At 45.7% G+C, this 52480-nt stretch overlaps 1 protein-coding gene across 1 annotated transcript; it reads left to right on the top strand.

Moving 5' to 3' along the window:
* The first annotated feature begins 3977 nt into the window (after window positions 1-3977).
* Window positions 3978-50712, top strand: MOGAT2 (monoacylglycerol O-acyltransferase 2). The gene is made up of 6 exons (XM_054974941.1): window positions 3978-4143; window positions 22179-22357; window positions 38267-38471; window positions 41585-41759; window positions 43713-43912; window positions 47910-50712. Exons 1-6 carry the CDS (start codon window positions 4050-4052, stop codon window positions 48062-48064), a joined length of 1008 nt encoding a protein of 335 aa, XP_054830916.1. The 5' UTR covers window positions 3978-4049; the 3' UTR covers window positions 48065-50712.
* The last annotated feature ends 1768 nt before the right edge of the window (window positions 50713-52480 follow it).

Here is a 52480-nt window from a genome sequence, read left to right as displayed (position 1 = left end):
CTTCAGACTTTGAAATGTAGCACAATCGAGGGCTTATCAGGAAAACCGCCGTTCCTTCACTTCAGCTTTGCAGACGTCAGCCTTTCCTCATCAAATGGGGCCAAGCCTTCATTTGTCGAAGTGTACATTTTGGGTGAACTCACCTGGGCAGGTAGAAAGGTGATCTTGTGATGTATTGAGACTGGGAAAACGAAGGCTTGCCAGAGATAGAAGGAGAAGTTTAGGGTGTCAAAAGGGTCCAGGAGCTAGCAGGGTGGCAGAATATGCTTGATTATTGCCTATGATTCTATGATTCAGCCCTCCGGGTCAGGAGCCCCCAAGGAAGTTTTCCAATCAATTGAAGGGTCAATTTACCCCGATAAACAGTATACACATCAGGGAGGAAAAAGAAGTTGTGAGGGTGGAGTAAGCGCCCAACTGCACTCTGGAAGCAGCTGTTTCCCATCTTCCCTCTTTAAAAATGTGTCCCCCCACAATAAGCCCTGCTTGAGTGATTTGTCTCCCTTGAGAGGTTGGAGGAGAGAATTATGCCAACAAGAAACTGGGAATCATCGTGGAATGGTTGGTACACTCTCGCCTTCCTTCCTTCCTTCCGTCCACGGCTGGATCTAGGGTTGCTGATGCCCAGGGCAACCCAAGTCTGGCCCCACGCGTGCACTGTGTGCACACACACTCCTGGTGCTGCATGATGATGTCATTTCTGTGGCATCATCATGCAGGGCCAGAGCACGCTGCCCGCATGGCAAGCCGGCTGCCCCGGCACGCCGCAGAGCTTGTGGTGGCAACACGGGTGGCTGGGAGGTCACCTGTGCCATTTGCCTGCCCCATAGGATGGGGTGTGCGGCAAGCTGGCTGCCCCCTCAGCGGGGCAGGTGAATAGCATGGGTGGCCTCCTAGCCGCCCAAGCTGCCGCCACCAGCTCCGTGGCATGCCAGGTGGCACGCTGACGGGGCAGCAGGCTTGCTGCACACCCCCTGCCCTCGGGGCAGGCAAATGGCGCGGTCGGGCTCCGAGGCCTCTGCTGAGCCATCCGCGTGTTCCCGGTGGCTGGCCGCTGTGCCTGGCACCCCCTCTTTGACAGCGCTGGGGGCAGACTACCCCCCGTGCCCCCCTCACCGTCGATCCAGCCCTGCTTCCTTCCATGCCTGCCTCCCTCCCTTCCTTTGTTCCTCCCTCCCTCCCTCCCTCTTTGCCAAGCAGATAAGGAGAAGAGTTGGGAAAGATGACCCGCCCATTCCAAAACTGGTTCATCAGAGACTGACTGTACATCTTTGATAAGGCACAGAAGGAAACCTGGCTGGGTTTGCCCGCTAAACCTCCCTTGGCTATTGCTTAAGGCATCAAAGGGTGGAGTCACCAGGGGCAGCCCCGCGGTGGCCTGGCTCCACCACAGCAGGTGGTTCAGGGCAGGCCTGCCCATTTTTAGGCCGGCTAATCAGCTGGCACTTTGGCATGTGCCTGAGGTGATGCTCAGGATGTGTCCACCTAGGCTGGCTGACTGGCAGGCAGCTTGTAATGTGTTTATCATGGCTAGTGGATGGCTTGCCGTGTGCCTACTTCATGCCCAGGCTGGTTGGCCAGCCAATAGTGCAGGGCAAACCCGAGCAAGCCAATTGGGGGTGGGGGAGGTGGAATGAGTCCAGGCCACTGGTGGGAGGGGGCATCCAGGCCCTTGGGCCGGCCCTACTTGTGCTCTTAACAGTAGTTTGAGCTGCACAAATCAGTGGGAGCAAAATAATATGTGCACTTTGCACTGCTGATATCAGGGCTCATTGCGGGAAGAGACGCGTTCTGGAATGGGTCCACCGTTTTGCTCCTGCAAAGGTCCCGTCTTGCAGTGTTTCTCACTGGAGATGGAAATGTTACCGTTCGACATTTGGATCCAGATTTAATGCTTCTGGAATTTCAGAGGCCGGCAATGCAAAACAGAAACACAAACCGAGTAATGTTTGCGATGCAAAACAGAGAAACAACAACGGAGTCAGTTTTTAGCATTCCATACTGGGAGCAAAACTCCTAAGTAATGTCTTCACTAAGCAATATTTATTATTTATTAATTTATTTTATTCGATTTACACCCCACTCTCCCCACAAATGGGCTCAGGGCGGCTAACAACATCAAAATATACATTAAAATCACAAAAAACATAAAATCAACAATAATTTTTTAAAAAATCATTAAAATAGTCCAAGAGCAGGCTGTTTAGACAAATATTGGGAGTCTGTATACGGGCATAGCAGATGGCCGAGGGCAGCCCCAGAAGAAGTAGTGGTCTTAGATGGAAGAAGGAGGACACCCGCTGGTACTCAGCCAAAGGCCCGGCGGAACATCTCCATTTTACAGGCCCTGTGAAATAGAGTTGCCGTCTTTTCAAACAGCCTCTGTAGGCATGTCTTTTAACAGTGGATTGGTGTACAGGTGGGAAAAGAATCCCACAGAGCACAGCTGCATGGGCCAGTTGAAAATTTGGCAACCTTGCTAGGCAGGGCTTTTTTTCAGATGGAATAGAACAGAGTTCCGGCACCTCTTGAAAATGGTCACATGGCCGGTGACCCCTCCCCCTGATCTCCAGACAGGGGAGTTTAGATTGCCCGGCACAGTCCTTTTCCCAGAAAAAAAAGCCCTGTTGCTAGGTAAATTAGCAGTGCTGGGAAGATTCTCTCTCCATCTTCCAGTCCTGTATGGCTTCCCCCTTCGATTAGCCTCTGCTCCGTTATAGAGCTGGAATCTCCGCTTGACAAAGCCTCGATTGCTGTCGAACACATTGACAGCAAGCCTGTCTGCCTACACAAGAGGCTCTTATGTACCTCGACTAACAAAAGCCCTGCTGGTCCCTGCTCCTTCTGTGTTAAGGAAAAATAGGAATCGCACGGGGGCTTGGACGATTGTTAGCAGCACAAACATCTCCTTGAGCAGAGCGACAAGCCTGTGAAGTCGCATTCTGCATTCTGCAGCCTGCAGCTAATGTTAATCAAAAGTAAGTCTCATTAATTGGTCTGTGATTAGACATTCAGCTGCAAATCCAGTGATACCACTAAATAACAACAACAACAACAACAGTGCTTATATACCACTCTTCTAAACAGATTAGTGCCTCACCCAGGCACTAATCTGTTTAAAAGAGTGGTATATAAGCACAGTTGTTGTTGTTGGCAAAAAGGGGCTGAAAATGGCCGAAAAGGGGCCCCAAATGGTCAGGATCGGGCCGCTGCTGAGTGGGAGAGTGATCTACCACCTGTCAGAGGCCCAATCTGAGCCGTTTCAGCCCCAATCCAGGCTGAAACGGGCCCAAAATAGCCAAGAGTCAGGTGGGCGGGGCCACCTGACATGGGACCTCTTTGGGGAACTGCTGGAACTGTGTTCCTGCATGTTCCCCCTCAAAATGAGCCCTGAGAAGGAGAGACAGCTTAATTGAATCGCAATGCCATTCTAGGACTTCCATTTTTCCTAGACTCTATGGTATACCATAGAGTTCACCCTCCAGAGGAACTGAGGATACCAGGGTTTCGGGAGGGACCTCAGTGAGGTATAATGCTATAGAATCCACACTCTGAAGCCACCATTTTCTCCAGGGGAACTGATCTGGAGATGTGCTGTAATTCTGGGTAATTTCCAGACCCCACATGGAGGTTAGCAACCGTAGAGTGGAGAAGGCCATACTCACAGTGTGTCACGAGTCGAGCCTGAAGCAAAATATTAGCTCAAATCAAAGTCCTTGACTGTACACTCAGGGCCAAGCTACACATGACGAATGACACTTGAACGGCAAGTGGATTGAGTGGAGGGCAAGTGAACAGGGAGAAATACACTTGCTGTTCAAGTGTCATTCGTCATGTGTAGCTTGGCCCTCAGTATGGAACACTCTCACACCTGAGCAGTTAATTGCAAAGTGGGAGGAGCTTTTTCCCTGACCTAAGACAACTTCCTACTCATTGCTTCCTACTCCTTGAACACTGTGCAAACAGAAACCAGAGACTTTGCTCTCAGCAGCTTTCTCTGCCTGAAGAGATTCCTCAGCCTTTTAAGGCATACACCTCGACCCCTCAGGATGAAGATTGAATTTGCTCCACTCGCAACCCCTCTCCGGAGAAGGCTTCAGACGGCTTCGGTCGTTCAGTGGGTCTTCAGTTTCTTGGGGCTAGGTAAAAGAGTTTGTGAATCTTCCCGTTTTGCTTGCAACGGACTCTGTCTTTTCGCAGCAGTGAGGGCAGAGGGAGGCGGGAGGGAAGATATGGTAGCTGTAAGATCATTTCTACAAGCCCTTGGACCGTTAAGATTACATAGAGGAACTCCAGTTCTATGCAAAAGGAAAGATTGGTGAAGGATAAAGGTTCTATGGTTGTTGTGGGTTTTCTGGGCTGTATTGCCGTGGTCTTGGCATTGTAGTTCCACGGCAATACAAGACCACGGCAATACAGCCCGGAAAACCCACAACAACCATCGTTCTCCGGCCGTGAAAGCCTTCGACAATACATCGATAAAGGTTCTCTCAGACCTGCTCATTTAACAGTATCCAGACATGCATAGATTTAATATGTGAGTTTTTTTTCTGGCATTGGAGGTTACATCAGTGTTACCTGTTTCATTCAAGAGCAGACTGTAGATTGTAAGTGCTGTGGGTGCAGAGACCTGTCTGTGTTTTATGCTGCAATGCTGTGTACACTGATATCGGAGCAGTAAGGAGAGATGGTTTGATTTTCCAAATAAGATGCTGGAAAATCAGAGTTGCCACACTTGCAATGATGGTTATTATTCAATCAAAGTGCAAAAGTGCAAGATTGTGCAAAATGCTCTGCAAGATACAGTACAATTATGCTGAGTGATTTATAAATTACTCAAAAACAAGAACATCTGTCGCGAGAACAGTCATTGATTCATATAAATATACATTCAAAAAAGGGGAGTGTACAATGGGGGAAAGGCAGTCCCCCATTGTACACTCCCCTTTTTTGAATGTATATTTATATGAATCAATGACTGTTCTCGCGACAGATGTTCTTGTTTTTGAGTAATTTATAAATCACTCAGCATAATTGTACTGTATCTTGCAGAGCATTTTGCACAATCTTGCACTTTTGCACTTTGATTGAATAATAACCTTATATATATATATCAGACTTTCCTTGCTCTCCGGTTTGTGTTTTTCTGGAATTGTTCCGGGAGCTTCCCTTTCGTTGTTGTTACACTTGCAATGATGTTTTCTGTCAGTTCAAGTATTGTGCGTGTTCCACATTCTCATGTTCCGCCTCTTTGCCATTTCAAGTTTCCAGTATTTTGAGCGGATTCTTGCTTGTGCAATGGGTCACATTCAGGATGCATCTGGCTACGAGCCGAACTAAACGTGACGAGTTACTAGAGTTCAACACGTGTCTGCTTACCTCAAGGTTTCGTGGGAAGTGTAGGAAGTGTAGGCATCCTTGCAGCTTTAAATTTAACGTTTGCAGAGCGACAGGGAGGGAAGTGTAGGCGTGGGGCTCTTGCTGGGTGCCCCCTTCCCCTCCGCTGGGTGTGTGTGTGGGGGGGGGGGGTTTCAGGGCCCCTCTTCTGCTCCCCCTTCCCCGCACAGCAGACAGGGCACTTGGCTTCTGCTAGCTGCTAGCACAGCTTCAGGCAGAGGCTGGGCAAAGAAGTCAGCAGACAGGGTGCCCGGAGCATTACTGCATCTCCCCCCCCCCGTTTGACTGGCCTCCACCCGAAGCCTGGAGCTGCATAGTCTGGTGTCGCTCTGCCTTTCCCCCCATTCTCCCAGAGCATTGCTGCATCTCCCCCCCCCCCACTCGCCCAGCCCCCGCAGAGCTACACCAGGCTATGCAGCTCCGGGCTGCATGGCATGGCTTTGGGCAGGACCCGACACTCCAGGCACCCTGTCTGCTGACCTCTTTGCCCGGCCCCCACCCAAAGCCATGCTAGCAGCTTGCAGCAGCCAGGCGTTCTGTCTGCTGTGCAGGGAAGGGGGGCAGGAGAGGGGCCCTGAAACCCCCCCACACACCCAGCAGAGGGGAAGGGGAAGCCTGGCAAGAGCCCCATGCCTATGCTTCCCTCCCTGCCACTCTGTAAACATTAAACTTAAAGCTGCAAGGATGCCTATATTTTCTACACTTCCCATCAAACCTTGAGGTAAGCAGACACGTGTTGAACTCTAGTAACTCGTCACGTTTAGTTCGGCTCTACGTTGCGGTTGTTGGTGTATGTATGCTCACCATGGACTGGCTTTGCTAAATTTATGCGTTGCTGGGGTCACTGTAGGCCGGCTGCGCCTCTCTGAAAATCAGCGACCTGCCAAACATATTCATCATTTGGCAGCATCTGTCATGAGAGCGCATGCTCAGAGCTCACTGGATCGAACTACAAGGCCCAGGTGGCAGTGCAGGAATGTGCAAAATGCTTGCAATTTATTGTGAATATAGTCAGTTTGGGGATCCAGCCAGTAAAATATGTGAGGGTAGAATACTAGAGAGATAAGAAACTAAACTCCCTCTTCCTGCAAGCTGGAGGTAGACAACCAAAGAAAACACCTCTTTTGTAAACTAATTCTGACAATGACAGCCCTGAGAAAACAGTGTATGAATGCACGAATGCCAAACATTGGCACTAGAATAATGAAATATGCTCGATACCAAGCAAGCATTCTTTGAATGCTCAAGGGTGAGGCTAGCCGCTTGTGATTGGACTGTGATGGGAGCAAAAGAGCGCTTGTGCATTGCTTATAATAATCATGGAATTGCGACAGCGATAAGAGGGTGCCAAAACACTTTCCTTGTGAAAGAACTATCAAAGCAGTAAGCCTTAAACAAAGTGTATCAACCGAGTAGGAAGCCCTTGTGGGAGTTTGTAATCTTAGCATGCTGTTGCAACTTTAATAAATGTTCATTAGTATTTCGGGGTGGCAGCAGCTAAGCAGCTTGGTCATTTATTTATTTCAGCCTTCCTGCTATCTGATCTCAAATGCTTGGGGTGGACTACAGTTTATAAAAGACACTGAATGAAGTGTTGATTTAAAAAACTTTATTAATTATCTACTAAAATATCAAGAGTTAGCTTTGGCCCACAGTCAAGGTCAAAGGTCTTACAATGCTCTTGAAAGACATTTAGGTACCGCCTTTGGGAAATCTCCAGGGAAATATAGTCCCGGGGGGCAGGACACAAGGTGGCAGGACCTGAGTTCTCAAAACTCTTTCAGGAGTTCTGTAGCCCATTCACAAAAGAATGGTAGTCTAAAAATACCATGTCCCATTGTATAAGGTTTCTTGAATTCATCAGTTTCAAACTGATTTTTATAATAATTATCGGGTTCAGTAGAAACTTAAAGACCAACCAATTACCTTGGAAATCTAGTTGGTCTTTAAGGTGCTACTGAACTCAATAATTAATCGGGGTAATAAATGCTACTGGACCCAAATCTTGCTCTTCTATTACAGACCAACACGGCTACCCACCTGAAACTATGATGATGTTTGTTGGTTGGTTGGTTGGTTTTTTTGTTGTATACTATTTGAGGACATCGATCCAAAGGGAAGTAGCATTGTCTTGTGTTTGCCCAGCATGCAGTGTGCAATGCTTACTTGGTATCTATTAGTTGATTCTCTAACCTATGTGAAAAGGCGGTGGGGGGGGGATAAATGGGAAGAAAAAGACACAGCGAATGGAATTGATATTACCTGCAGTTGGGGATGTCATTTTTTTTGCACTTCCAAAAAGCAGGAGACTGATATTTTAGGAAAGGAGTGAATAAATTGCAACCTCTTCCATAGCAATCACTGAAAAGTAGATAGCTGGAAATTATGCTTTTGAAAGCTGCTAACAATGGTCAAGAATCTATCTATCTATCTATCTATCTATCTATCTATCTATCTATCTATCTATCTATCTATCTATCTATCTATCTATCTATCTATCTATCTATCTATCTATCTATCTATCTATCTATCTATCTATCTATCTATCTATCTATCTATCTATCTATCTATCTATCTATCTATCTATCTATCTATCTATCTATGGCTTTTTTTCTGGGAAAAGAGGTGGTGGAACTCAGTGGGTTGCCAGCACAGGGGGCAACTCTTGGTGGGAGGTGGTCCCCTTGGTACCACATGTGCATGCGCAAAGTGTGCACATGCTCCCAGGGCCAATGACATCACTTTGGGTCAGCTGGAACAATGGGGGAGTTTTTAAAAGTTTAAATCGTCCTCGGCGAAAATGGTCACATGGCTGGTGGCCCCGCCCTCTGATCTCTGGACAGAGGGGAGTCTAGATTGCCCTTTGCGCTCCTGGAGTGGCGTGGAGGGCAATCTAAACTCCCCTCTGTCTGGAGATCAGGGGGCGGGGCCACCAGCCATGTGACCATTTTCAAGAGGTTCTGGAACTTCATTCCACCGTGTTCCAGCTGAAAAAAGCCCCTCTATCTATCTATCTATCTATCTATCTATCTATCTATCTATCTATCTATCTATCTATCTATCTATCTATCTATCTATCTATCTATCTATCTATCTATCTATCTATCTATCTATCTATCTATGGCTTTTTTTCTGGGAAAAGAGGTGGTGGAACTCAGTGGGTTGCCAGCACAGGGGGCAACTCTTGGTGGGAGGTGGTCCCCTTGGTACCACATGTGCATGCGCAAAGTGTGCACATGCTCCCAGGGCCAATGACATCACTTTGGGTCAGCTGGAACAATGGGGGAGTTTTTAAAAGTTTAAATCGTCCTCGGCGAAAATGGTCACATGGCTGGTGGCCCCGCCCTCTGATCTCTGGACAGAGGGGAGTCTAGATTGCCCTTTGCGCTCCTGGAGTGGCGTGGAGGGCAATCTAAACTCCCCTCTGTCTGGAGATCAGGGGGCGGGGCCACCAGCCATGTGACCATTTTCAAGAGGTTCTGGAACTTCATTCCACCGTGTTCCAGCTGAAAAAAGCCCCTCTATCTATCTATCTATCTATCTATCTATCTATCTATCTATCTATCTATCTATCTATCTATCTATCTATCTATCTATCTATCTATCTATCTATCTATCTATCTATCTATCTATCTATCTATCTATCTATCTATCTATCTCATTTATAGTCCGCCTTTCTCACTGAGAGTGAAGGCATATTGCATAGTGTGAGATTAGTACGATCAATATCAAGGGCATTTCCACAGATGTCCTTGGTAGATAAATTCAAGTTGACGAAGACATAGCATTAGCAGGAATCCAATACAGAGTTGAAGAAATGTTGAAGCAGAGCATAAGCAATGTTTAGGACTGAAATCCAACAACATGTGATATAACTGCCCAGTAGGGTCATACTTGAGTCACAAGTCGCACAACAGATAGAATGTATGGCAACACAGTGGTGAAGTCTACAGTCCCTAACTCACTACTGAAGCATCTGAGACCCCTCCCTACAATACAGTTCTTCTGAATTAAAAGCCCTTTGAATGATTCAGTTTTGCACCCTTTCTGGAAAGCTAGGGGAATGGGGGTTCTCCTGACTCCTTCCCCTTTAAGTATCATGCCTATATATGTTAGGGTTAGTATATGCAGGTGTAATGGTTAGAGGGTCAGACTAGGATCTGGGAGTCCCAGGTTCAAATCCCCACTCTGCCATGAAAGCTTGCTGGGTTACCTTGGGCCACTCACATACCCTCAGTCTAACCTACCTCACAGGGCTGTTTAGAGGATAAAATAGAGAAGAGGGCAATATAAGCTGATTTGGGTCTCCAAAAGTCAGTTGTAAAGTTAATAAATGAAATGAAATATACATATCTGGCTTTCTCTCCTACTTTCTCTGTCCATTTTCCTCCTTTCCTTTCGCTTTCTCTCTGATTCTGACGCTACTGGCACTGAGGCGGGATAATGTGAGGTCAATTAAAAAATAAATTTAAAAAAGTCTCCGCTCTGTCTGATCTCTTGTGAAGGAGGAGGGTTTTGACGTTGCCTTTTTGACCAAAACCTGGTTGAGATGAGCTGGAGAATGCTACTCTATCACAATTATTGCCAGCTGGGCAGGAGGCCTGGGGGGACAGAAATAAGCAGGGACGGTGTCTCATCGTGACGCTACGATGCCATTTCTAGTTGAAAAACCAGAAGTGATGTCAGTGTTTCAGGTGACACTCTGGGAATCTGCCCCCCTGCCCTGATCTCTATGGCGAGCAAACTGACAACCTCAGAGATTAGGGGGTTGAGGGAGAATAAAATGATATTTCTTCCACATAAGCCTGGGGTGATGCTGGCTGATAAGATTACCTGCGCTGATTGGGGTAATTTTACCCACAATTGATGGGGTGCCACAGTCATCACTGTTAAGAGTTTTATTGGATCCAGTTTATTGGATCACAGTTAAGAGTTTTATTGGATCCAGGTTTCCAGATAGAAAAACCGGTTAATACAGTTGCAAAACTTGCTTTTTTCCAGCTGCATTTCATTCTGAGGCTGTCTCCATTTCTACAGAGATGACCTGGCTATGCTAGTCTGTGCTATGATGAATCTAGCTTACTTTAACTCATCCTACATGGGGCTTCCCTTGTAGACGATCCAAAAACTTCAGCTGATACAACGTGAGAAGGCCTGTTTGCTATCAGGCTGCAGCTGTTGGGACCACATTACACAAGGCCTGAAGGCCCTACATTTTTACCATAGAGTTTCCAGTGAATCCTAGAGCGTCATACCAACGCAATGACAACAAGACATTGCCACATGTCTAACTTCCCTACCAATTTTTCTCCCACTATAGCGGGAGACCTGGCTGCCCTAATTCCAAACTACCTTCAACAGCAGCTCTGTGTAAAGCATGTTACAACAGCCTAGTCTGGATGTGATTAGGATAATTGAATAATTGTGGTCAGACTTTCTCGAGGAAAGTGGATGAACCAATGAAAGCTGGCCAAAGGGGTGAAGTGCCGCAGAGGAGATTAAAAACTTGCTTTAAATGTGTTGCTCCAGAGGCAAAGAGATTCCCTATGCAACCGAGCATGGGTTCAGATTCTCATTTAAGCTGTGCTGCAACCTTACGTAAAGTGTAGGTAGCGTGCCAGCACAGTCCCTGGAAGGCCCAAGGGCATAGACTTTCCAATTTCCCTAGGGGAGCTGGGGCTGGGCCAGAGGCGTTGCTATGCTAAGTCCTTAAAAGAATCAGGGCCCAGTGACATCATAGGGAGGAGCCAGTGACATCACAGGGAGGGGCCTCCATTGTCACGATCTATGGAGGCGGGGCCATGTGCGATGCTCTGGTGTGATGTCATTGCTCCCAGATCATGCCAGAAGTAAAATCATTGGCCGGGGACAGCAGTCATGTATACGCCCCCAATAACTTCTCCCCACCCCATCTCCTGCTAGTTACTGGCAACCCTAAGGAACAGCTTCAAAATTTGGAAGTACTTTTAGATGCACCTTTATAACTGGAAGCTGAAGTACATGTGAGGGTAAAGCAAGATCGGCTACCCATCAGTTACTGTGCTCAGTTCAAGGTATTACTTATTACATACAAAGCTCTTCATGGCTTTGGTCCAGCATACCTACGGGACCACCTCTCCCCCTATGTTCCTCCACGGCAGCTTCGCTCATCTGAACACGGTCTCCTGCAGGTGCCAGGCTGCACACAGGTGAAGTCAGCAGCAGCCCATACACGGGCTTTCTCTGTGGTGGCCCCTATCCTGTGGAATGACCTGTCTGAGGAAGTAGGAAGAGTCCCCCTCTCCTGGCTTTTTGTAAACGATGTAAAACCGAACTATTCAAAAAGGCTTTTTACTCAAACGGGAGGGCTGTATTGTAGGGAAGATGCTTCATTAATGAATTAGGGACCATAGACTTCATCACTATATTGTCTTACATATTATCTGCTGCTTTAAATATGTACTCCTATGTACCACCAGTGCTCCATGTTGTCTAATGTTAGTCCTAGAATTTATTATGTTCTGCTTCAGTATTTTTTCTACTCTGTACTGGATTCTTGCTAATGCTGTATCTTTTAAAACTTGTATCTAATTACCTTACGGCATTGTTTATGAAATATCCTTGATACTGTATTGAAATGTACTTGATAGTGATTGTACTAATCTCATACTGTGTAATCCGCCTTGAGCCTCAGTGAGAAAGGTGGACTATAAATGACAAATAATAATAATAATAAATAATAATAACAAGAGCATCCCCATGTAACTTTGCATAGGCTCAACTTATGCCAAATCCCTGCACATGCTCAGTTTGCACCTCAGAAAATCATAGGTTTTCCCATAGGTGTAAACTTTGGGGGGGGGCTCTGAGGGGATCAACCCCCCCCCCCTGAGATTTGGCCGGAGGGGGTAAGACATGAGGGACTCAGTTACTATGGCAGCTGAAGTCCAGGACTGCCAACCCTTCCTTTTGCATCACATTACAATTTCCATGTGCTTGTACTCACTTACAGGCTATGAGTTTGAAGTGAGAAGGTTGTTGCTACTCTGAACTCTGTATATTGCTCAAAAATTGAATGCACAGTAACTATTTTGTATTCTGCCCTGGCTCACAGACATCAACCGTGCCTTTACTAAAAGACATATGTGATAACATATTTTAGTAAATTTCAGTACCAAGTCACCCTTATGAATAAGGCAGAAACAGTACTCCTGTAAATGAACGTCCAGGGAAACTTAAAAAAATGTTCCCCTGCAGGCTTTTCTGTTTTGCCTTTCTTAGTGTCGAATTTGTGACCGTTAGTTTGCTCTATGCACATGGTATGTATATTTGTAGATCTTAAAAGGGACTGTCCTAAAAGTGAATTTTAAAAACAGGACATGGCAGGAGATCGCTAAGATACCATTATAACCACTGGCCAACTCCCACCATTTCCTATGTTTGGCCCAGCTCAGAAGCATTGTTCGCGGGTGCCCAGGTCCCCCCAAATTTGTCAGCCCCAGAACGTCGGACCAGAACCAACTGGTTGAAATGAAAAGAGTTTTCAGCCAAATATTAGGAAGAACTTCCTGACAGAGCAGTCCCTCAGTGAAACAGGCTTCCACGGGAGGTGGTGGGCTCTCCTCCTTTGGAGGTTTTTAAGCAGAGGCTAGACGGCCATCTGACAGCAGTGCTGATTCTGTGAACCTGGGCAGCTCATGAGAGGGAGGGCAGGAAGGGTTGCATCGGTGCTTAGTTCTCGCGGCCCCTCCTTACATGCCCAGGGTAAGGCTGATCACTACTTTCGAGTCAGGAAGCAATTTTCCCCAGGCCAGTTTGGCTTGGGCTCCTGGAGGTGTTTTGCCATTTTCTGGGCACTGTGTGTGTGTGTGGGGGGGGGGGGGTGAGTTGTGAATTTTCTGCACTGTGCAGGGGGTTGGACTAGATGACCCTGGAGGTCCCTTCCAATCCTATGATTCTATGATTCCTGTCAAAAAACTTTGAAATGTGACCTTCGTGCACGTCTGAAACAGAATTGACACTTAGAAATAATAGGCGATGAGAAAGATCAGAGGTTCGAACAGATAAGCAAAGAACAGAGATAAAAATTAACTGATACTGGTATAAAGTAATAGTCGGGGAAGTTATATAAAGTTATTTAAAGTGGGTGCTGTGGAGTTGTTAAGAGTTGTAGTAAATAAAATAAGGAAACTTATGTCTCTGTTTGAAGCCAGGAAGAGATGGTGTTTCATTTCTTGACCAGCTCTAGTTCTAATTAGAATTTGTTTTCCTGGTAGAACAGTGGTTTTCAGGTCTAAAAAAGTATCTCCAGGGGGATTAAAATGTTCCTCCACTGGTTTCTGGATGTTGTGGTTTCTTATGTCCAATTTGCGCCGCTGCAGTGGTACAATCTTTTGATGTTTATGGGTTTTGCCATTGTTTCGGGTACTTTGCAGAACATCAAGTTCAAGTTGGGTCCCCATCTCTGAAGAGTCAGTTTAAAATATACCCAGAGAATGGAACTATAGAAAGGTGCAGGACGGGGAGATCTGACTAGGAGTTGTCTATCTGCCTGTGGCAATTTACAGACAGGAAAACCTTTGGAACAACCCAGATTTGGGGCAGGGGGAAGTGACAGAAGTTGACGGATGGAACTAAAGCATTGTTGCAAGGTTGGCACCAGAGGATGGCATTGTTGGGTAGTCACTGAGGCCTGATGGTCCTGGGATCCTGGAATTACAACTGATCTCCAGGCCACAGAGACCAGATCCCCTGGAGAAAATGGCTGCTTTGGAGGGTGGACTCGACGGCCTCATACCCGGCTGAGGTCCCTCCCCAAACCCTACTCTCTTCCGAAATCTCCAGGAATTTTCCAGTCCGGAGCTGAACGACACTGGGACCCCTTGGAAAGACTTGGCCTGCCCGTCACTCTTTCCTCCCTTGGCATGCATGCTGCCCCCAGAAGTAGATGTGGGGCTCCTCCTCTTCCTCCCTCCTTCTCTATCAGACAGTCAAGAGGGCAAGGCGCAATGGTGGCTGCATGGCACCAGCCGTGACTCTCTCCCCTCTGCCTATCCATGGAAACAGCAATGGTTACTATGGTCAACTGAAGCAGCCACCGACCAAAAGAGAGACGGCAGATGAGCGGCCTGGGGCTGTAACCCCTAGTGGTGTTGTAATGGATTCCTATCCGTGTCTAATTAAGGCTTCCACCGAACAGACTAAAGATTTTATCTCATGTCCTGAGAAGTTTCCAGACCTTAATTAAGATCTTGAAAAAACAGCATTATTTACTTTAAAGAAGCTGCTTGTCAGTAAAAAAATATTTATAGGTTTCTTCTTGCAATAATCTCCAACGAGACACAAAGTCTCCTTTTTAGAGTTTAAAGTTTTCTTTTATTGAAATAAACTCTAGCCTTTTTAATGAAGCAGGATGTCAAAATATAAATTCTTATTAATATAAAACCTACAAAGATGGAACAAATAAAGGCAACAAGAAATAAGTTTCCTAACATTTCTCAATTAACTCTAACAGTGCGGTCCTATGAAGAGTTACTCCTGTCTAAGCCCATTGAAATCAATGGGCTTAGACTGGAGTAACTCTTTTTAGGATTACCCTGTATGTTTAAATCAATCAGGTTTACTTTGAAATGCATTACGTTTCCAATAGCACACATTACAAAGATAAATTTCTCACCTAGATCTTCATGAAACTTCTTTCAGCCAGAACTCTGATTTGCTATCTGAGTTAATCCTTTTTATATGGTATTTTACGTAAAAATCTAAGATCTTTTTTCACGTGATAGCATATATACATATTTATTTTATTAAACTGATAGCCTGCTCTCCCTACAAGCAGGCTCAGAGCACATCACATAAGTTTAAAAGGCATCAAAAAACAACAACAGATAAAACCGATAGAATAAAAAACAGATACAATTTACAGATTCACCTTCAGATAAACTATGGCCGTTCGTGCCAGGAAGACGCTGTCGTTCCGGAAGCTCGGCGCAACATTCTGTGGCCGATAAGCAGTGTGAAAACAGCCTATGATTGGTTTAATGCTTAATTAAATATACATATTTTCAACCCTGTGATATTCTAATTAGCCAAAAAGCGACGCTTTGTCCAACCGCACGATGAAAATTATAAATCAGTAAAAATGATAGGAGAAGTTAAGTGAGAGGGGTCACCACTGGTCCATTCTACGATCAGAGAACATTTATCTTGATACCATCCGCTATTTTTAATTAGCTGTCAAAGATGAAAGAACACCTGCATACAACTACAGCAAAGTTCATACAGAGTTCTCTAGAATACCTGTGTATCACTAAGTATAACATGCTGTAATCCACATTACTGTGACAGCAGCTGCTCGCTCGCCTGGGTGGGTAAGAGAAAAGTAATAGGGGTGGCAGGCAGTCTTTGTTTACTCTCCGTCTCTGTGGCATGGCTGCACCTGGAAAGGGCCCACAATGCAGTACCTTGCAGATCAGAGTGCCAACCTCCAGGTGTGACTTATTTATTTATATTTATTTTATTTATTTGTTCGATATTTAGCCCGCCCTTCTCAAAAGCAAGCAGGTTACAACATAGCTAAATAACATCTAATAAGAATTTTTTATATATATGTGACAAATGTCCTGACTGACTCATCAACGCCCTAGACCTAGAAACATGAAATTTGGGGTGAACATTCCTTTTGTGATGTAGAGGCTCGCTAAGAAGTGATTTTAAGAAATTCACCCCCTAAGGGGGTAAAAAGGGTAAAATGTGTTTTCCCATAGGGATACAGCTTCTCTGTGTGGCTGGTAGGCTGCTCCCCCCCCCCCAGCCACACAGCTCCCCCCCCAGCCACACAGCTCCCCCCAACTTGGCCACTCTTCCCTGGGGTCATTTGCATATACAGCCTGATTGGTCATCACCCCAACATTCTAAACAGTATGCATTTGCTGTTGGGAGTCATTGAATGTGTCCTGAGGTAAAAATACACCTCCCAGTCTTCCCCTTAGGGTTGCCAATCTCTCTGTAGGGTTTGGCTTTCCTGTGTGGCTGGCAGGCTCCTGCCTGCTCTCATACACACCCCTCCATGATGGGTCTGCTGTGGAACTCTGTGTTCTGAGGTAAAAATCAGGTCAAGGAAACTGCAGACAGTTGAAGAAAGATGGTACAAAACTCTTGAATAGGGATTTTATATAAATGTCAGTATGGCAACTGAGTTTTTAAATGTCCATGGGGAGATGGTGCACAAAGCTCGAGTACTATGCTATTATACTACAAAACCAACTTTTTAAAAGCCCCACAAACCGAAAAAATGTTACATATCCATAAGTATTATAACCAGACTTAAAGTAGTTAAATACCATAATGAAGCACGGGTATCAAGCTAGTAATCTATAAATGTATAAAACACCAATTAAAACAGTACTAAGTACCAATTAAAAACAGTACTAAGACATTTGACTAAGTACTAAGTACCAATTAAAGACAGTACTAAGACATTTGATAGCATCTGCTAGACTTGGAGGTCTGCTTGAATTACAACTGATCTCCAGTCTACAGAGATTGACCCTCCCTGGAGGAAATGGCAGTTTTGGAGGCTGGACTGTATGACATTATACACTGTTGGGCTCCCTCCCCTTTCCAAACTCTGCCTTCCCCCAAATCTCCAGGAATTTCCCAAACCAGAGCTGGCAACTCTACGATATAAATTCTCTCTGTGTTAGTTGTTGTGGATTGAGATGCCAAGGCTCTGCCTCCATAAAAATCGAAAACTCTACAAAATGGTTCCAGCCCCACAAACGCCGATATGTCTTGGGAAACAGGTCATTGTTTTTGTCCTAAGTCCTGTAGGGGCCATGCCATCCTTTAATTAACTGACCCACCTCCATTCCAAACTCTTTTAATGTCATCATTTGTAGCTGATCTATCATAAACAGTTTTATTGAACGGTTGAAAAAGAGAGTAAAGATATAAGGCTGGACCTTCTGTTTTGGGTATGAATGAAGTCGTGGTTATTTATCAGTAATTTTAAGTGGCTATTCCCCTCCCCTGCTTTGCCAGTTTGTGTTAATTATTATTATTTTATTCCACTCTCCCTGCAGAGCAGGCTCAGAGCAGGTTACATCAAAATGTAAAGACAGGTAGCATAATAAAAACAATTTCAATTTATAAAATCCAGCGGCAACCGCCGCTTGAGATCTTCTGGAATTACAATCCCAGGCTCTACCCCAAAACTCCAGGACTTTTCCAACTCAGAGTTGGCAACCTTCTGTTACTGCTTTGAACTTTCATGAGCTACATTAAAGTGCCTGATAAAAATATCATAAATAAAGAAATGCTAGTAGTATATTGTCTGAAGCCAGCCTTCCTCCTTTTGTGTCCATGGCTGGCATTCTCTCTGCCAGTGCTTGCCTCTTTTAGGTCCACAAAGCATACATCAGCTTGTCTGGCAGCTGCTGTGGCCTTTCTGTGAGCTTCTCTTGGCCTGTGCCAGCCGTTGCGGCCCTTAGCAGAAGGGCTGGGTGGCAGCCGCTCAGCTATGCCTCTCTCCGTTGGCAGCGGTTGCCATGGTTATGTAAATGAAGCAAGGACTTAGCAGCACAAAGGAAGCGAGGGAAGCAAGGAGGTCTGTTTGTTTGCAACAGGCAAAATGAGAGACCTCTTGGCACGTCCTCAGCCAGCTCTCATTTGTGGTTTCAGAGACTGCAATTATGCTCAAGCCGTCGTGCCAAAGAAAGGGGCATCAGTTTGTGCAAATAATTGCACATCCCTTTGGCAAAAAGAGCCAAGCAAGCTGGAGATAGCTTGGCGTGCCTCTAAAATTAGGAGAGAGGCTGTGGCATAGACTTGCCAACTCTGGGTTGGGAAATTCCTGGAGATTTGGGGATGGAGTGTGGGCACGTAGAGTTTGTGGAGGGAAGGGACCTTAACGGGGTATAATGTCACAGAGTCCATCCTCCAAAGCAGCCATTTTTCACCAGGAGAACTGACCTCTGTTGTACTACCAGGATATCTCCAGGTACCACCTGGAGGTTGGCAAGCCTATTGGCTGTGCATCATGCCACCGATCTCAGGTTCGATTTCCAGGGTTTCCAGTTAAAAGTAACAGGTAGGAGGTGTGGAGAAAGACCTTTTCTGGACTGAGATCCGGGAGAGCAGCTGCCATTCTGAGTAGACAATACTGACCTGGATGGACCGACGGTCTGATTCGGCATAAACCAGCTTCATCCCTTTGTGAGATGAATCTGTCCGGAGTTCACATTAGTTTCAGGCGTGTTACTATGTGAGAAATGAGTAAGGAATAGCTGATTCTGGAAACACACTGAGAGTTAAAGGAATCCCAAAGAATGTTGTCAGTAGTTTTTTTGGTTTGTTGCTAAAAATGAACCAGTTCGGTGTAGTGGTTAAGAGCGGCAGGACTCTAATCTGGAGAGCCAGGTTTTTCCCCCTTCCTCCACTCGAAGCCAGCTGGGTGATCTTGGGTCAATCACAGCTTCTCGGAGCTCTCTCAGCCCCACCCACCTCACAGGGTGATTGTCATAAATCACTCTGAGTGGGTGTTAAGTTGTCTGAAGGATGGTATATAAATCACATGTTGTTGTTGTTGTTATTTTGCTTGTTTCCATTGCTTTTTCTTTAAATTGGATGTTTTTATATGCCACATTGGGTCCTTACCAGGGAGAAAAGTAGAGGAAATAAATCACCTAAATAAATAAATGATGGAAATGAATAAATTACCATCAGCTCTGGATTTCTCCCTCTTTTCCCAGCACAGCCTCTGGGACTGTTAGAGGGGCATCGCAGCAGGACTGGTTCTCCGGCCACATGGCCCAAGCGACTGTTTGGAGCTGTAGAATGAACTGCCGGTGCTGAGCCCATCAGTACCGTGGGAGGTGAAGGCCATTTCCTTTTGGACCAGCATCACTGCTGGTTGGTCCAGCCCAAGGCCATGTAGCAACGCAGCCTGAAGCAGTGCCGGATGAGGCCATGGGTGACTTGGAATGGCAAAATGGCTCAAGCAGAAAATCAATAGATCAAGCTTTTCCCATTGGTGAATCTCAATGCCTTGAAAGGTTTTTCTGTAGAATTTCTGGGCTGTTTAACAGTACCCAGCCAGGATCGTCGTTGTTGACATTCTTTAATTCTGACATTCTGAGCCCCTCTGTGGGGAGGGCGGGGTATCAATCGAATAAAATTAATTAATTAATTGATGGTGGAGAATGCCCTCAAGTCATAGCTGCCTTATGGCGACCCCCCCCCCCGGGGCAGGATTTTCAAGGCAAGAGACTAACAGAGGTGGTTTGCCATTGCCTACCTCTGCAACCTTGGTCTTCATTGGAGGTCTCCCATCAAATGACTAACCAAGGCTGACCCTGCTTAGCTTCTGAGATCTGATGAGATCAGATTTGTCTGCAGTATCCAGGTCACAGCATTATTACTACTAATGTCATTTCTCACTGAGGCTCAAGATGGATTACATAGTGTGAGATTAATTCAATGAATATCAAGGGCGTACTTGGTCATACTTGAAGCACAGGCAGCACATAGGAGCACATACTTAAAGAAACGGATAGGACGGAAGACAACATAGTGGTGAAATCTATGGTCCTTAACTCATTAGTGAAGCATCTGAGATCCCCTCCCTACTATACAGCTCTCCTATCTGAGTAAAACGCCTTTTTGAATTATTGGGTTTTGCATCGTCTGCCGAAAGCCAGGAGGGTGGGGGCTCTCCTGGCCTTCTCAGGCAGGCCATCCCAACAGGTAGGGGCCACCACAGAAAATGCCACATGCATTTTATTGTATTGAAAACATTATTGCTGATTTTTTCATTGCAATTCGTCTCCCCTCTTGGGCTGCTGGAACTCCATTCCAGCTGCGTGGGATTTTTACCAGCAGTCAAGTAGAATCATACGGCTTCCGTGATGTTTAAAAAGCTTCTGAATGTAACCCTTTAGAGCGGGGTAATCTGTGCCTTCAATTTTATACATTTTCATTCAGAAAAAAAACCTTCTTATTCCAGCAATCAGCAATCTAGGAAGCTGTACGCCGTGCCAAGGCTGAATGATAGCGAGAAGTGCAAAGGACTATATTCTCACTCCACATCACAAGCGTTAAGGCAGGAGATTTCCTAATTGTGCTGGCCAGGTGTTACAAACTATCAAAGGTACTGGCAAACTAAATCAAACTTGATTAATCATCAGTCCGCTTGGCTGATAACAAGTCATGGTATCTCCTTCGAAGCTGAACTTTGAGTTCTCCTTCGTCATAAAACAAGAGATTTTTCAGATTCCAGAATTTTGTAACATTTTTTAAAAAGCCATCTTAGAATTGTCAAGGGATTTTTTTCTTTCTTCATAGCCAAGTTCTGTGCTATTGCATGCTGTCAGGCAAAGTCAGCCGGTAAAGTTTTTCTTACTAGTGATAGACAGTAGACTTGCGGGCTTTCTCTTTGGGTACTACTGTTCAAAAAACTCCTGCTGCCGGATTGCTTAACCATACAATAAATAAGATTTTTGTATATTTTAAATTGTTTTTAAAGGTGCTATAGTGCTACGAGTGCATTAAGAAAACAATTATACATCCTAATCAATAACAATCCATACATATAAATACAAATATAAAAGCCGAATTATCTGATGGAATAGCTCTGGGTTTTCCTCAAGGACAACAGTCTCTAGGGTCCACAACTGATACACAACCCTTCCTTGAAAAAGATGATAAGGATGAGGTAGATGATGTCTAAATAAAGTGCAAGGTGCAGGAGAGATCGTCACATAACAGTTCCAGGCATACTGTTCTCCTTCTTCAAACAGATGTCCACGCCCTACAGATTATTGGCCACAGCTGTTTCACACATGTATGCTTTTTCAAGGGCAAACGCTTAATCTGTAAACTCACACCTCTAACCTGTTCTCATCTCACCCCGTTGGCTTGTTTGCAGCGAACAAACGCCCTCGAAAACGGCACAGCCCCTGAAGGGTTGGGACACCTCACCTGGCCATCCAGCTGCTGCAGCGCCCTCTGGAGGCCGTATTGGCCGCAATGCACTTTTTATGCTGGTGCTCCTGTGCAGGCATACCAGGATAAAATGTGTGTCGTTGGCAACATGGTTTGTCTTTTATGTCTTCTCTTCTTTTCCAACTAGAAGAAGAGAGGTGTCAGAACCTCCTCGCTCAGTTCAGGGTCCACATCGGAAATGACTTTATGGCTTGTTGAGAATCCTGATGAAGGGTGGCCTTGCCAGTTTTGTGTGGTTCTGATTTAAAATCGGATTCACTGTCCTTAGAAGAAGGTTCCGACGCCGGAGAAAAGAGCTGCCACTTATGGAACGCAGCCATGGGTTCCAACTAGAGATGGGCACAAACCGGGAAAATACTGAACTGTGCGGTTTGTGGTTCGTCGCATTTCACAAACCACAAACCATGAACTTTCACGAACTTGCCCCAGTTTGCGAACCTGCTCGTTTGGTTTGTGAAAACGTCACTTCTGGGGCAGCAGAAGGCAGAAAGCCTCTCCCCCCAGTGCCTAGGAAACGGATTGATCGGTGCCAGGCTGTCTGTAGGGACAAACCAAAAAACGAACCAAACGAACCAAACAAACTGGCCTAAAGTTCGTGATGGTTCATCAGAAATGGGCTCTGACAAATGGCTGGTTCACAAACCACAGACTGGCCTGGTTTGTGACGAACTTTGGTTCGTATTTCAGTTCATGCCTATCTCTAGTTCCAACCTACAAGGTCTCTTGGGTGTATTTACAGTGGAAGCCCCCACAGCTTCCCGCCTGCTCCATCTCCTGAACAGCCTTCTTTTCTATCTCAGGCCTCTGTTGCATTGCAATCTTTGCCGGTCTCCTTTTCACCCGCTTCTGGATGATCAGCGTCCTCTATGGTGCATGGTGGGCCTGGGATTGGGACACCCCAAGTAAAGGCGGACGGAGAGTCCACTTCATCCGGAACTCGGTGGTCTGGAGATATCTGAAGGACTATTTTCCCATCACGGTAAGTGCAGAAGTTGGTAAGGTTGCTATGAATTCCACAGGTTCTCCATAAGAATGCTCTTCCCCTCCCCCATGCTCCCCCCGGGGCTGTAAAAATCAAACTCTGCTCCCAGCTTTATTTGCAATTGGGCACAGAGACACTGGATTCACATCAGTTTGGGTCATATAGTGCACAACAGTAGAAAAGAGCAAGAGTCCAGTAGCACCTATAAGACTAACAACATTTATGGCAGGGTATGAGCTTTCATGAGTCACAGCTCACTTCTTCAGATGTAACTAGAACGTGAGTCCATCTGTCCTCATATCTTGGAGAGTGGAGTGATTACAGAATGCTGAATGACAATAACTGGTGAATGACAATGGCAGGCGAGATTGGATAAAGTGGGATATTCAGAGGGGTGATGGGTGTGGAGAAATGAGACAGAAAGCCTAACTCTTGATTCAGTCCAGGTGGATGTATTGTCTGGAGCTTCATTATCAGTTACGACTCAGCAGTCTCTCTTTCTAATCTCCCTTTGAAATTCCTCTGTAGGATAACTGCTACTTTTAGGTCAGCAACTGAATATCCTGAGAGGCTAAAATGTTCCTCTACTGGTTTTTGGGTGTTGTGGGTTCTGATGTCGGACTTACGTCCATTAATTCTTTGTTGAAGGGACTGGCCAGTTTGTCCAATGTAGAGGGTGGGACGGCATTGCTGACACGTGGCATAAATCACATTAGAGACTGAGGAGGAGTATGAACCCGTGATAGTATGGCTGATGTTGCTGGGTCCACTGATGGCGTCGTTAGGATCTATATGAGAGCAAAGTTGGCATCTTGGTTTGTTGCACAATAGTGTTAAGGGAGAACATCAGAAGAACTCTGTGGAACCAGACAAAAGGTTCATCTAGTCCAGCAGTCTGTTTCACCCAGATGTCTCCTGGCAGGACACAGAGAGGTCAAAGCAGCCACCTGTGGTTGCTGCTTCCTAGGGTTGCCAAGCTCCAGGTGGGACCTGGAGATCTCCTGAAATTGCCAGATCTCCAGACTACAGAGACGTTCCCTTGGAGGAAGAGCTGCTTTGGAGGTTGGACTCTATGGATTTATTTATTGATGTTATTTATAGTCTGCCTTTCTTGTTGGGATTCATGGCGGATTACACAGAACAAGTCAATGCAGTCAACAAGATGGGACTTCTAATACACAATGCAATAGGATTGGTAAAGCAAAGCACAAGTATTAACATGACACATTCAACAGTGCAAAAATTACGTAGTAGGAACCTACTTACAGATAGTATGAATTACAAACAGTGGTATAGTCTATAGTCCCTAATCCTTTACCCCAGGCTATTTTCTGAATAATTTTGTTACAGTGTAGCTCTATTTTCTGTGCAAAAACCCGTCTTGAATAATTCAGTTTTTCATAGTTTGTGTAAAGCCATAACCTCATCCACACCAAGTCTCTAGTCCCACATCTCCAGGAATTTCCTATCCTGGAGCTGGCAACCCTCCCTTTCCCCCAGCAACAGGTATTTATAGGTACACTGCTCCAGAGCATAGAGTTTCTATTTATTCATCATATCTCATAGCCATGTCTCTGAGCTTAGGAGCTGTGCTGGGAGGTGACTAGGAACACTCAGGGGTCAGGTAGATTTAGCCGAGTGGTCTCCTTCTGCCAATCTTTAATAGAGATAGGCACGAACTGGAAAAAAACCGAAGCATGCTGTTTGTGGTTCGTCAAATTTCACAAACCACGAACCACGAACTTTCATGAACCTGCCCCTGGTTTGGGAACCGGTTCGTTTGGTTCGTGAAAACATCACATCCAGGTCAGAAAATCATCACTTCGGGGTCAGCAGAAGGTCACTTCCAGGCTAGCAGAAGGTCTGCACGAAGTCCATTCCCAGTTGCCTAGAAACTGATTGATTGGCACCATGCTGTCTGCAGTCACGAACCAAAAAATGAACCAAACGAACCAGCCTAAAGTTCATGGCGGTTTGTCAGAAATGGGATCTGATGAACCACGGTTTGTGAACCACGAACCATTCTGGTTCGTGCTTAGTTTTGGTTCATATTTCGGTTCGTCCCCATCTCTAATCTTTAATGCCGAAAGCAAAGGGTTTAGTTTGTAAAAAAAAAAGAGAGAGTAATTTTATGAATGGCCAGAAGATGGCGCCTACCAACCAAACTTCAGGACAGATAAGTTCTGAGACATTTCAGATACAGTTCAAACAGCTGTTATTTATACTGCAGGGCTGTTTTGATAAGGATCCCATCTTCAGGCAGCGAACTGTGGAAAAAAGATACATGAGTGCAATTCGATTAACCAAGGGGATGAAACGGGAATTTGCTAACAAAGTTGGCGGTGTTTCTTGGAGTTTGATTAGCCAAGCCGACTCTCTTTTGAACATCCCTTTAATATCAAGATCCACATGGTTAGCCGTGTTAGTCTGTCTGTAACAGTAGAAAAGAGCAACAGTTCAGTAGCACCTATTTTATTTATTTATTTTATTTATTTTTTCAATTTATATACCGCCCATCCCCAGGGGCTCTGGGCGGTGAACAGTTAAAATCGATAAAAACAAAAACTAAAATCAACATACAAATAATAAAACAAATTAACAAGGTGCAGTGGTGGGGAGAACCTTCCCCACCCCAAAGGTGGGAGGCCGACATGGCACCGCCCCCTTCAACCACCAAACGCCTGGCGGAACAGCTCTGTCTTACAGGCCCGGCGGAAAGATAATATGTCCCGCTGGGCCAGGGTTTCCATTGACAGAGCGTTCCACCAGAGCGTTGGTATAAGACTACCAACATTTGTGGTAGGGGATGAGGGTTCCTGAGTCACAGCTCCCTTCTTCAGGTGTCTGCTCTTTTTCCCCCCTTAATATTTGATTATTAATATTTATAAAAATATTAATATGCTGTCATGGGCAGAGAGTCAGACTAAGACTGGCTAGACCTGGGTTCACACAACTCCTTGGTGTCATGAAACTCACTGCCAGTTACTCTCTGTTGGTGTAGCCCACAGAATGACAAAGATAAAATGGACGGAAGAATCGTGTCTGCTGCCTTAGAGGAAGGGAAAGATAGAAATAGCGTTCAGCTTGATCAGCTTTAGCATTCATGTAGCCCTCAGCCCAGCGCCGGAGCCAGGCGCGCGGGCTCCTGGGGCAAACCTTGCCTGGGTGCTCCGCGCGCGCACAGCATGCATGCTTCCGGCGCTGCATGATGATGTCACTTTTGTGACGTCATCACGCAGGGCGGGAGCCATGCCCGCCTGCGCGGCAAGCCGGCCGCTCCAGCGCCCGGTGAGCCATGGAACTGGCAGCGGTGCGGGCGTGTGCTGGGGTGTCTGGCTGGCTTGCCGCGCGCAGGACCTCCCAGCCCTGCGCTCAGCCACCCCACACGGCAAGCCAGCTGCCCCAGCACAGGCTCTCGCTGCCGACAGCTCACCAAGTGCTGGGGTGGCCAGCTTGCCGCGCAGCCAGCTGAGAGCAGAGCTAGGAGGCCCTCCGCACAGTTTGCGTGCCCCACTGCCCTGTGCTGCCTGCGCGGCAAGCCGGCCGCCCCAGCGCATGGTGAGCCGCGGAGCTGTCGGCTGCAAGAGCATGCACTGGGGCAGCTGGCAGCCGCGCCCGGCGCCCCCTCTTTGGCAACACCGGGGGCAGGCTACCCCCCCTGCTCCCCTCGATCCGGCCCTGCCTCAGCCAAGTCTCGTTGGTGACGCTCATGAGTTTTGAACCTGTTTAGGTTCAATTGTTGTGTGTTGGGCCGGGATGTCAAACATTAAGCCTGAAGATCTTGTCAACTACTTTGTGGGCCAGCGTATGGTAATTCTAGCTGACAAAAGGTCTTCTGTAGAGTAGAAGAACTGCGAGATACTGCAAAGGGCAGATTTCTACCCTGGTAGAACAGTCTACAATGCCTCTGTGTGTGTGTTATGTGCCATCAAGTTGCCTCAGACCTGTGTTTGTCAGTCTATGGAAGACAGGATACGTTGAGTCTGACTCTAACTCCTTGCAACAAGAAATCCAGGCTCTTGAGTAAATGGGTTTTATTGAGATGATCAGGCTTCGCCATACATATGTCCATAGGATACACAGAAGCAAAATAAAGGCGTCTGGCTGTACACAGGCTCCTTGGTAGGAATGATGCATTGAGTACATGATACATTATATCTATCCCTCTACATGTCCCCCCCCCCCCAGTCCAGCAGAACCTAATCAGTAGCGGGACGGTAGGAGCTGTCCCAAGGCTGCTGCGGCGAGCCATCCGAGAGAAGGGCTCCTCCATCCTGGAATCTGGAAAGCACCAAGGGAACAGGTGCACGAGGCTATTGCAACATACTATCTAAGCTGGGTAACAATATGGAGGGACTGTGAGCAACGGACCTGACAGCGTATGTGTTATGTGCTGTCAAGTCGCCTCCGACCTATGCCAACCCTATGAATGAAAGACCTCCAAAACGTCCTATCATTAACAGACTTTCTCCGATCCTGCAAACTGGAGGACGTGGCATCTTTCATTGAGTCAAGCCATCTTCTTTAGGTCTTTTCCTACTTTTAGGTCTTTTCCTACTTGGTTTTTTCCTGCTTAGGTCTTTTCTTACTGCCTTCCTTTTTTCCCAGCATTATTGACTTTTCCAAAGAATCTTGTCTTCTCATGATGTGACCAAAGTACGAGAGCCTCAGTTTTGTCATTTTAGCTTCTAGGGAGAATTCAGGCTTGATTTGATCTAGTACCCACTTATTTGTCTTTTTGGCTGTCCAAGGTATCCACAAAACTCTGCTTTTGGATAGCCACTTGCAAAGGTCCCCCACGTTGCTTTCCGTCTTCCCAACACAAACTGCAAAAAAACTCATGTCACTTGACACTGAATCAGCTTGAATTTTATTTTCGATTCCCAGTATTAACATACAGCACTGCTGAGCCACAGGCGGTGTTTCAGGGCCAGTTGGCATTTTGTGTACCAGGGCACAAATGTGCCATGGAACCGCCCACAGCCTCCTCCTCTCCCTCCACCTCCTGTTCCTCCTCTCTCCTTGCAGCCCCACCACCTCCTAGGGATCCTACCCCACAGTTGGAGAACCTTGGCTTAATTATTTAATTCTTGTTTTTAAACTTTGCATTTTAATGATTAATTCTGAGCGGCCTTGATTGCCTTCTGGCAGGAAGGCAACGGAGAGATCATGTAAATAAATAAATGTACAAACCTTTGTACAGTTGGGGAGGAGGGATTTGAGCATTTAGAAAATCATGATACTGGCACCCAGTATTAGGATTGCCAATCTCCAGGTGGGAGCCAGAGATCGCCTGGGTTTCAATTGATCTCCAGCGGCCGCCTTTTGATGTTTGACTGTTGTTGCTGATTCTTTTGATTGTTCCCTTATGGTTTTGTAAATTGCACCTTGAAATGGTTGGTGAAATGTGTATCCGCCCCTGAAGAGGTTTTACACAAAACATCCCGTACCTCTGCCGGCCCTGATTGTTGGGCAGTCGGGTAACGTCCTGCTTGGTCATCCCGACTTTCTCAACACCACCAGGAAAAGAAAAAGAACATTTCTTTGAATGATTGGACTCATATTTATTTACTCACTGATACTTACTTACCTGAGTTGATTGTTGGATTCTTTACCTGTTGAATTATACGACCATAAGGACTGTGAATTTCACTATTCGATCTAACCGGCTTCGTTTTGAGATCTCTTTGCTTCACTGTATTCTTTATTTGTAAGAGCCCCGTGGTGCAGAGTGGTAAGCTGCAATACTGCAGCCCAAGCTCTGTTCACAACCAGAGTTCGATCCCAGTGGAAACCGGGTTCAGGTAGCCGGCTCAAGGTTGACTCAGCCTTCCATCCTTCTGAGGTCGGTAAAATGAGTACCCAGTTTCCTGGGGGTAAAGTGCAGACGACTGGGAAAGGCAATGGCAAACCACCCCGTAACAGAAATCTGCCAAGAAAACTTTGTGATGCGATGTCCCTCCATGGGTCAGTAATGACTTGGTGCTTACACAGGGGACTACCTTTGCCTTTGTTCTTTATATGTATTTACTGGATGATTAATGCATTGATTGAATTGTGCACTTTATTGAACCTTGAATGTCTTTTGTTTTCACTTCCTATATGAGTGTTCATTTATTTGCCCTTCACGTGCGGTTTATCCTGCTTATATAATTGATCTTTGTGAGGGAGCCTCTCTTTTGTTATTCGGGACCCAGAGATCGCCTGGGTTTCAACTGATCTCCAGGGGAGAGAGATCAGTTCCACTGGAGAAAATGGCTGCTTCGGAGATATATTTATAGCGCAATCCTAAGCAGAGTTACTCCAGTCTAAACCCATTGAAATCAATGGGCTTATATCGGTGTAGCTATGCTTAAGATTGTGCCGTTAGTAACATTATAGCCCTCTGCAGTCTTTCCCCTCCCCAAATCCGGTCCTCCCCAGGCTCTTTCCCCCAAACTCCAGGAATTTCCCAACCTGGAGTTAGCAATCATAGCCAGTATCGTTGCATAAGCATGTGTCTATCACAGGGCTGCCCCCAATATTACGCCCTGTGCAAGGCAGTCCTCTGCCAACTTACAGCGCAATCTTGTGCAGAATTGCTCCTCTCTGCGCCCATAGAATTCAATGGGCTCGTACAGGAGTAACTCTGTGTAGGATTGCACTGTTGTGCTCCTTCCACATAGGCAGGAGAACAAGGCAGGATTGAAGTGGCAGAGCCTAGACATGGTAGAATGGGGTGCTGCCCTTCGGATAGCAACGGGGAGATCCCAACTTTGAACATTCCTTTGCATCAAACACTGCAAGCAAATAACTAGCACCTCAGGGGAAAAGGCTCTGCCTGCTGTCCTTGCTTGATGGGCTGCTTTTCTAGTTACGGGGAATTTTTCAGCTTAAGGAAGCGTCCAAAAAAATGAGTCCTCTCCACCTGCTTTCTGTTGAATCATCTTCGGCCTCCCCAACCTTGGCGTTGCCAAACTCCAGGTGGTATACAACAGCCACAGAGGGCACTCTAGGGAAATAAAGCAACGCAACAAGGGGAGACCTGCCCCTGAGTAGAACAATCACTGCCAATACAACATACTTAGTGTTAAAGTGCAAACAGTGCTCAACTATAATTATAGCAATTCCTGAAACTCCAATTTCAATGCAATCAATCATTAAGTCAATAAATATACATATCATATATAAATATCACATAACAATTAACGTTAGACCGTCTGCTCTGACCAACATGGTGGGGATTCATTGCTTTCATTGGATAATTTGTTGTTTATAAAATAGAGAAGCCTATGAAGAAGTGAAACACGAAATGCGATGGAATATTTATGCCAGCAAAGCCCGTAGGCGGTATCTCTGGGAGTTGCGAGTCGACTTCTCCTATGAGTATACAGCATTGTCTAAATGACTACTTTACTTCTCTGAAAAATAGATTTTGACCAATATTGAAACATCCAGACTTTTGAAAATCCTTCTTGGATCAATATTGACTTCTTAGATCAATATTGACTTTTAGGAGTTTATGTTCAGACTCCGCCTGTTGGATAATGTGATATTTATATATGATTTGTATATTTATTGACTTATTTATGGATTGCATTGATATTGGAGTTTCATGAATTGTTATAATCAGGGGTCATTTCGTAGAAAAAGAGCTTGAGGAACTCATTAGCATAACTCATTAGCATATGGCACGAACCTTGACATCACCAGCCATGTGTCATTAGCATAACTGATTTGCATGTGCCACACCCCCTGACTTCACCTATCCTGGCTGTTTTGGACCCAATCTTGGCCGTTCAGGGCCGAAATTTGGCACAAAATGGCAAAAAGGGGGCTGGAAATGGCCAAAAAGGGGCACAAAATGGTCAGGATCAGGCCGCTGCTGAGCGGGAGAGTGATCCAGCCCTGTCAGAGGCCCGGTTTGGGCCATTTGGGCCCCAATCCAGGCTAAAACAGGCCCAAAATGGCCAAGAGTCAGGTGGACAGGGCCACCTGACATGTGACCTCTTTGGGGAACTGCCGGAACTGCGTTCCTGCACATTCCCCCTTGAAATGAGCCATGGTTATAATGATAGTTGAGCATTGTTTGCACTTTAACAATAAATTCGTGGCATTGGTAGTGATTGTTCTACTCAGGGAAGAAACTCCAGGTGGTGGCTGGAGATCTCCCAGAATTACAACTGATCTCCAAGTGACAGAGATCAGTTCCCCTGGAGAAAATGACTGCCTTCAAAGGTGGACGCTATAGCATTATACCCAGCTGAAGTCCCTCCCCTTCCTCGGGCTGCACCCCGCAAATCTCCAGGAATTTCCCTACACAGGGCAGGCCACCCTACCTCACAACTGCATCTTCCTGCATGAGTGAACCACACTGGACTCTGCCAAAATCAGCTCTGGTCTGACTGAAAAGCAAAATTTCGGAGAAAGGCAGCCAAGAGATCGTCTAAATAAGTGCATCGAAAATGCAGCCATCCTACAGCAGGTGGATATGTGACTTCACAGCATCCTGAGACGTGAAGCAGGGAGTGAAGCAGGGAGAACATTTTCTGGGATGGAGGGGAAGCCAGAGGGGAGGGAGACGTGGCTGGCAAAATCTTAGCAAGCCCAAGAGAGGAACTAGGTGAACTGATCTCTGTGGCCTGGAGACCAGGTGTAATTCCGGGAGATCTCCAGCCACTACCTGGAGGCTGGCAACCCTAGTTAAAAGCCCCACCCTGTCACAGAACTTGCTCGGTGAAGATCGGCCAGTCCACCTCACCTACCTCACGGGGTTGTTGTGAATCTACAACGAACAAGGGAAAACCATGCACGTTAGCCCCAAGCAAATTGGAGGAAGAGCGGGATAAAAATGTGTTGGACTGGGGTGGTGGCGGCTGTGATGTGAATATGTTTGAAACAGTAGTTGGCTGAAGCGGTTGTTCAAGCCTTTCCCCCCAAGTCTTTTTTCCCTTCCTTTTTGCTGGTAGAAAAGCCATTTTTGCTTTTCTCCCAGCCAAAGATAAATGGGTTGCCTGTAATTTATTTCCTCCCTTGGGGAAAAAGCAGTTTTGGGGAGAGTGATTTTGACTGGAAAAAATGGCCGGAGAGGAAAGAGATTTTCAGTTTTCTACCTCCCCGTGGCTGTATTTCAGTGGAGATATGACAACCTCCCCTCGGTCTTTTGCGCCTCATACGGTTATTGGCTCCAAAGCTCTTCCAATTCTGGAAGCTACTGAAAAACAAAAAACACAATTTCCTTGGATAAGGAAAGTGTGTAAAATATTAACTGGTCTTGCTTCCTCCCCCTTCTTCTGGATGAAACAAAACAGATTTTACGAGCCAGAGTTCCCCATCTGCCTTGAGGACAGTTCAACCTTCAGACTCGGGGTCAAAGGTCTAATAATTTAAACAGCAAAGTAGCTAAACACTTCAGAGCCATTCCAGGTAATGAGGCAGAGAATAGATTTAAGACTGTTAAAAGCAATTCAAGAGAGGCATCGTCTCCATGCTATAGAATATGAAGTAGGTTATGCAGGTTTTGAAAACACTATCGAGTCCTCCCAAACCTGTTTAACCAGTGGCAAACATGAGATGAATCGTACATGCTTTCGATTAACCTCAGGCTGTCTGAAATAAAGTGTTTTCCCTTTCCACAAGGAAGCTGCATTCTCAGCAAAGGGGGATCAGGGCTTGGCAGTTTGCATTATTAAATTTTTATTGGAATTAGAAATATTTTGTCATTTATAACAATCAAATTACTTTAATATTCCAGTTCTAACCCCCTCCCTCCCCCCCCCCGTTTGTTGACTTCCAACAGTTTTCCAACCCTTTGTCTACTCTTCCCCTACTCATTTCAACTTATTTTGTCAATTAAACATATACTTTCACACTCTTCTAAGCTAGTCTATTATAACACAGTACTAAGTCAATTTCCCTTCACTTGTCAACTAACTAATACATTCCTGGCATGTTATTCAATAGTAATAATACTGGTAATATTCTCAATATCCTGTACTCTAACTTATTCATTCTAATGTCATCAATATGGGACAAACAATTTATCCCTCCCTATACATAACTTGAGTACTCATAAGTGATGAATACATTTATAAGTCAACCAATTTAACTTACACTCTATATGTTACTCTTTACTTCCTCTTATATCTCTTATATCTCTTATCTTTATAACATAAAGTCAATCAATTTGATGGCTTGGCAGTTTGCTTTCCTGGGGTCAAGAAAAGCTGTACCAGTCCAAATTCCCTCTTCTGTACAACAGTGAAAAGTATCAGAGGCCATCTTTGCCCCTGACTGCTCTCCCTTCAAATGTTTACTTTTTCAAAATTTGGGAATGTGGCCAAAGCAGCTTGTCACATGGAAATCTCAGCCGCTTCTTTGAAAATTTCCATTTGCTAAAATTGTGGGTGATGAAACAGAATGATTTGAGGGGAGTGTGTCCTCCTCTTCTCCTGGACAGACTGAGGTCTGGTTTCAATGTGACATTGGCAGCAAAACCCACTTTGTGTGCACACACCGGGCCACATTGGAATGGGACGGCCACTTGCGCCAGGCACGTGATCGTCCTCAGAGAGAAAGAGTGCCGTGACAGCTGAAAAGCAAACAAGTGTGTCAAGGAGGAAGCGCTGGATAGAAGTGGGAGCAAAGCACTTTTGCTATAACACGGCTCCCCCCCCCGCCCCCCGAGAAGTTCTTTCCAATGGCATTGTGTGAAAATACTCTTGCAGCTGTCTGGACAACCCTTCACAGCCCCGGCTGAGCAACTTGGGAGAAAAAAACCCTTGCCTGTAGAAACATGTTCCCATATGTCAGTCATCTAGAGAATATGATGCTCAGACCCCCTCACCTGCTCTGCCCTTTAGTCTTTCTCTAACAAGGAGCCCTCAAGAGCTATCAAGAGCTGTTCAACAGGCAGGACCTGTTATGCTTCCTGAGAGGGCCGGTGCCACAGCAACCTCTGTTGGAGTGGAAGATGGCTGATAAAATGAGTTAATTGTGGGGGGAAAAGCAGTCGCTCACTAAAGGAAGCGGGTATTTTCACATGCCTAAAGCCTCTGGAAGATTGCGCAAAACTCACTGCACGAAGCATCTTCCTAGCACGATTTCCCGGCATGATCCTGTTTAATGGTGCGATTTCTGAGGTCATTGCGCCATTAAAGGGGATCGTGCCAGGAAATCGTGCTAGGAAGACAAGTCATGCCGTGAGTTTCACACGATCTTCTGGATGCTTGCAGGTACATGTGAAAACGGCCGCAGGCTGCATTTACAGTTAAATGACTGATTGATTATACTTGTAGCCCGGTCTCTGCGAATGGACTCAGAGCAAATAACATCAAAAATTACATTTACATTAACATTGGCCGTTTTCACACTACTTACCTCCTCCCGGAATGTTTCGAAACATCACGCAAAAAACACGAAAGATAGCGTCTTCTTGCGAGAGTTTGCGCAATGTCGTGCAAAACTCTCGTGAGAAGACGCTATCTTTCGCGTTTTTTGTGCAATGTTTGGCAACGTTCCAGGAGCAGGTAAGTAGTGTGGAAACGGCCGTTGTAACATTAAAACCACAATGAATAACAATTCAGTCATCAAAACGATTCTAGATGGCAGCCCATTTTTCCCCAGCCCCAGTAAAACATTCCTGTCGGGTGGAAGGTGAAGAACAGCAGTGGTCCTCAATTCGCGTGCAGGCTGTTCTTGCTCTGCACACGTGAATGCTGCTTTCATGGGAGCTCCCTTTGCGTGACCGCATCAGCAAGAGATTCCAGGCAGAGCACCAATTCCGCTCTGTTTTTGCTGCAAGAACAAGTACTGTAGGCTCCTTTAGACTTGCCAATTTGCATTTCTTTAAGGTGTGAGAAACTGTCAAGATCTGCATTTCAATGAATGGAGGTGGGAGGTGGGGGGAACTGGGATACTGAGATACTGATATCGAACGTGTGAATGTATTCACGCGGAGCAAATTGAAGTGTGACTGTGCAAGCGAGCGCATGGGAAGTTGGAGGGGAGGCACGTGAAATGAGATTCACTTGAACATCCCTAGATACTTAGTAACGGATATTTCTACCCAAAGAGAGAGGCCAGTGTGGGGGAGAAGGAGTGAGGAGAAGGTAAGAGGAGATCGAAGCAGCAGGTGGGAGGACAGAGAGAAAGGAAAGATGGTGGAGGAAGAAGGGATTAAGAAGGACAACTTCGGAAGGGCTGATCCAGGGGAAATTAACTGTAAGTCTGGACCGTCTGCAAGAAACCAAATTTGGCAAATGGTTTCTGCTAGCATGTGCTATCTACTGAAGGGAGATTCAATGTGCCCCTTCCCCTGCCCCAGAGGAGCCCAAAGGCCTATACATAAATGTCTAAATAGGCTAATAAAAGCCTCTCCAGAAAAAGAGCAGCATACAGCATAAAGCAATAGAATCCCTTACCAATTGCCAAAGGCCTAAAAAACAGAAGCGCTTTTGCTTGGGACTAAAATGCAAGAGAATAAACACCAGCTGAAAAGATCCAGGGAAGACATTCCGCAAACAGGGTGCCTCAACCGAAAAGACCCTGTCTCTGGTTGCCACGTGCCTCACTGTCGTAGGTATCTACTAAATCTATCCATTGGCTACATTTTATCCTGTTCTCCCTCCACTCAGCACGTGTCAGTGTACATGTTCTTTCCTTTCTTGAGATCCTCGCAACAACCCTGCAAGGTAGGGTGGGGCCAAGAGAAAATATCCAGCCTATATTGTCGAAGGCTTTCACGGCCGGAGAATGATGGTTGTTGGGGGTTTTCCGGGTTTTCCGATGCCAGCCACAGCTGCTGGCGAAACGTCAGGAACTACAATGCCAAGACCACGGCAATACAGCCCGGAAAACCCACAATAACCATCCAGCCTATAGTTACCCCATGATTTCATAGTGGAGGGAGTGACTTATGCTCAGGATGTTAAAAACAGGGAGAGATAGATGGGAGCCGATGGGCCCTGAGCTGAGGACATTTGGATTTTTCAAATAGAGGAAATAAATAGTGCAATGAAGGTGAGTGACTCTGAGGTTCGTTGCAGACAAAATGGGAAACAACAGATTCTTTTCACAACTTTCAGTTTGTGAAACCGAGATACGGCTTGCAAACAATCATGCAAAACTTTTGCCTCGACTAATGCAAGAATGCTAAGCCTTTGCTTTTTCCGGTGCCACCCAGCTGTTACTCTGGCTTACCCTGCAGCAGGGCTTTTTTTCAGGGGGAACGCAGTGGAACGGAGTTCTGCCGCCTCTTGAAAATACTCGACAATAGTGCTTGAAAATAATATTATTTCAAAGAAACCTGTGTGTTTCTTCCTCATTTCCCTCTTAAGAGTTCCGCCACCTCTTTTCCCAGAAAAAAAACCCCTGCACTGCAGCAAAGTTGACACAGGAGTAACAAGCCAGGATGAAGTTCAGATGGTTAAGACAAATCTAGTTGCAAAGAGATCGAGATGGGTAGCCGTGTTAGTCTGTCTGTAACAGCAGAAAAGAGCCAGAGTCCGGTAGCACCTCTAAGACTAACACAATTTGGGGTGAGGTATGAGCTTTTGTGAGTCACAGCTCACTTCAGGTATCTGAAGAAGTGAGCTGTGACTCACGAAAGCTCACACCCTACCACAAATTTTGTTAGTCTTATAGGAGCTACTGGACTCTTGCTCTTTTCTAGTTGCAAATGATTGCTACAGCGCATTGAGATTGCGTTCTCCCAATGACGTGCAAGAATGGTCTAATTGTGGTTCATAAACCAGCACGAAGCCACGGTTTCGGTTCCTGATTTGATGGAACTATAGTGAATGGAGCAGCCTGCGTTTGGAGGAACACACTAAGCAGTGTTTAATGAAACCCTGGTTTTGTGTAACATCTGATCTGAGCCTGGTATGGATCAGGAAAATATAGCACAGAACTGAGCTCTTGGTTGTTACGGATTTTCTGGGCTGTATCACCGTGGTCTTGGCATTGTAGTTCCTGACGTTTCGCCAGCAGCTGTGGCTGGCATCGTCAGAGGTGTAGCACCGAAAGACAGGGATCTCTCAGTGTCAAAAGTAAACAGCAATGAGTATCTTTCACTGTCCCGGTGAAGGGCAAGTGTCCTGCAAAAGGGTAATAAATCAGATGGAATTTTGAAAGAAGAACTCAGAGGTTATGCTGATAAACACACAGGGTCTGAGAGCGCATGATGCTGCTCGTGACGAATTAACTTGAGGCCAGGCGAGGATTCTTAGAAACAGAAGGATGGGTAGGGTGGACTATGAATGCATCTCACTCACTAATGTCCAAAGCGCTAGAGTGCCAGAAAGGAACTGCTACTGTGCTGTCATTGAGAGCCCAGAATCCTCCTCCATACACGCACAAAGGAGGTCGCCCATTGCACCCCTGCATAAGTTACTGTGTCGGGCCGTCTCTTTTTCTGTTTAGCTTCCACTAGGGGGAAGGAATCCTTCTTTATTTTTGCACTGGGCACGACTAGGGCCTTGAACCATTTTTAATATGTAGCAGAATTACTGGCCTCAGAGGAGGTTGCCCAGTGAAGCTCTAGATGAGTCACTGCTCTCGGTTTGCCTCTTTCCAGTGAATAAATCTGTCCGGATTGGTGACTCGTGTAGTAAAGGCAGGCAGCCTCCTCTGAGGGTGGGTGATTCGGGGGGTGTAAGGCTGAGGTGTAAATTCAGGGGAGGGGAATTCTATCAACTTGTTCCACGCTATCCATGGGTAACACAAAATGGAATAGATTCAGAGGAGTTAGCCATGTTAGTCTGTAGTAGCAAAATCGCAAAGAGTCCAGTAGCACCTTTAAGATTAACCAACTTTACTGTAGCATAAGCTTTCGAGAATCACAGTTTCAAGAATCGCATCTGACGAAGAGAACTGTGGCTCTCGAAAGCTTATGCTACAGTAAAGTTGGTTAGTCTTAAAGGTGCTACTGGACTCTTTTCAATTTTGCAAAATGGAATGTTTTCCACCCCAAATCCAAAAAGGAGCCACAAACTGCGTTCTTACCTGCATCTCTCGTACCAACTGATCAGCCCTAGCTTTGATGGAGCGTTGTGCTTTGAGGGAAACGCTGGTGCAAAGTGAAACAGCCTGTGCGGTGTTGTGGGCATCTATGGATATCTAGGAAAGTCAACAAATGTGAGTCTCTTTTAGACTCAAACCCATCTGCACAATGAGGCAGAAGGAAGACGAAGTGTTCCCAGCCATGCCTCATTAAGAGAAGGTGTTCAAATGTCTGCACAATCAACGGGACTTTGGAACAGATGGGAAGCCTGCTGCCAGGGGACGAGCCACGCGTGCAGGGCTGGCCTAATCGTAGAGGCTGTTCAAGCACTTACTCGGGGTGAGCAATTCAAATCGGATCTGCCAAGCTACTGTGGCTGCTCCTTTTTTCCTTAACGGGATTTGCCCACCCAAGTTGTGTAAACTCCTGTCTTCACCCCCAATCTCCCACCCTTGAGGAACTGAGAGTCTCTGCTTGAGACATCTGACATGTGAAGAACATGTTAGCTGGGAAGGGTAGTTTAAAAAGACAGAGCCGGCGGCAGGGCAAAGGCTTTGCTGTACACTGGAGCTGTGGGAGGGGGCTGTGAAATGCCAGGAGGTAAACTTTAGCCCATTATAACCTTTCCAGGTCCAAGCCCAGCTCTGGAAGGCAGCTCCAGCCTATTTCCATTTCTGGCTGCCCTCTGGTTGCGATCCTACATAGTTTTAGACTGGAGAGGTGAAATTGACGGAGCCTTCAGAGAGGAGAAGATGAAATTGACAAACCCTCTGAGGAGTGATCTCCTCTTACTCCCACAGTAGCATAAGCTTTTGAGAACCACAGCTCTCTTCGTCACATGCATTTTCAGTGCCCTGAAGTCCATACACCATCAGATACATCTGCAGCTATAGTCTAACATGGCTAACTCCTCTTTTCTATTCCAGTTGGTAAAGACAGCTGAGCTGGATCCTGCAAAGAACTATATCTTTGGCTTCCACCCCCACGGGGTCCTGGCGACTGGAGCTTTCGTCAGTTTCTGCACTGAGGCCACGGGGTTTTCCAAGCTCTTTCCACGTATGACCCCGTACCTGATGATGTTGAGCCTCTGGTTCAGGGCCCCCTTCTTCCGTGACTACCTGATGAGTGGAGGTAAGCACGCCTGGAATACATCCCTCTATCTCCATTCCCCGCTTTGCTATCACTCCCCCCTCGATGGCCATTGTAAGCTCCTTGGGACGAGGACTCATCCCCTTGTATTTGGTAAAGAGCCATACACGTGGAAGGCATGTAGACGTGATAGTGGTAATAATTTAGTGAAATTCTGACAGGTATCGGAGGAGGGTTAGTCTTAAAGGCAGCACTGGGGTTGGGTTTGTATGACAGGCAACAACGGGCATCCACAGCTGGATAGAAGCTCCTCAGGCATCTGAGGGAATAATAAAGCACAGGAAAACCGACAGCACTTGTTAAAAGCCATGATTATAGCTGCCCATGCTGTAATAGTGTATGCAGGGCTTTTTTTCAGCTGGAACTTGGTGGAACGGCGTTCCGGAACCTCTTGAAAATGGTCACATGGCTGGTGGCCCCGCCCCCTGATCTCTAGACAGAGGGGAGTTCAGATTGCCCTCCGCGCTGCCGAGCGGCGTGGAGGGCAATCTCAACTCCCCTCTGTCTGGAGATCAGGGGGCGGGGCCACCAGCCATGTGACCATTTTCTCCGAGGGCAACCCACTGAGTTCCGCCACCTCTTTTCCCAGAAAAAAAGCCCTGAGTGTATGGATGGAAAGATACCTCTAAATGGACTTTGGAAAGATGGAATTGGTTTCTATATGAATGGATCCAATCAGATATTTTATCGATACTAAAACAGCATAAGACATGGGAAAATAAGACGTTAACGATAAGGAAGAAATGGTCTAGATACATGAGATGGGTAAGAGGAGGAGAGACCAACCAAATTATATTAACGAAACTCCAAAGAGTGTGCTCATGGTGAAAGATATAAAGCAGATTATTCTTATGGTCATTCCTCTTGGGGGGGGGAGAAAAGGGGGGAAACAAGCTTGTATCAGATGTATGGATAGCTAAATTTATTCTATATGTATATATGTATATGTACATGAAGTGTAGATTGTATGTGGAGGCAATATTAATGCATACATCAGTACAATAAAAAAAGGGTGGGTGGGGGAAGAAGCTCCTCAGTTTCCATCAGTGAGCCCTGCTGCTGTTCCCTCCGTCTCCCACCCACAGAACCGTTTATTGGGGCTGGGTAATTTGGGACTGCCATTCACTTATTTTATGACCGGACTGTATATCATTTATGATTTTATGGTAAATTTTTAATGTACCTTTTAATATGTTGTTATCCGCTCTGAGCCCGTTCGCAGGGAGAGAGGACTAAAAGTTGAATATGTCAATCAAATCAATCAATGGCTGATTCCGCACACGTTGGATAATGCACTTCCAATCCTCTTTAGAGATCATTTGGAACTGAATTTTTTGTGTGTGAAACAAAAAATCCACTTCCAAACGATTGCTGAAGTGCATTGAAAGGGCATTATCCAACGTGTTCGGAATCAGCCAATCACTGAGTTGCCCATCCAGGAAATGGGGCAATCTCTCCTTTCCCGCTGGGTGTAGCGTATGAAGGAGAGGACAGCAAAAAGGGCAGCTTTGAAGAGAAGATTGAATGGCAATACAACCTGCTGAGATACTTCCCCCTCCCCAAACCTGTCCTCTCCAGTTTCCATCCCCCAAATCTCCAGGGATTTCCCAACCCTGAGTTGGCAAGCCCAGGGTGAATGTACCTATAGGAGTGTTGGAGTTGCAGGTAAATTCAGCCATCAGTTGAGAATGTTCTTGCCCTGCCCGCATTACTATAAAGCACTTATCGTTAGGCCAAACTCGCCATCCCTGGCTCTATTACCTATTTTAAAATTTTTATTTACGTTATTTATAGTCTGCCTCTCTCATTCCAACTCAAGGCAGATTACATAGTGCAAGTCACCACGGTCAATCCTATAATGTAATTGTGTGAGCGGGTTTCCGACGACTCACATTGTATCCTGGTGCACCTGCACAGGAGCACCAGAATAAAAAGAGCATGGTCGAAAACGGCCTCCAGAGGGCACCGCTGGTGGTGTATGGCTAGGCAAACCTGCCCATCCTTCTGCCCCCAGACTACGTAGCCCAGCTGGAGGGGGAGGGTGGTGCAGTAAGAGCAGCGTGCCTGCAAGCCCCGGTGGAGCCAGGGCAACGGAGCAAGAGAGATGCACCCACCGCCCTGCGAGCCCCGCTGGAGCTGGGACACGCTGTTCTTAGCGGAGCTAGGGTGACGGGGCAAGAGCGATACCCTGCCACCCTGTGAGCCCCACTGGAGCCCGGGATGCGGCAAGAAGAGCAAGCCCGCCTGCTCTGCCCTCCTTGGCCCCAATCCCCGCCCCCACCTGCCAGCCCTCCCCAGACCCCTCCTGCCTCTCTGCCCTCCCCAACCCCCCGTGCCCCTCCACCTGCCAGCCCTTCCCAGACCCCTCCTGCCTGCCAGCACTTCCCAGCCCCCCCCATGCCAGCCCTCCCCAGCCCCAGCTTTCTAGACCCTGTTATTTGCACAATGGGCTTTATTTCTAGTTTCAAATAAACCATGAAAACCTATTCTGCAGGAAGATATGCATTTTCAATCCGTAGCGACAGTATCTTGTGCTGCCAGAATGAATACATTATTTTAAATAATTTTATCAATTTTACAAAAACAGATACAGCAATAAAATCCATCATATTAAAGTACATTGAAATTGTTAGTATTGTTACATCTTAAGTGTCTGTTGTATTACAATGTTCTCTCAGTTTTCTGACTGATTCAATTGTTTTGAAGAGTTTTCAAGAAGATGAGTTACGTCACTGTTGTTATTATCAATTTGAAACTTACAGTAGTTTATTGTAGGTATTTTATTAAGAGCTGGATGAATTCAGGTGGTTAGAATTATAGATTTAAGAACGACTGATATGACTGGTTAGTCGGTTGCACATCGGTTGTGGAGATGTGTTCAAAGAAGGGGAGCCGTTTTTCGGTAAATCCTGTAGTTCTGGGGAATAGAACAGCGTGTTGAATACCATTTGTGATTTTTTTTCAATAATGTAATGATCCCAAACCTTTGAATACCAGTTTGTCAGTGTAGGTACTTTTGGTGATGTGTACATTTTTATCAAGAAGCGGATTTGTTTTTGCATTTTGCACAAGCATTTGGCACGTTTCTTATTCAGGTTTGGTCCCATCTGATAAGGAAACGGCTTCCTACATTCTAAAGAAGCCGGGAGGGGGGAATGTGCTCACCATCATTGTCGGAGGTGCTCAGGAAGCCCTGGATGCGCGGCCTGGAGCCTTGACGCTGCTGTTAGAAAACCGGAAGGGGTTTGTTCGCCTGGCCATAAGACATGGGTGAGTCTGAGGGCTCTAGCGTTGGAAGGATCTTAGAGAATATCTGATCCAGTTCCTGGGCAGTGCAGGAAATACAGTTAGAGCATCCTCAACCACCAATTTAGGGAATCAGTTCCACAGTAAAGCCATTTGGAAGCTTCTCCAGATAATAAATCGAAATCTACACCCCTGTAACTTAAGAATGTTAGAGTTAGTTTCCAAAGCAACAGAAAATAAAGTCTTTCCCCTATGCCTGCAAGACAGCCTGTCAGCTTCTTTCGTTCTTTTGTTCGTTCTTTTGTTCTTTCGTCCTTTCGTTCTTTCATCTTTTCTTTCTTTCGTCCTTTCGTTCTTTCATCTTTTCGTTCTTTTGTCCTTTCGTTCTTTCATCTTTTCGTCCTTTCGTCCTTCCCTTCCCTTCTAGTTAATTTAATTACCACCTTTCTCCCCAGTGGTTACCCAAAGCAGAGTACATCATTCTCCTCGCCTTCACTTCATCTTCACAACAACCCTGTGGGGTAGGTTAGGGGACCCAAGTGGCTTACCTCATGCTTCTTTCCTCCATCTTTTATGCTCACAATAGCATGTGAGGCAGGTTAGTATGGGAGTATGTGACTGTCGCAACGTCACCCAGCCAGCTTCCATGGCAGAGTGGGGATTTGAACCTGGGTCTCCTAGATCCTAGTCTGACACTCTAACCACTATACCAAACTGATGAATGGGATCATATTTCCTCTGAGTTTCCCCCCATCCCCAGACCTCCTCCCACTTGTTGCCATCCATCTGCAACCCTGTCTCCCTTCCAAACTAGGCATACTCAGTTCCATCACCTTTGGCACACAGGAATTGTTTTCTAAGTCGATAATAATAACAACTGTACTTATTATATGCTGCTCTTCTATACAGATTAGTGCTCACTCAGTCCGGTGAGCTAAGTCAGTATTATTATTATTATCCCCACATTATAGCTGGAGAGCTGGGCTGAGGAGGGGCGGCTTACCCAAGGCCCCCTGTTGAGCTCATGGCAGTTGTGGGATTCAAACCAGCAGAGTGCTGACTCGCATCCCAACTACTTAGTCATTATGCTACAGCAGCTCCTATAATAATAACCAGGGGTCATTTCGTAGAAAAAGAGCTGGAAGAACTCATTAACATAACTCATCAGCAAAACTCATTAGCATATGCCATGCCCCGGAAGTGTGTCATTGGCATAACTGATTTGCATATGCCACACCCCCTGACATCACCTATCCTGGCTGTTTTGAACCCAATCCTGGCCATTCAGGGCCAAAATTGGGCCCAAAATGGCAAAAAGGGGCTGAAAATGGCCGAAAAGGGGCCCAAAGTGGTCAGGATTGGGCCGCTGCTGAGTGGGAGAGTGATCTACCACCTAACAGAGGCCTGATCCAGGCTGTTTTGGCCCCAATCCAGGCTGAAACAGGCCCAAAATGGCTGAGGGTCAGGTGGACAGGGCCACTTGAGATGTGACCTCTTTGGGGAACTACTGGAACTGCGTTCCTGCATGTTCCCCCTTGATATGAGCCCTGATAATAACTATGCTTATATACCACTCTACTAGACAGATTAGTGCCCCATGCAGAGTAGTAAACAAGTTCAATGTTGTTATTATCCCTACAATGCAGCTGGGAAGCTGGGACTAAGAGGGGTGCTTACCCAATGCTATCTGCTCAGCTCATGGCAATGGTGGGAGTCAAACTAGCAGAGTGATGATTTGCAGCCCAACCACTTAACCATTGCACTACAGCTGCCTCTCTGTAATAATAATCTTTGTTGCCATGCTGTGAACCTGTTGCAGTTTGTTTGCATGCAAAAATGACCATTGTACAGGTCTTAGAGGACGTGTATAACTGATCCAAAGTCACCCGGCCAGCTCCCATAACAAAGCGGGAAATCGAACCTGGGACTCCCATATCCTAGTTCGACTCTAATCTCCTCTCCATCCTTGCTTCCCAGAGTGGCCCTTGTCCCCGTGTTTTCCTTTGGCGAAAATGAATTATATGATCAAGTGGAAAACCCCAAGGGTTCATGGCTGAGATGGATACAAGAACGCCTGCAGAAGGTTATGGGGATTTCCCTTCCTGTCATGCATGCTAGAGGTATCTTCCAGTACAGCTTTGGGCTGATTCCGTACCGGCGGCCGATCTACACTGTGGGTAAGTTCATCTCCGTGGCCAATTCTCTTGACCCTTTTTCACAACCAGAGGATCTGGCTATGGGCTCCATTTTCATAACTGGATTCCCTGGTCTGCATACTGTAATCTAACCCAGCCAAAACATCAGCCATCTGTTACTTCCATACAGGCAGGGCCACCCTCTCTGATGGGATTCGAGAGACAGCAATTACCCATAATTGTTTCAAAGCTTGTTTGATCTGTCTCAGTGGCTTTTGCACACTTCTGTCAACCTACCAGGTGGAAGATGCTTAATGAGATAGATCAACAGCGGCCTGAAACAAGAGCAGCTCTTTGTGGTCTGACAAACACAATTAGAGGGAAGTTCAGAGGGAAGGACGATAATGTCCCAGCTTTGCTGACCACACAGACATGCCCCATTACTCTTTTTTGAAGTTGCCTAGGCTTGAAGCCTGACATTTCAACAAACGCAGTCCTGTGTTTGCACAAGGTATCAATGTGAAACAGCAAAAACTGAATAGAGTAAATCTTTTCAGAGATGTGCTAGAAAAAGAATCAGGGTGGCAAAGTGGGCTAGAATCTTGGAATCTTGGGTTCAAATCACGGGCCTGCCATAAAACACACTAGGTGAATTTGGACCAGACACACACACTCATCCTAATTTACTTCTCAGAATTGTTCTAATGCCATGGGGGAGCTGTGTATACCTCCTTGAGTTCCTTGGGCAAGTTACATTTAATCCCAATATGGGACCTATTTTTAATGTTTGACACTATTTATGTCTAATCCTCTCCCGGTGACACAGTAGCCCTGTTCACATATTACAGTGAACACATCTTGCATGTGTGTGTACATTTAATTGTAAGAGAAAGCCAATGAATGTATACTTTACAAATGCATGTACGTGCAGTGGTACATGCATTGAATGTAACATAAGCATTAATCAATGCACATATAAAGAAAAATCTAGTCTACAATGGCCATGAGTTGTACATGCATTTGGTGTGACTTGTGAACAGGGCTATTGTTGAGCTGCAATTAGAGATGGGCACGAACAGAAAAAAACCTGAACATGATGTTCATTGTTTGTTGCCATCCATGAACAGGGACACACAAACAACCACGAACATGGCCCTGTTCACGAACATGTTCGTGGTTGGCTGTTCGTGGGGGCCAGCAGGCTCTCCTCCAGCCATCATCCAAGTCAAAAGCCCTACTGCACCACTCCCAGAAACCTTACCTGAGCAGGCAGCAGGAAAGGTACCAGTAATAAATAATAGCTTGGCCCAGAGCCTGGCAGTGGCCCTGGAACTTGAAGGGATAGATCCCTATCCCACCACTCACAAAGAAAATTCAAGCTCCAATGCACTCGCCCTGTCTCTCTCTCAAAATGCCAACAGCAACTGTCTCTCCCTCTCCACTGTCTGCAAACTTAGCCAGAGCTGGGAGCCCCCCTCCCCCCTGCTCTTTGCTTCCTTGTAACAAATTTGGAGCTCCAAACTTGAAAGGAAAACCTGCCTATCAAGCTAAACTGGGCTTAGATTGGGGTTTCCAGGGCAACAGCAGGAGTTCAGACAGAGTTCAGACAATCCCTGCCTGAGTTGCCAAGGGAATTGATTGCAGGTGCCAGAATGTCTGGCTTGACGAACAGCAATGAACGAGGCTTGCAACGACCACCTGTTCGTTTAGAATGGGGCCTCACGAACAGCTTGTTCGTGAACAGCAGATTGGGCTGTTCGTGGCTTTTTTTGGTTCGTATTGCTGTTCGTGCCCATCTCTAGCTAGAATTGCAATAATTTGCAACCGAATTACCCTATGTGGACAAACCAGTCCAATTGTATTAATGGCTACTGTGGTGTGACAAAAGCACAAGGTGCAACCTTCGATTGGATCCACATAACATTGGGTACTGCACCATCATAATTATTACTTGTCCAGCCAGGAAAGTCCAAGTGGTGAATTATAATGATGCTGCAGTATCCAACATGTTGATCCTACCATGTTTTTCTTTACTCATGATATGATGTCGTGTGTTTTCCATTCCCTGCCATTAGTAGCCAGTGAAGAGTGCGGTGGAGAAACATGATATGACTACATCATATCATGCGTACATAAAGTAACACATGATGGAGTGCAGGGGGGGAGAGACATGACCCCGAAGTGCCATTTTGATGCTAATCGCACACAGATCCTATAACATATTATCTTTTGGCCCCCTTCCCTCTCCTCTCTCCCTCCATATTTTCCTTTTCTTAAAAAGAATCCCAAACAGAAGAAGGTGGGAAATAAGGTATTTGTGATGCTACAGGTATGGCCCACTATAGATAGTATTACCCATGTGTGTGTCCTATATTGTACTGTGTTAATATTGCTGAACTTTTGGCTTTATTAATATTTTTGTACTTTAAAAATTCTAGCCAATTTTTTTATTAGATCAAGGGTCTTTTTAAAAACAAACTATATTTGTAAGTGTGTTTTATTTTAAGCTGCAGCAAGCTTTTTTTGGTTGGAAGGTGGCATCAAAAAGCATTAAATAAAAATTATTTATTAAAACATGTATATCTTCCTTTCCCATTATCGACGATAACATTATGTAAAGAGCAAGAGTCCAGTAGCACCTATAAGACTAACAAAATTTATGATAATGTTACTGGAAGTGGTCTCCTTGCAATAAATATGATTTATGGGGAAATTAGCCAGCAAGAAAGACGGCTATATGAGAGACGGTAACTGGGATCTGTGACCTTTGTATATCTGGTCCCTTCCGACAATAGAGCAGCGAGTCTGGTGCTTAATATCAAACAATAACTTTTATTGAACACAAGAACTTCATGCACATACACACAAATTACTGGGGAAAATAATTACACACACACACACACACACACACACACACACACACACACACACACAGAGTCCTAGGAAATGTAGCCAGAAATTGGGAATAGAGAGAGGGAGTAAATATATTTACCTATCCTGGAGAAGGGGTCCAGTCCGCAGTGAGGAGAGAGAGAGAAGCTTCAAACGTCCAGCGTCCTCGGCCAAGAGAGCAAGAGGCTTAGAGCAAACCTCAAGGGAACAGCGCTTGTGGATCCAGAAACGTGTTCATTTAAATGGGGCCAGAGCTCTACCTTTATAGGTAAAATATGCCCTGAGGTGGAGGAGAGTCCCCCTAGCAGTTAAAACAAAGGCTCCAATGGTCAGTTCCTCGGTTAGACAAAAGGCTTGAGTACTTGATTGATAGCTGCCGGGGTGTGTGAATGCAGATGCAAAACTAGTTCTAGCGCTGCACAAAAAGGACAGTTTTTTCTGATGAAGTACACCGGAGCTAGGTTAAGTGTTTTTAGGGAGGGGATACATTGTGCCAGGACCAACTGTCTATACTTATGAATGTCATTTGATTAGCTCCTCAATCACGGATAGGAGATCTCATCACGGAAGGAGGGAATGTGCTAAGTGGGGGTTACTCTGTGAGTCCTTTGTTGCTCTGGGCACCGGTGGGGCTGGGATGGCAGTAAATCCAATCAAGCCACAATCACTCTGCATTCCAGGGCAGCATTCCTTGCATGCCTGGTTCTCCCGGGTGGGATGTAGCAACGGCGGAGGCTCTCTGGGAGCTATACAGTAGCCATTTTAAACTCCAGAGGCTTGTACACTTTTAATAGTACACGCAGCTATATGAAAACTGCTGTACAACTGGCGAAGGCCGGGCTGACTGCTTACAATAAGGTATGAGCTTTCATGAGTCACAACTCACTTCTTCAGATACCTGTAAGCTGTGACTCATGACAGCTCCTGCCCCACCACAAATTTTGTTATTCTTATAGGTGCTACTGGACTTTTGCTCTTTTCAAATGCTACAGACAGACTAACGTGGTTACCCATTATATAAAGAAAACAGAAATGTCGCTGTAGTTAGCCTGATTGGATTTAGCATCACAGTCCAGGAAACCTCTCTGAAGAACTGATTGGTATACAACAGTGACGTCAATGTCTGGCTACTCTTTATCTTCTCCAGTTGGAAAGCCCATTCCCGTTGAAAAGAAACATAACCCAAGCGAAGAAGAGGTAGACGAGATACACAGGATATACCTGGAAGAACTCTGCAAACTCTTTGAAGAGCACAAATTGAAGTATAACGTTTCAGAGAACAAGCATCTTTCCTTCAGATGAAAGGCGACGTAGAAGAAATCATTCATATATTGTTTACATTGGGTTTGATCCACGAGTGGAAGGAAAATAGACAATTGGGTTGTTTCGCAGATGCTTGCATTGGGCCTTTTGTAAGAAGAATACGTGCATTCCTATTATGCAGGGGTGGCCAAACTGTGGCTTGGGAGCCACGTGTGGCCCTTCTAGACATATTGTGTGGCTCCTGGAGGTCTCTGAGTATCGCTGTGGCCATACATTTTATTTTAGTTTGTTTATTTTCCTCCCTTCCCTTCTTTCTTTCCATGTCTTTAGCTCCCTTTCCCTTTTTTCCTTCCTTCTTTCTTTTCATGTCTTTCCCTCCCTTTTCTTTTTTTCATTCCTTCTTTCTTTCCATGTCTTTCATATTTTCAGTAAAAATGTTGGGGTCACCAGGTCTGACTCAGAAAACACCTGGGGACTTTGGGGGTGAAGCCTAGCAAGGATGGGACGTCACTTTCGTGATGTCACTTCCAAGTCAAATCACAGGTGATGGCTCTTCCCAAGCTCCACCCCTTCCAATGATGTCACTTCCAGCATACTGCAACAAAACCCCACCCCTTCCTGTGATGTCACTTTCAGGACACTCCCCCAAACTCGCCTCTTCCTCTGAAGTCACGTCAATGCATCGTGTCTTGCGGCTCTCACACATCTGACGTTTATTCTATGTGGCTCTTACGTTAAGCAAGTTTGGCCACCCCTGCTATAATGTGTATATCCTGAGGCAATACTAAGATTTCCCCTTGAGGCTGGGCAAAGAGAATAACACCTTTTTCTCCCCTTGCATAATGTTCTCATGTTGGGAGGAGGATGAGAGAACCGTATATGAGGCACTGACTTTCTTAGAGGAAGGACAAGATGGAGATGTGATAAAAAGAGCGCTAGGATAAAGCAGTCCGTCTGTGAGCCGAAGATGCCTTTCTCATCTGGAAGATCCTCTTTAGTTCCAACCAGGGGTCATTTCGTAGAAAAAGAGCTGGAGGAACTCATTAGCATAACCTATTAGCATAACTCATTAGCATATGACACGTCCCTTGACATCACCAGAAATGTGTCATTGGCATAACTGATTTGCATATGCCACACCCCCTGACATCACCTGTCCTGGCTGTTTTGGACCCAATCCTGGCCATTCAGGGCCGAAATTGGGCCCAAAATGGCAAAAAGGGGCTGAAAATGGCCAAAAGGGGCCCAAAATGGTCAGGATCGGGCCGCTGATGAGCGGGATAGTGATCCACCACCCGTCAGAGGCCCGATCTGGGCCATTTCAGCCCCAATCCAGGACGAAACAGGCCCAAAATAGCAGAGAGTCAGGTGGGCGGGGCCACCTGACCTGTGACCTCTTTGGGGAACTGCCGGAACTGCGTTCCAGCGCGTTCCCCCTCGAAATGAGCCCTGGTTCCAACTCAATTGATTTAGACTTCCTGGCTGAGAATCTCTCTACACGAAATGCCCGGGTGCGTGTTTGTCAAGTGCCGGGAGACGCAATATTTTTTTAAAAGGAACTTTTTATTTTGTTAATTTTGTCCAAACTTTTCTAAAACTTTAGTTCACAACATATAACATGAACAAGATACAAAAGCTTAACAATTCTTGGAAGTAAACATAGTTTCATAGACTAGAAGATTACTGATAATAACATTACGTGAAGTACAGTAAATATACATGTTCAAGTTGTGGTGAAAAGATTGAATGTGTAAGGGTCCGCATTAGGTAACTGACTGGTGTCGTGCGGATAGTTCAGGAAGGGTAACCATCGTTCAAAAAAAGTTGATTGATATTGTGGATTGCCTATAGAATGAAGATGATCAGCTATTTTTTCCAGGGTGAAAATGCCCCACAGTTTCCCGTTCCATTGTGTTATGCTTGGCAATCTCTCTTGTTTCCAAGCTGACGCTAACAGCATTTTAATTTTTCCTGATAGTTGGTGAGACACAATGTTAACCAGGAAGCGTAGTTTTAAAAGACAGCTGGTAGAGATCGTTCCAGAGGGGCGGATTCTCTCACAGCCTCTGCCACCGCTGCTTAAAACTTTGAATTAACCAAGCCTTGGCAGGGCAAAGGCTCTGGAAGAGGAGACAATTTGACATGCCAGAGGTGGCGGAAGGCTATGAGAAATCTATCCCCTTCAAAGTGATCTCTGCCGGCTCTGTCATTTAAAACTATGCTTCCCAGCTAACATTGCATCTCCTGACTCGTGAAGAACACGTGTCAGTAGTCTTGTGTAGAGAGACTCTTAGACATATATTTTCTCAGAAGTGTCTCAACTTTAGGATAGTGTGAATTGGTATAATGCATGTAGAAATGAATATCAGGAGGGCCTGCCTGAATTTCCTTTTTGTATTTGTGCCTGTCCAGTAATGTACAGGCATGAAGTGGGAAACAAGACATTTAACAGGATGTTTGATGATCTCGAAATGCCAGCCCTGATTAGAGCTCAGACTTCGCACATACTTACACAAGCAAATCCCTCTTTGATTTCATGATGATTATATGTTCAAAAATGTCCTCAGAATTAGAGCATTTTGATTTTTTTCATCATTAAAAAAAATGGATGGACATAATGCAAAATGCATGGTTGTAGCATGTATGCAGGAAACAATATATTGATCCACAGTCTTTATTATGTTAATAGTTGTTATTTTTTAATAAAATAATCACAAAAATGCATTGTGATGTCATTGACTGGCCATAATTTCTTGCATAGCATCCTTTTAAGAACATAAGAACATAAGAAAAGCCATGTTGGATCAGGCCAACGGCCCATCCAGTCCAACTCTCTGTGTCGCACAGTGGCCAAAAAACCAGGTGTCCTCAGGAGGTCTGCCAGTGTGGAAGGGACAGTAGAAGCCCTCCCACAGATTGCCCCCCCCAAACACCCAGAATACTGATCATCACTGCCCTAGACAGAGAGTTCCATCTATACCTTGTGGCTAATAGCCACTGATGGACCCCTGCTCCATATGTTTATCCAATCCCCTCTTGAAGCTGTCTATGCTTGAAGCTGCCACCACCTCCTGTGGCAGTGAGTTCCAAGTGTTAATCACTCTGTCCTGGTTGCCTCAGGGCCAAGCTACAAGTGACGAATGACACTTGAACGACAAGTGTATTTCTCCCTGTTCACTTGCTCTCCACTCAATCTACTTGCTGTTCAAGTGTCATTCGTCACTTGTAGCTTGGCCCTCAGATGCAAGTCTCAATTGTTGCTTATTGGCAACTGCATATCATATTCTCCTTTTGCTGTGAATGTCCTAATTATCAAACGTCTCAGTTATTGATTACATTGTATTCACTTGCAGTACGTAATCCACCTTGGATCTCAGGGCCAAGCTACACATGACGAATGACACTTGAACGGCAAGTGTATTTCTCCCTGTTCACTTGCCCTCCCCTCAATGCACTTGCCATTCAAGTGTCATTCGTCATGTGTAGCTTGGCCCTCAGTGAGAAAGTCGGACTATAAATAATTGTTAAAAATCCTGCAGTGAATTTCTAGCAGCTGAATGGGTCTTCCTTGTCTTCCCTCTTCCGCTGCAGCCTGAATAGAAAGAAGAAGGGAGCTTTCTCTCTCAGAAGCTTATACGTTGAAAATCTTGTTGGTCTCTAAGGTGTATCTGGACCCAAATCCCGCAGTGGTGTGTCTTGCTTTTTGCTTGGCCAACTTATAATTCCTCCTCTGTAGAAGAAAGTATGTCTACTGTTGGATTCTCTGGTTTTCAAGTCTCCTCCACAGTCGGTGTCCATGTACACAACTAGTTCAGGTTTGCTGTTAGCCGGTAGCCTGAGCTTGAAAAATGCAGTGACTTTCCAGTATCTGACTAGTCTCTTGACTGCGTTCCAAAATACTGCTCCTAGGGAATTCGAGGCCTCTAGAACAGCATGTTGGTGGAGGGCATGTTGGAGGTCGGCAAAGGGAGATCAGCAAGAATTACCCTCCCTCCCTCTAGTAGAAATTCTCCATGGTATCCAACCCAATATTTAGTCCATAATTTCCTTTGGGCAGAGATATTTTTTACTGTCTCTTTGAAACCCACATTGATGGTATAACAAAAACAACAACAACAATAGCTATTGTGATGAAATTTGTTTCCATAAGCTACTTTGGGGGGCTCGGCAAAGTTAAATAATCAAACAAATGTTATGAGAAGGGCTGTGACTGCATTTCTCCTCCTCTGCAGGAAATGTCCAGGTGAAATTTAGATATCCCTGTTCAACATCCAGGGAACGGCAAGGGAAGAGAAATCGGTTTGGGTCTGGATTCTCTATCAGAAGTGATTTCCTTTTGGGAGGAATGGGGCAAGTGCAAGAAACCAGGAACTGCTACAAACGTCTTTGCACACTGCTTGACTAATCCCGTCAGATGCCGAAGTTCTTGCTGGACATCGTTTCTCACACCGTTCC

This window comes from Eublepharis macularius, chromosome 3 (genome assembly GCF_028583425.1).
Source record: "Eublepharis macularius isolate TG4126 chromosome 3, MPM_Emac_v1.0, whole genome shotgun sequence".
In the NCBI taxonomy this organism is placed as follows: Eukaryota; Metazoa; Chordata; class Lepidosauria; order Squamata; family Eublepharidae; genus Eublepharis; species Eublepharis macularius.
Note: the sequence above shows the minus strand (reverse complement) of the source record. Positions and strands in the feature narration are given on the sequence as shown.

Coding starts and splice junctions, on each gene's coding strand:
- MOGAT2 (XM_054974941.1), top strand. CDS start 4,050: ATGAAGATTGAATTTGCTCCACTCGCAACCCCTCTCCGGAGAAGGCTT. Junction 38,472..41,584: donor TGACTACCTGATGAGTGGAG/GTAAGCACGCCT, acceptor TTTCTTATTCAG/GTTTGGTCCCATCTGATAAG. Junction 43,913..47,909: donor GCGGCCGATCTACACTGTGG/GTAAGTTCATCT, acceptor TATCTTCTCCAG/TTGGAAAGCCCATTCCCGTT.